We start from the raw sequence: 53,329 nt of genomic DNA, 5'->3' as shown, positions 1-53,329 counted from the left end.
AGATTCTTGAAAACGCTCCTAATTTCCTCAAAGTTTGTATCCCCGGTTAGCATGGCTAATTTTTGAGGGAACGGTGGTTTCGCTTCTATATTTCGTGATATGGCTCTACTTTGTCGCGGTAACCTTGGCTTTCGGGTTTCTTTGTTGTGATTTAACCGGTACCTCTACCGGTAGGCTCCTCGGCCTTCTATTTCGCATCTAGTTCGATATCCGTGTAGGAGTAATCGATGGGGTAACTATAGGCGAAGTTACTTTGTTATCAACCACTCTTCCGTAATCCAGAGTGGTGATGGCATTTAGGTCACCTACGGTTGTAGTTCCGCATTTCTAGAATTACCGCTTTACCTCAAAGGCCGTGTTTACTTGCTTTAGGGTTTGGTATAGCTTGACCGAAACACGCTTTGTTGGTTTTTCACTAACTCTTGGGCTAGATGCCCCGATTTATGGATTGTAAAATCTGTTGGTTTGATTGAGTCATTGTCGAAAAGTTGTTGGGTAACTTGTATAAAGGCCGATACGATCCAGTTGTGTAGGTAGTAGTAGTCACGGGTGCGACCGAACTATATCTCGCTGATTATTTATGGGTGGTTGTGATAGTTATTATTATTAACCTAACGATACCTCTATTGGTATTATAATTATTATAATTATTCGACCTTGTGCTTGACCTTGTCGTGGTTTTAAGCTTTGGTTGTTATAATTATTATAATTCCTTTGACCTTGTCCTTGCTTAGGTGGAGCTTGGTTATAATTGTTTGCTTGCCTAACGCTTTTGATTATCAGACTGGAGGTGTTACTTGTTGATTATTTCTCCAACCGAAGTTGGGATGTTGTTCCAAGGGCGTTAGAATAGGATAGTTATTAATAGAGTAAACATTATCTTGTTCCGTGGTTGTTGTTCATAAGCTAGAGGACAATAATCGCCGGTGCTCTCGACTCAAACAAATTACATGGGTTGGAGTTTACATTCATGACGGGATAGGCTTTTGTTGAACGTAAATAGCCTCTACTTTTTTAGTTAGAGATTCGATTAAATTTTTTAAGTTATGGATCGGTTTTATTCTCAAACATACCGCGGCCTTGATTGTTGAAGAAGAACTATCGAAATGGGATATCATCACTACCCCAATTATTATTTCGCTTAGTTTGGTCTTCTAAAAATTTGTAAGCCTCCGAGGCTCCTTTACTTAGGAAACTACCCCCATTCATTATGTCAAGGACTTCTTTATGGTGATGTTGAAGTCCTTTGAAAAGGCAATTTAACTAACGGTCTTTTGCTAGGTTATGGTGTGGACACTCTATAAGGAGATCGGTGAAACGATTCCATGCCTCTCGAAAAATGATTCATGAGGGTTCTCCGCTTTAAGAAATGAATCTTGAAAAGCATTTCATCCGTCTTTAGGGGGGTAAAATGTTCCATAAACAAATTGAACAAGTTTAGCCCATGAGTCCACGTAATTAGGCGCTTTGGGCGCTTAACCAAGACGCCTTTATCGGGCTAATGTGAAAGGAAATACCCTTAGTTTAATCGTTCCGCATCAACCGTAGGATGGTGGAATGTTGTAAGGACTTGTTCAATCCCACGATGTAGCCGATAAGGTTTTTCATGGTCTAACCCATGAAAACGGGTAACAAATTAAATATGTTTGGGGATTCAAAAATCCCCAATCGGTCTGCTAGAAACGATGCAAGACTTAGGGCTATCGCCAAAGCTTTGTAGAAGTCGGAGAGAGAGTCTCTTTCTTCACCCATTATGTCAAGTATGGTGTGTGTGATAGTAGCTAGAGGTGTCGGGGGGGTGTACTAGATAGACTTGTTTGTTGTCGTAATTACGCTTTGTTGTTTTGTTCGACCGCACCTTAATCTCATGCAAGACTAAGTTAAGCAACTAAACATGCAACACTCCAAACAATTCGATATACTAGTAGAAAACCTCTAACCGAAATGCGAGGTATGGAAGAAAGGAATACCTGATAGCCGCCCCTTTGCTTCGCTTTATGAATAGCGTCTTTGGTAATGTGTTCAAAGTGTATATAAGATATTAGAACAACGAAAAACTTGACAACTCGGGTTCGAATCAAACCGTGGAAATCCAGAAATTTCAAAGGGCGCTGGCGCTGCTTATATCTTAGCGCTGGGCGCTTCGGTGTAAATTCGAATTCCAAGAACTTAGCTGGTCGCGCTCTTTGAAGCGCGGCGCTGGCGTATTGATGAAATTCCAAGAACTTAGCGCTGGTCGCTCTCCTTGCGGCTTCGCTTCTATGGATTTTCTCGCGAATTTTTCCAAAAAAATCTGAAACGGCAAACCACAGTATGAATCAAACAAGGGTGGGTGGGTTTAATGGGACTTAAAAATAACTACTTCTACAAAGAAAACAATGCTAAAGTGCAACTAAGATGGCAGCGGCGCCATTTGATAAACATAAAATGAGTAGTTTACCTACGAAATGAACGATGAATTCACAACGTAAGTAAACTAAACTATACTTTTACGTGTCTTTTTATCAAAGCTTCTACTCTCAATGCGAATTGCACTAAATGGAGTACGAAGTTCGTTCCACTCCTAGTTCCCTAGCATGGATTGTTTTCTAAGTCTAAGAAATCAGTCTTAAGTCAATGAGAGCTTTACGAAATGTTATGCTACGATACTTACTGAATTTGATTACTTGAGTTTAACTACAAATGCTATGGAAATACTATTGTTTGAATCTAGATAAAGAGATTAGAGGGGAATTGAATCCACCTCGAATCCAACTTAATAACCTAGTATAGATTGTCGTATCTCGATTCTTACGTTTTCCCGGCAAGAATTTCGAGTCTAATCCCTAGTGTTCATGGCATTTCTACAAAGTACTAACTAGCATGTGAGGTCGTCCACCCATTCTCATGGCGAAACACGACCTTCTAGAGTGGAATAGAATCTACAACCAATTCTATACTAACAACTAAGTTTTCATCAAGGCTTCATCAACCCCTCTAATGGAGGTTTTAGCCTTGACTCATCACACTAACATTTCCCATTGAATCTAAACTAAACATAATGTAAGGAATTGAAATTTACTTAATTAAACAATAATGAATCTAATTTAATGGCTAGAATGGAATAAGAACAAGAATTGAAATTAGATCTATAATGGAAATGACAAAATTCGAACTTGATAAAAATACTACTTTATTTATCTACTCAATCAAGAACAATCATTCAAGGATTTAATCTAAAACGAGAATTCAAATGGAACTAAAACTTAATTAATTAATAAAACTAGATCTAGAATTCTATATCTTAATTTAGGTCTAACTAGCTACCATTAACAAAGAGCTAAGCTTTTGTTTTTATACATCCAGATCCAAAATTCGTGCATGGGCTTGGAGCCATGTTTTGGGCCGAGAATCGTGCCCAAAACCCAATTCTTTCAAATTCAAAAAGCCTCTTCAGCTGCAGTTGGCTTCCACAGACTTTTCGTCCACTTCTGCTCCTCTGATTGGGTCAAGGCTTGGACCATTGCAAAGCTCTTTTCCGAGCCGGTCGTTTTGACATAAGGTAGGCCCAATTCGGTGTCCGAGTCCAAAGATATGGCATTCGGAGGTTCTCACGACTTTTGCTCCTTTATCTCGCTAATGTGGCACATTTCTCGCACATAATGGACTTTGAAGCCCGAAATGCATAAAACACGTAATCAGTATTAACTCTTACTTATTATTCACATAATTGGTCTAACAGTATGATTATTAAGGGGTTAAAACTACAGTTTTGGGCTCTTATCACTTTCCTCTCTGTGAAACTCTCTTTTATGTAAAACCCTCTCTTCTTGACCAACCTTATTTTGTTTCTTTTCTGTTTTAAAAAAACCCCCGAAATAAGGAAGAAGGTTTATCCCATAAACCCACGTCTCCTATTTCCACTAACACTTATCCTATTTTATTTTATCTATTATCCATTATTATTATTATTAGGAAAAATAGAAGAATAAAACACGGGGTGTTATAAGATCCTTAGAGAGACAATTCTAGTGACATAAAATAAGTGTCTAGTCTTTAGGTGTGAAACGAAATCCTTGCTCGAAGTGTGTTTCAACGTGCACGTGAGTAAGGTGCTTTAAAATTTTGTATTTGAGCATGTGTGAGAATGAAATCCTACGCATACAAAAATCCAGTACTTCAGTAATTTTATATGAAAAGTTGTTTTTGCCTAAGAATTGTACACTATACAAAATTGTTTTTGCGTTATGAATTTTACGTTGTGGCTTCTTAATTCATTCGTTGAGAGAAATGCATCTAACTCTTTTTGGTTAGGGGAAATCATCATCAATTTCTTAATCACAACCTTATTAATCTTTTCTATATAAAAACGTAAAAAAAAATATTTTGAAAGAAAAAAAAATGAAAGGCCTTTTTTGTTTTAAGATTTGGTTTTTGAGAATGTCTGTTGTTTTTTATTTTTAGTTTTAGTTTTAGTTTTTAGTAAGAAATAATTTGCAAGTTGTCTTCCAAAAGCAAGAAGAGAATATGGGTGTAATGTGTTTTACTCAGGAGGTTTTATTTCGAGGGCAATTTTGTTGTTTTAGACGTACAGTTAGAATTGGGGTTTAAAAAAGAGGGGTGTTTCGTGAGTTGATCTACTTAGAGGGGGTTTTAATGTATCATTTTTTGTATGTAGAAGGGAGATTAAACCCAAATCCTTGACCTATATGACTGTGGGTGCTAGTCCCCCTCCTTAAAACCTAAAGGCTAATTCTCTTGAGCACCCCGTTGAACAAAGCATAGAGTAGTAGCATGTCTTGCTCACATCGTATAGAATATTGTCATGTTGATCTCGGATAACTAATTTTGTGATTAAGTGTCACATTACATATGGCGGAATGGGAATGAGTAAATGGACCTAGAGATGAATGTAGTTACACATAGCTCATTCAGATGGCACACATCCTTTGTCTCAACTATATATAGAGAGAGGCAGAAGAGAGGATTAGTAAATGGGGTCTAGGTATAGATCCTCAAGGAGCTCCTTTCTATATGTCCAATCCCTAGAAGCTATGATGTTGGTTTGTTCTTATAATGTCCATCATGTTTTTGTTATTCTTTGTTATGAAAAGGTAAGATGAATATTAGAATATTTGTTATGGTTTTTGTTGTTTGATTAATAAACACAGCCTCGTGCGTGAATGAAGCTTAGATATTTTGTTTTTAGTGTATGGCTTACGGTTATATTTTGATGTGCATTACATGATACCTAAATCAGTACTATCAATCTTCATATGTGTTCTAGTTTTACTACTAATGATTGCAAGAAATTAGTGAAAGCTTGCCCCATTTTTATGTGTTCATGTATGAGGAGTGAATTGGCAAATTGCTACCACATTCTTCAAGAAACATTTTCTTTAGTTCTTCACAAGATATTTGTATCCCGATTTTATACAGTAAACCATCATTTAATCAAGGGTGAACTATAATTGGTATTATACCATGGTAATTAGTATCATATATTTAATCAACTTTGAACTATTAGAGCTAGTAAGATGTTTCAAAAACAATTGGACAATTGGACTTTTTGCATCTACAACTCGATCTCCCAACTATAGCCATGTAACAAGTGCTAATCCCTTACATCTCATACTTTTAAAAAGTTTAATTCTTTCTACAAGTTTTTAAACATTGCAGTAGTCATTAATCAAAGTGATAATATCATTTCCATCACTTTTCCATCCATGCATCAAAAACATGTATTGTCACTTTTACTTTAGGTTGCAAACAATATCCATCCTAAAGTATCACTTTAACCTTAGGTTGCAAACGATATCAATATCCATCCTAAAATGACACTTTTACCTTAAGTTGCAAACAATATACATCCTAAAGTAATTGTATGAGATTGAGTTAGGCATCACATTTCTTTGAATCATTCTCTATACAAACTCGTGAGCACCAATAACAATCTTATCCCCAAATCCATTCAACCCAAGTGGCAATACCAACCTATCTAGATGGTCAAGGTAGCACTTTAAGATTGGATCCAAATGAGATCCAACCTTTCTACAAAGAAAACACGGAGGAGTATTGTTCCATCATGACAATAACTCATATTAGTTTTAAATGATTGAAATGGGAAATGGAAAGTAGTTGCCACATGTGACATTAGTTGACTGGATAAAATCACGGCCTCATGAAACTCTAGGACAGTAGACTTCACTACAAGAAAGCAGACTTTTAGCCACGGCCCAAATCCGTGGGCAAAGAGCTTTAGCCACAGCTATTAACTAACGCAAATCCATGGGGTTTTGACCTGTTGGTAAAAGTTTAGCTACAGCCCAAGACCGTGGGTAGATGCGACGGTCCATGCGACAACTCAAGCTGTAGCAACTTCCCACTGAGAATGACCGTGGGGAAAGCCGTAGCAATTGCCATAGCTTGTGACCGTGGCATAAGCCGTAGCAAGTTCCACTGAGGATGGCCATTGGATAAGCTGTAGCATTCAGATTTTGTGAGGGAGGAAAGCCGTGGCATAGGCTGTGGCAAAAGTAAATTTGCTACGCACAATTTTGTACTTTAGCTATAGATAGTGGCCGTGGCTAAAATGTTTCAGATTTAAAAAAAAAAGAAAAATATATATAATTATTGTTTTATCCTTAACATTCAAACAGTAGACTTCATATTATTCCGAATCCACTCCACAAAGTAAAACAAGTTCTTGTTCTGCACATTAATCATTTGTTCATCGACTTAACTTCCTTAGTACTCATTTTCCCACGGAACATCGTAGATATAGTCAAGTACCTCCCATGTTGTGGATCAGCAGCGCACATCATGTTCTTTGCATCCCACATTTGTTGAGTAAGCTCCGGCACAGTCAAAGCCATATATTGTTGAGAACCAAGTGAAGTGAGTGGAACAAAACCCACCATAAAAGAGTGAAGACGCAAAAACGGGATCAGATTAACAACAATCTTCCTTAAATCAGAGTTCAACTGTCCCAGGAACCTCAAACAACACGTCACACTAGACATAGTAGCAGATATCAAATGATTCAAATCTCCAACTGTAAATAAACAAATCGAACCAAGAATAAATTTCTAACCTTTAAAACTACTAAATAAACAAAACACAACAGGTTTAAAAAAATGCTTACAGCTAGGAGTAGTGAGTTAAAGAGCCTCATTATCAAGAACTACACACTCATCAACATTCTCAACCAACTGATGAACAGACAACGTCGCAATATAATGTTCAGCGACAGTATCAGACACTTTCAGAAAAGGAAATACCGAAAAAGTAAGCATCATTCTATCAAGATACTCTTCTCTAATTTTCGATATCAATAATGTCCCCATCCCAGATCCAGTCCCTCCTCCCAATGAGATAGTATAGAACCCCATGCACCTAAAAATGCGAAGTGAAATGGTAAAGATCAGATACCATCACGCTGTAATTGTAGTAAATATAATCCCCACCATCTAGACATAGTGTGGAACTCGGGAGAAAGTATGGTGGAACATACTAGAAGAAAATTTTATGGATTGGAGGAATGTTATACATATTACCGTAAAAAAAAACCTTTTAAAAACAGCTTCAAATAGAGCTTAAATTCTCCCGTGTGTTCTTTCCTAGATAAAGGAGATCAGTGGTGCCATTTAGGCCGAGATGTTAAGGAGGTTCTACAACATACCATGATGTTAACTGAATAAAAATAAATAAGTGTAGAGCTACCATAATTTTTTCTATTTTCTTATTAGTAGATCCACAATACTACCAGATAAGGAAATTGAAATACAGGTGAAAAAGAAAGTGAGAATGAATTAATAGAGCAGGAATTGGACATACCAATCGATCACGGGCATCATGCAAAGTCTTAGTCTTGGTTGCAACAACCTGATGTGAAGCTGCAGTTGATTGAAGAAATGAAGAGTTTCATCCACCTGCACAAAAATAAAAAACAATAGGGCCAGTGAGCATATAGATAAACATAAATGTTTGGATATATTAATTACTTGATGAAGTTGACGCAAATTTGCCCGACCTGCTAAAAGCAGTAGCAAAATCAGTGTAAATCTATTTAAACTTTACAGAGAAACTAACGTGTATTGCACATGATATCACGATCACCTCCAGACCCATCTGTTTACTCAATCTGCAAACAAGAATCCCTAAATCAATCATTAAGCATAATCTACAACCTACAACCCATACGTAAACACTGATTTCAGATCAAGAAAGAGGCATTGTAATTGCATGGAAATAAGAAGAAAGGTATAGGTTTTTGACCAAAAGTAAGGTGTGGGATTTCAGGAGCGAAATGCAACTAATGCTAATACAAATGGGCTTGCTTTCTTTCAAAAAAAAAAAAAATACATATATCAATATTAATCAACTTAGAGATCAATTGCCTGCAGGATATAACAAAAGCTCGGTAAATTACTCAGGTCAAAGAAGACAAACAAGCAGCACATAAACATCACTGAAACTACACTTATAACAATTCCTAATACTTGAGCAACTCTATAACCAAAAAGCATTAAAATTCTGCAACAACTCTATGACCTACAAACGTAACTACTGAAACAAACATAATTAAGTTCATGAATTTTTATTTTGGTTTGTAATTAAGACATACTCAACAAATTAAAAATATAACCATGCTGGCTTTCTTTCAAACAAGCACATAGTTTTCTTTCAATCAACTCATGTGCATCTTCCAAAATCAGTCCACTTAAATAGTTAGAATAGATTCCTAAAATTAGTTAACGTATCGAGGAAGTTAAGAACAATCAACACAAGTCATCCTTCTCTCTAACATTTTTCTTAAAATATGTACAGATGGTATTCAAGCCTAATGGTTTGCTTCTATGTCCCTGAACCATATAGAGCAGCATTCAAACATTTACTTCTAGTATTAAACTATTGGTACTTCATTCTCATCTGTCTTGACCAACTTCAAATATCCACTCAACAAATATTTCACCCTTCTCACAATATTTTCTGACAATAAATTAACTTTTCCTTGACTTAGTATAAGCAACCCAACCAACTAAAAACTTCACCTTTTACTGATCTCAAGCTTTAATCAAGTCCTTAAGATCAACCCTGCTACCATGTGTGCACAACATCAATTAATAACCATCAACTCGTCAATGAAACCTCCCTTCAAAAACTCCTTTTCAATTGTTATTTTAAGGCTTTAATTTAATGGGGAGCAAGACAAGGAAATTTAATGGGAAGCAACTTAAAGAATTTCAAACAATATGCTAAACTGAAACAAATTGTGACCGTATAAACAATAGTTATGACCTAGCATATTAAATTCAACACATCACGCATCCATACCTCAAAATCTTTCAACTTTATAATGGGGTAATAAATACTGTCTTACTCAAAACCCAAAAAGGAACATATAAGACCAATGGAAAAAAAAAAAAAAAAAAAAAAAAAAAAAAAAAAAAAAAGGTTATGCTAGTACCTTAGCAGCACCAGTACTGGGGAATGATGTTGAATGATGTAGCCCTTCCATCTTTCCAGTCTTTGATTGATGGGCCATCAACAATCTTCTGCGTGGCTGCACAATAGAAGAAATTAATTAAAAAAATGATTTAAAGATTTTTCCCTCAATGTAAGAAAAATCAACTGAAAATGAAAAAAAAAAAAAAAAAAAAAAAAAAAAACCAGTAATAGAGTGAACAGTGGTCATAAGACCCTCAACAATGCCAAACTTGTCATTGATGACAAGTTCAACATGACGAACAATGAGAAAAACAACCTCTACACAAAAGATATAAAGTAGATCAACCAATCCAATTGATGCAAAACATATCAATTTGAAAACTTTGGCAAGGGGAGCAAGACAGCTGGTAGTGCAGCTAGCATTTGAGACAATGTGGATGTCAGATTTGTATTTGCTCTTATTGACACCCATAACAAACATACGAGCATCTTTGCTTGGGGCAGAAATGATAACCTATTTTTCACCACCCAGATCACCAAGACATCCAAAACAAAGACAATATAATTTTAAAATGGGCATATATATATATATATACTCAACCACAAATGAAGGTATGAAAGTTATATTCTCAACTCCTTATCTTAAAATGAACCAGTAAAATGCCAATCATTTCTAACCTTTGAGTTGGCAACTGCCTTGTCCTTGTCAGTGAACACACCAGTCGACTCAACAACGAATTCTCACCCCAAAGGATCTCCTCATGGTTTCTTTATTTAAACCAGAACAAATTTAGAAGGCAAAAAAGTAAATCAGAACGATAGTGATAATAGCAAAGTAGTAAACCTAATAAATTTTGCTGGTCAAATCAAAATGCATTTTGAAAGGTTTTGTTCTGTCTTAGAAAATGATCCCTCACAAAAACTTATAAGTACAATTGACTTGTCGATTCACCGACACTTCTTTAATTCTTCTATTATCTCAGCAAAAGACTTATCTGGGCTGAATGATGAAACTATCTGAGGCAATAGCAACTTCAGTTGGGACTCTGATTCAGGCGTGATGTTGTGGTCTCTGAGTATTGTCTCGACGTCATTGTGCTGGTCATCAGAACTATTTCGACAATGGATATACAAACCAAAATCACATTCAAGAGGCTGACAATAATTTTACTGAAGAGGAAAAGACTCCAAAATGTTTAAATTGTGAAGTAAACTTTCACATGTATCAATTGACAGAACATGTAACTAATATCAGGACCTAGAAGGCAATCCATTAAAACTCCCCCAACAGGACCAAACTAATGCAACTGAGTAAACTCGTCGGAACATAAAAACTTTTATTTAGCAAAGATTTGCATAATCCCATGGGAAGGGAGAGGACAAAAATCCGATATTTTCATGTTCAATTTCACAAACACATTAAGAATCAATCAAACATCATGGCAGAAAATAATTGACATGCACATCAACTATACTTTGCAAAAGTCACAGATAATGAATAATTTAGGTATATACGTGGCTCATTCAGAAGCTACTTAAACTTAGTTTTTTTACCAATTAAAGTATAACTTACAAAAACAAATATCATGTCATGAACTGAAAGTTGATTCAATACATACAAGGTAAGAGATTGAAGGGTTTCCCTCAGCGAAACCAGCTTCCCAGATGGCACATGATGGTCCTGAGACCAATATAAAGGGAATCAACAGGTGAATAAATCCTTTTCCCAGTCATTCCAAGATAGGCACCTGAAGCAAAATTAGTAATTTAAGCCAAATAATAGCATAAACAGATAAAAGCAAGAATTGATGTAGAAACAAATGCAGATTTAGTCAAAGTAAACTATACAAAAGAGTGGCACTCTTTGATGGAGCAGAATATTGAACCACAAAAAAAAATGACATTTAGATAATATGGTAATCTTAATGTGTAGGAATCCAAGTATATCTAATCTTTCTCTTGAACCTAAGGGGATCATTCATGCGCTAGAAGAACAATCAAGGAATGGAAACAACATGAGATGAATTCCTGGAGACAGACCGATGAAGAGAATTAGTTAACTAGCACCAAACTAAAGAATAGGCTCAATGGTAGTACTGACAATTTAAGTTTTTACTAAGATGTTTTCACTAGTCATGCTAAAGATCATAAAAGGACTATAGAAGATCCTAGTCTTTATATCATGTTCAGAAGTGCCGTTCTCAGCGCCTCCATAGAGGGCATGGTTGCTCAAATTTGCAGTTATCTCTTTCAAACTAAATGCACACGACTCCCAATACTGAAGTGTCTAAAAGTAAAAGAATAGGCCAAAACCACAGTAGTCTAGACATACCTTGGAAACCATATCGGAAAGGTGTGCATACTCATCCGATCTCAGTTGATCAATCTTCTCAGAGGGCTAGAACTTTGGGTACATAGTAAGATACTTATTGAACGACTCAAGGAGGTCAGGAATGGAAGCTTCAGAATAAAAAATACAGTCTGCAGCAAGTGCGGTAGCTTGAAGAAACTCCTTTTGGGCGTGAAGTCGTGCAAACAATCTTGACTTCCCCAAACTCCCATCCTCATTGCAAACAGATTCAAAATCAATGTCAGTGGATTTAACCAAACACCCATTTTCAGATGCTTCTTCAAGTGCCTCTCTTAGCTTGTTCACTTGCAATTTACGGAGAATCTGTAACAACGAAAAAAAAACCCTTTACTCAATTTCCATCCAAAACAAAAAAAATGAGAACCTTTTAATAAAATAAACCCTTGTAAACATTACCTTTGATGTTTGGTGAGAGAGATCGTGAGAGAAGCGGTAGTGACGAACTGTTAGAGAGGTGGTGGTGGGGAACGAACTGATAGGGAAGAAGATGAGAGAGATGGTGACAGAGATTAATTTCTAACTATTTCTGAATATTTTGAGTTTTTGTGGGTTGAAATTTTGGAGCAATTTTGGATCTACGTCGGCGCAGTATAACCGTGGGAGAGAATAGATAGTGTCAAGATTTGATCCAACGGTCCAAACCGTGGGAACACCTACGCGTTTCGACCGTGGAGAAAGGTTGCAAAATACTGTCATGCCAAGCTACAACAACTATTACAATACCAACAGAGAGCAACTGTGGCTAATTATTCGACAGCGTTGGTCTGTGGCAAACGTTCCGAGTCATCTGTGGCAAAAGCCCCATTTTCTTGTAGTGGGTTACAACGTTCTGTGGCTATATGAATCGGGTCTGATGGGTGTTCTTGATTTGTAGTAGTTTTGGAATAAAATATTGAAAGACAAAAAGAAAGTGTAGGAGTTACATTTGTAACATCTATTTTTCTTATCGTCATCGCCACTGTTGGCGGATAACAATCTGGAAACCAGAATGATTTTAGGCTTCTGGAATTATTTTTTATTTTTTATTTTTTCCTTTTTTTTTATTGGCCACGTCTAGTATTCGAGTAGGCAAAATGACCTGATTGATAGATGCAGTTCGAGGTCGGGCCTTTTATTGGATGTGGCTCAAAGGACTATGGACTGGACTATGAACACAAAAATATCGGTAAGAAATTTAGATATCATTTGTTTTTGTGGCGGGCCTTGTTGAAAGTACATGTCCAAATGTCCAATGTGTGTGTTAATCATAAATCCACCCCTTCATTGATTGCATTTGACCAGAGTGACCGAGTAAGTGAAAAAAATCCCAAGGTACCACCCCTAGGATTGAATTTGATTTTGTTTTGCATTTTTTATAGTGTGCGATAACAATATATGGATGGGAAAAAAATGACACTTTCACATAGTTTCTGGATGCCTCATTCGACTTAAAATAAAAGTACCAACACCTTAAAACGCAATGACAAAAAGCAAAAGACGAAGGTCGCTGTTGTCCATGATTCACTGTTTGTAGAATAATATGAGAATGTTGCAATGGAAGATGTTTTGGGCATATGTGATTTGTAGAGAGAGAATGGCAAAGAGCTGAATTTGATGAGAGAGAGAATTGGTTGCTTGGTGCGTAAGATAAAAGTCTGGTTACTGTTGCTGCTGAGCTGGGGACAAGGTTTTGTTGAAACTTTGAAATTTAATGAAATATTAACACTCAGAGTCACAATGTTGGAGTCCTGATTTTTTAGAAATGTCTGGAATTTCACCTTTTGTGGTGTTCCTAAAAAATTATTAGAGCGTCTCTAGGTGGTAGTATCACCTCCCAAATTCTTCAAATTTGCTTCTAAAATTCAGAATTTAGCAGAAATCCAACTCTAGATGGAAGCAAATTCGGTCGCATCACCTGTCTAGCCGCATCCTTGTTTGCAAATTTGGGATTTTGGATAAGGATGCGGAGCGACAGTGGTAATACTGCACGCCATTGTAAATGCCGCCCCAAAATTTTTTTTTGACTTTGACCAGCACACAGCGCCAGTAGTACTATCGCACGCCATTGCTAATGTCGCGTCAGTTATTATTATTTTTTTATTTTTTCAATTTGGTGTGACAGTGGGAATGTCGCACGAGTTTTTTTTTTTTCCAACTTGGGGCAACAGTAGTAATGTCGCGCGACAGTATCAATGTCGCGCGATGTAGCCCTATTCCAAATTTGCGAATGATATTTGCGACAACTTAGAGTTGGTCAAATTTTGCATCCAATTTCTCCAAATTTCGCTTTCAAATTTGAAGAAAATACTACCACCACCTTGAAATGCTCTTAGGCTCTTTGTAGAGATTTGGTGTTTTGGGGTGAACGACCTGGTGTTCTATTTGATAGGGAATGGCTGCACTCTTCTTGGGATAAGAGTTTCCTACGTATCAAGTTTCTCAGGGCAAACTTGAATTAAGCCTTACGTAGTTCATCTCTCTCTACCTATAGATATTTGAGCTAACCTTCCATATTTACTCCAGGTCGTTTGTCAAGTGTAGATCTATATTCACTACACCATAATAGGATATTTGCAACACACATTTTTTTTTTAATTGCAACGGTTATTTACCGTTAGTAAGTTTCCAACGTTAAATAAGCGTTGGCAATGTTGTAAAGCGTTGCTTTATTTGGGTGAATTTCCGGAATTAATTGCTAACGCTTAAAAAGCGTTGGAAAAATGTTACAAATTAAAAACTTGAAAATTTCGTGAAATAGGGAAACGAAAAAAATCGAAATATAAAACATAATTTTCTTTCTCTCCTCTCTCTCTCTCACCGCGGCATTTCAAGATCCCTAAAATCTTCCACTCCTCAAAACTAATTTTCGCACTCCTCAAGATTTAGACCACTATTGCCTCAGGAGACGATAACGGCTGCATCAAGGTGCTGTTTTAACGATCTACTGAAACCAATGGCTTGAAGGTGTGATTGTATTGATCGATCTACTGAAACCAACGGCTTCAAGGTAAATATTTTTCTATTTATGTTTAGGGTTTATTTGTAGTGTAAATGGTTTTGTATGTACATATATATTTTGGTCTATTTATGTTTCGGATTGGAAAATTTGGTGTTAATTTGTTTTGGAAAAATATTCACTGTTGGGTATGAAACTTGTGCATACCAAATAATCAACGGATCCCGGGCTACCCCTCCATGGCTCCATGTGATGAATTGCAGTGAGTGTATTATATCTTCTAGATATTTTCTTCTCTATAGGTTTTGTATTTTCCTCTTCAATGTCATATTTTCTGCTAGCTCATTTTATTTCGAACAAGCCTACTGATATATTCTTAAAGATTTGTTTTCATCTGTCATTTACTCATTTTTTGCTTTTTTCTATTATTTCAATTATCAAGTTAGCCTATTGTAGTGAGTATCTCTGAAGAAGCTCAGGTTTACCCTTATTTCATCCCTTCAGTAGTTTGTACTTTATAGTCAAGGCGTCATATATCTGATAGTCTCTGCTTTACTAATGGTTTTGCGAAGGGGATGGATGGGTCTCTCATTTGCCCTACTGATTCTGTTTATTGCAAGTTTTATGCTGCTTAATTGATGGTTTAACAAAGAAAGACCTATATATGAGCTCAAGGTAATGGCGCCTCCAGCAATGAACACGATGGAACAACTTTTGAAACTTCAGAATGCGATTTCACAACTTGAAGAGCTTGTGCAGGATGGGAATGTGGTGCTCCTTAAGTTGCAAGCCTTATCCTTGTCAGTTTTCCTTAAGGTCTTGCCTTCTTTTCTTTTACATATCTAGCATATGTAGTTTCCTACTTTATGTTATCCTTGCCATCAATCATTGGTTGTTGCAACTTGTTTACCACTGCTGTGTTCCACCTTGTTTCAAACTTTGGGAGGGAAGGAACCGGTCCTATTCCGGTTCCTCCCTGTGACAATATGATGTTTGTTTATTAAAAGTTATGTATGAAACTACTCACCATAAGGGGTTGGTAGTTTTTGCACTTGACAATGTTGTTCCGTCCGATTGAGAGGCGTCCACATCTCCCCGGGTGACCTTTTCAATCAAGCCATCAAGATGCATGAATCACTAGAGGCTTAGATTTATTTATTAGATGTAACATCTTATGTGCATGTTAGCATCAATTAAATAGACTGTCGGCTTGAAACATTTAATTAGTTACCTTTGTTACTCGTGTGTTCTTCGATTCACCAGACATTGTATGACTTGCGTGCAAGTGAGAAGTTAGCGTTGGGATCAGGTGGCAATAGCCTTGGTACTGGCTTTCTTACCTTGTAAGTATATTATTCTTCTGACCTTTCTTGATACGTTTACAAGATACTCCCCTCCAAGGATAGCAAGTACTGAGAAATGGAATAGGAGACTGAGAGAGTGGTGGTTTAGTATACCAGCTGCTCCAGTTTTGCTTGAAAGACCCCTAGAACAGAAAAAGAAAAAGTGATGTAATGGCTGTTAATTGTGTTTTTGTATATAAATATGTAAAGTTTAGTTTCTTTTTTCTTTTTGCTATTCTATAAGCATGCAGAGTGATGTGGTTTACAATGCCTCCAACAATGAGCTTGTCAGGACTCAGACATTGGTGAAGAGCGCCATCATTCAAGTAGATGCTGCACCATTTAGGCAGTGGTATCTTCAGCACTATGGGGTTGAAATTGGCAGGAAGAAAAAATCCGCTACCAAGAAGGAAGGTGTTGAGGAGGGTGAGGCTGCTGTTGTAGAAGAAGTTAAGAAGAGTCAGCATGTGCTTAGGAAACTGGAGAAGTGCAAGGAAGAGCAGAAACTGGATTCTCACATCAAGAAAGCGGTTTGGTGGTGGTAATTTCAGCGCTCAGATCTCTTCCCACCCTGGTCAGTGTGGCAGAGCTGATGGATACATCTTGGAGGGAAAGGAGCTTGAGTTCTACATGAAAAAGCTCCAGAGGAAGAAGGGCAAGGGCAGTGCTAGTGCTGCATAGGCAGAGAATTATGTTTTTTGTTATCATCTAATGTCTTATGAGATTTCAGCAACTTAATGTTTAGACAATGGTTTTTTTTTTTTCTTTTGCATAGCGGATATTATGGTTGTTACAGAATTATTCCCAATGGATATTTTCAACATTTTGCTTCTGATTTAATTGCTAATTTTGTGCACTTTGCTTACACATACTCTAAATAACTTGGCCAACTGCTGGAATTACTATTTCAGGGAAGCAGAGGCGGTTGCAGTTTGTGGAGTGTCCAAATGATATTAGTGGCATAATTGATGCAGCAAAGTTCGCTGATATTGCATTGCTACTTATCGATGGAAGTTACGGATTTGAAATGGTTAGGCACAGTTTGTGTATCATTTTGTGCCTTAAGATGTCATCATCTATCTTTAGTGATCCAAGAGAAGACCATTTTTTTCACCTTGACACTGTTTCATGTATAGTAGTTTTCATTCTCCTACACTACATTGGCTTTTATAGCTCTTGAGCCTTAAGCGGTTATATTGAAGTATACATAATCGTCTTGTGTTTTTACATATTTGGTCTAAAATTAATAAAATAGATTATCTTTAGTGGTAGTGGATGTTATGGGGGGATGTGACTTAGTACAAACTAGATTATTAATATGCTTTGTGGTTTTAAAAATTATGTTTCCTTGTAATTGTCGGTCTAGGGTGGGTCTGTATATAAGTTTGATTGTAATGACTAATGAGTTGAATTCTAAGTAACATTGACGACTATCGGGTATCGGTGTTTGACACGGATACGGAAGATCCAGCATGGTGACCTATATGAAGTAGCACACCAGGATAGCTAAATCAATCAATCATAAAAAGAAAAGAAATATATTACTATTCTATAGTTACACAACTATTGCTGAGTTTCTAATCAGAGTTGCATTCATTGAGGTAAACCATTTGCACTTTCTCTTTATAGCAAGCTGGTTTGACATTTGAAATACAACTTTTGAAGCTAGAACAATCCTCGTTTCTTGGTCATGAGTAGCGTTTGAATTAACGTTGTGATATTATTAGCTTAGTTCGTGATGTTGCCCTTTCTTTCCGCTCTTCTGTTTCTAGCATTCTCCTCAAACTTCGTAAGGTATAATAAAAAACCATTCTTTACTTGTATATCTCAATTAATATAAGCTTGTGCCTAGCATACATAGATTTAACACTGCCCAAGTGTAGGCGGAAGGCACGTCAGGTGAATCTATTGATGCCCTTGCAAAAGTCGACATAGTCAAACAAAGAATGGAAGCAGCTTATGAAACACTTCAGGTAATTTATAATGCTGGTTCCTAAGTTCTCTCCGATTTGTGGATTTTGTCTTATTGTGGAATTATAAAATGTGGATGTTGCAGGGTTGACTCAATTAAGTGCTAGTGTGGAGGATGTGTTTGCGCTGGAGATCTTCCACAGTCGCAGTAAACTTTGGCCAACATGAGACATTGCTTGTTTGCTGCTGTAGGCGAGGTAAATTTTTTGGATTTATTATGTGTTGTGTAGAAAGGTATTAGGCTTCCTAAGGTCTGTTGATATGGTTCTTGAGTTTCTATGTGTATTAGGGTGCAGAGTTTGCGAATGTTAGAAAGCAGTTTGAGGTGTTAGAAGATAGACTAGAAGAAATGCTTCAACCTCGTCTATCCGAAGCTTTATCTCTCTCTGCCCACACACACTCTGACTGGAAGAAACCACGGTAGAATTGTAGCACCTTCCACCATAATATACTGGAGGGACTTTCGCTTCCAATTTGGATCTTGGCTTTCAAACGCATCCAAGCAATTGGTACTGGTAGATCTAAAACCTGTGGCACACACCATAGATCTAGTGATCTCAAAATCTGCTTCAGTTTTGGTTGTTGTCCTAAGTAGGCAAACTGTTAAAGTTATAGTTCATTACTGTTAAGTTGTAATGAGTCCCATGACTCTCTTTATCCTTGACCACACTTGTTTAGTAAATCTTAAGACACCCATTATATTTCTGGTGTTAGGTTGGTTTTTGCAGCAACACATTTTCATTGTGATTTAGGTGATGGGTTGATTGTTGCAATATTAAGTTTTCTATCTTGTGATAACAGGTGTACTATTTGTCATTAAGACTTTTACGACATTTCCTTTATTATATATCTTCTCCATGGTTTAACACTTGAATAGGGGTTTTAAGCCTTTAGAACTCCTGTGTGTTGTTTATTTGTATGTCTTGTATTCTTTTACTTGTACCTGGTGTTGGGATTGCATGTGTAGGTGTTGTGTGAACATCTAGAAGTAAGGGTACTTGTAGGGATTTTGAGGAAAAATTGTGGATGTCATTCATTTTTTGTAGGTTAGTTGGTCTCGCTACTAAATATGAGAAATAATTTTTTTTTATCAGCAACGGTTTATAACTGTTACAAGCGATTTTTAAATTAATTTTTTTAATTAACTAACAACTTTGCAACGGTTAATAACTGTTGGTAATATTTTTAACAAATTACAAAATAGTTATAAAAAGCATTGGAATTTTCTGTTTGCAACGGTTAATAACCGTTGGAAAAATCTGTTTGCAACACTTATTAACCGTTGCAAATATTTCCAACACTTTACCCACGCCATATTTGCAACGGTTTTTTGCCGTTGCAAATAGCATGTTATGGTGTAGTGATCGTGTGCTATCTTGATGATGTGTCATTACTTCTGATGTTACAAAGTTAATGTCTCCTTGATTGGTGCGTTAACTGAGCTCCAGGATTGTGCTGGATAATTTGCTTCCATATATGACTGTAGCTGAGATTTGGGTCGACCTGAGTCTGGGTCGTTATGACGTACTGGCAATGTGGTACGAGCTAATGGAAGCACAACCTGGGTTGTGGACACGTGTGATGTAGTGATATGAAATGTAGAACAGAGGGTACTTACACAGCCCCTTTTGTTTTACTTCTTGTTTGGACAGCTGGGGTGTAAAACTAAAAGTTAAAACAAAGCTTTTTAACACGTGTCCGTCTTATGGGTTTTTGTATTTTGGAAAAATATGCGGGAACAGTTGGATCTAACCCATGGGCCCAAAATCGCGGCGGTTTGTGGGCTAGTTATGATTGTGATTTTGGGAATACGAAACGTTTGTCTTTTCTCGAGGTTTGGGCAACTCAGGGGTTTTGGTGTGCGAAAGGCTTTTCACTTTTTCATTCTGTCAACCAAGGAAAAGCAGAGGGAAAGAAAGAAAGAAAAAAGAAAATAAACTTTTCCGTCCTTTGTCATCAGGTGCGTGCTTTCGAACTTAAAAATTTGATCTTTCTGCTTCTTTTATTTTTGCAATGTCTATGACCAGTGATAGTTTGAGTGGTGAAGTGGAGATTGATCAGTGGAGAGAGAGAACTACAAGTGAAGAAGAGGTGGAGTCTAGGTCGGTAGGTTGTTATGTTGCTTTGAGGGAGGAGTTTGGTTTGGTAGAGTCCGACCTGGAGATGTACGACCTGAGTGAGGAGCAGAGATTGTATAACAGTGATTATGTTCCTCCGGATGGGGGAGTGGTGGTTTGTTATGGGCAATTGAAGGCTGGGATGAGGTTGCCGTTTTCCCGTCTTATTATTGAGGTTTTGAATTTTTGTGGAAAAGCCCTTTGTCATTTCGTAAGGAATAGTTGGAGGGTTTTCCATGTGTTAGATTGTTGAATGAGAGGGGTTATAACATCTGCTTAAGGGATGTGTTAGAGCATTTCTCTATGAAAAGATCGTCTGCAATGAACTTTAGTTTGCAGATCGTAAGGGGGAAGTCTGCTGTGATTGTGGGGTGAGTAAGGAGGAATGGGGGCGTAGGCCGTTGTTGGTTGTAGGTAATTACACCCCCTCTGGGTGTGAGCTGAATACCCGCTCTGTAAAGTAGGCTGGTATGTAGTTATTTTGTAGGTCATATGTAAGTATTGTATGCTATGTTGTACGTTCTAATATTTTTGTTTCCTTTTGTGCAGAAGTTTCCATTCGGGGTCATCCCCAGCTTGACGTTATAGAAAAGTTTGCTTGTTTGAGTTGGAAGGAGAAACGAGCTGTCTTGGGGGAGGTTGCCAACTACTTTAAGAAGCGTGGAGGGGAAAATATCAACCGGAAGAAGGTGGAGCAAAAGAAGAGGGCTCGTAAGCTCATTTTTGACATCTTTGATTCTAGCTCGGACGCTGAGATAGAGAGGGAGAGCCAAAGGAGGGCACCTGTTTCTGGAATGAGAACGGTTGGAGGAGCTGCTGATAGCCGTTCTGCTCCTAAACATGCTGATAGGGGTGATGGTGACCGATCTGGTCGTGGTGCAAGTGGAAGTGCTGGGGGAGCTGGTGATGCTCCTGCTCCTTTCCGGAGGCCTCAGCTGAAGAGGCACTCTGAGGTGGCTGAGTCTGAGGGGGCAAAGAGGTCCCGAACTGAGTATGAGGAACAACCTAGTGCTGGGGAAGGTCGTACCTCTTCAGGTCGGGCTCCTTTGAAGAAGATGAACCTGAAGGAGCTGGCAGTTTATGTGGGGGTAGCTGATGCCCAGGGAAAGAATAAGGCTAGTGAGACTGAGCCTGCAGCCCAAAAGTGCAAGGGGTCGGGGAGTGTGGCCCCAAGTGACAAGACTGCTGAGTCTGACGTCCTGGACCGGCTAGTCAGCTACTATGACCCAGTGAGTAGGTTGACCAAGCTAGTGAAGAACTTGGATTGTAGCTTCAAGTCTTCACTAGTTACTGGAGGGCTACTGGAGTATATTGCCCTGGATGGGGACAGGCTACAGTTGGAGATTGGGAAAGACTTGGGGGTGAACCTGAGAGATATGGATCGCTCCTTGTGCTTCGTAAGTGTCCATCCGATCTGTGCTTGTGCTTTGCTAGTATCTTTCCGATCTGACTTATTCTCTTTTAGTTTGTCAGGTTCTGGGCATGTACAGGAAGCTGAGGGAGATGGCTACCATCTCTGACCTGTACAAGAAGGAGCTGGATTCGTCCAAGGAGGCTTATGACAAGTTGGTGGCTGTGCAAAAGGTGGAGAGGGTAGAAGTGACGGGGCTGAGGTTGCAGGTCGGGGACCTGGCTGGGAAGGTGGCTTTGCTGCAACTAACACTTGATGCTTCTAAGGTGAAGGCTCAGCATTAGGTTAATGAGACCAAGCGAACGTAGGACGTTGCTAAAAGAGCTCAAAAAGAATACAACGACTTGGTCAATTTGGTAGAGAGTGGGGATGTTTACATTCTAGTGGATGACTACATGGAACTAGATTGTAAATACAAAACCCTCAAGAGGTCTGTCGAAAGTGGGGCTGCAACAGTAGCTATTGATAGTGCTGTTGTAGATGCTAGTAGACAACCTGATCTACCATCCAACCTTGGTGCTGCTCCTGCTGCTCAGCCCATTGAAAATGTTGCCACCGAAGTGTTGAATGCAATTGGTGATCCGGCCAGCAGCTCTGTTAGTGAAGAGGGCTGCCAACTGGAGCCTTTGAATGTGGAGAATCTTTCTTGTGTTAACTAATCTTGTTCTTCTTGTAAGTTGTTTTGAGTGATAGTGGATGAAGTGTTTAAACAATATTCTCTTTTGTGATTGATATTTATACTTATATTTTTTGATGGGGATGCTGAGATCGTTTTCCTGGGATAACCTGGGGGCCTCTAGTATCTAACCAAATTTGTATGTAATTAGAAATATTTAAATTACTTACTTGTTGAGATTGTGTTTGAAGTTTGCATACCTGTGACTGCTTTTATTGCTATTTGATTTGTTATTCGATGACCTGTGCTGTATGGTAGTGGACTCGATGTCCTGTTGAACTATAGTAGGTTATCTAATGTTCGAAGGTCATAATTGTTTGGTTCGCGACCTGATAGATGAGTGTAGCTGTCACCTAGGTCTCCTCGTGTGTGTTGATTGGGTTGTTCCTTTTGGGGGAACTTCTTATTGACTTATAACTAGCCTTTGAATGGTAGTTATAGTTGAGCCAAACTTAACCCTGTTCAAAGGCCTTAAGTTTGCTTTGGGTCCTTTTGGGGGTCCCTTATGTTTGTATTTGACTGATAATTGCATGACAATTTACAGTTGAATCATGCTTAACCTTGGCGTTGGTGTTAAGTTGATTTAGGGTCCTTTTGGGGGACCTTGGGTTGGATTTCATAACCACTGCGTGGTAATTGTAGTTGAGTCGTTCTTAACTCCGGCTTTGGTATACAACCTGACATTGTGATATCCCAGATCGGGTAGCTTAGTGCAAGATGCGTGGTACACATGTAATGCAAAGATGACATTTGTACGCGAAATGCTGATGAAATTTTATTCATATTGACTGATACATTTGGAGAAAGATTATTGATAAAACCGCTTGAGGAGAGATGTGTTCCAAAGTCGGGGAAGCACATCACCGAGCTGCGTTTTAATCCAGTATGCTCCATTTCCAACGACTTTGTCAACAATGTAAGGGCCCTCCCATGTTGGATCGAGCTTGGCTGGAGCTAGTGTCTTTTTGAGGACTAGGTCGCCAGCTTGGAAAGATCTTGGGACGACCTTCTTGTTGTAAGATCGTTGGATTGTTTGGTGGTACCGAGCTAGGGATATTGTAGATGTTTCCTTTTGCTCTTCTAGGAGATCAATTTCTTTTGCCAAGATGTTATCATTTTCTCCTGATTCGACGATATCAGATCGTGTGGTTGTGATTGTGAGTTCTGATGGTATGACTGCTTCTATTCTGAAGCATAGTGTGAATGGAGACTCATTAGTACTAGCTCTGGCTGTTGTTTTGCATGCCCATAAAATGTTCTCAAGTTGTTCTGGCCATTGGCTTTTCTTGCTCTCCAACTTCATTTAGAGATTTTCTTTGATTGATTTGTTGATAGCCTCTGCCGAACCATTGCTTTGTGCATATCTAGGTGTAGAAAATGCTTGAATGATGCACCATTTTTGTAGAAATGCCTTAACTTGTGAGCCAGCAAATTGGGTTCTGTTGTCCATGACAAGGGTGTGGGGGTAGACCAAATCTTGTGATGATATTGGTCCATATGAAGTTGATGACGTGGATTTCTTTGACTTGAACTAGTAGGATTGCTTCAACCCATTTGGTGAAGTAATCTATTGCTGCTAGGACGTATTTGAGTCCTGTTTTCTTTTGTGGGATGAATGGTCCCATGATGTCTAGCCCCCACATATGAAAGGGCCATGGGCTGACTATGTTGATCAACTCTCGTGCTGGACTTCGATGGTTGTGTCAAAATATTTGACATTGGTGGCATCTAAGAACGTACTTCTTTGCCTCGATGTGCATGCCTGGCCAATAATACCCTTGGGTGATTGCTTTATGAGCCAGAGATCGTGCTCCTGCATGGTTGCCACATTCACCTTTGTGAATTTTGTCAAAGATGAGTTGGCCTTCGCATGGAGTTATGCACCTTAAGTGGGGTCCTCCTGCAGATTTACGGAACAATCGTCCGTTGATCACGGTGTATCTGGGAGCTCGGAATTGTATTGCACGAGCACTTTTTGCCTCAGCTGGGAGCTCGCCATGTATGATAAATTTTAGAAATGGGCATATACAAGATTGAGTGATCTCTTCTTCGGATGAGGGCTAGAAATCTGTGAGGCTGTTAATACTTTCGTGCTGGTAGGCGGGCCTGTCCAGGATGTCAATGTAGACTGTGGTTGGACATGTCTTTTGGGTTTTCGAGACTAAGAAAGCCAAACTGTCTGCATGTCTGTTGTCTTCTCGGAGAATGTGTTCCAAGGAGAATGTTTTGAACGAGCTGATGATGTCATTGACGACCTGAGCATATTTGGCTAGGTTTGCTCCGTTTGTGACATACTCCTTGGTGATTTGCTTGACGATTAGCTGTGAGTCACTGTGAGTTGTTAGCTTCTGGACTTGCAGCTGTTGTGTCATGCGGAGGCCTGTGATCAATGCTTCATATTCCGCTTCATTGTTTGATGTTGCGAAATCGATCTTGATTGACTTCTGTAGCTGTGTTCCTTCTGGTGAAGTTAACACGGCCCCCAGTCCACTATCACTACTGTTGCATGCTCCATCTACGTAGAGGTGACATGTGTCTAGGGTGGGTGGTTGATGAAATGAAGTAATTGGCTCGGGTTCCCAGTTGACATCTTCAACGGGGAAGTTTGCCAAGAAATCAGCAACGACCTGACCTTTGCGAGACGTTCTGGGAATGAAGTCGATGTGATGCTCTCCTAGTTCTTCATCCCATTTGGCCATGCGGGCAGTTTTGTTGCTAGAACTCAAGACTTGTTTGATGGGTACATCTGTGATAACCTTGATGTTGTAAGCCTGGAAGTAAGGTCGGAATTTTCGAGCAGAGTACAGCAAAGACAACATTGTTTTCTCTAATGTTGAGTAATGCTTTTCTGCATCTGCCAATGTCTTGCTGGTGAAGTAGACTGGCTTTTCGATTCCCTCGTTTTCGCAAAAGAGGACCGAGCTAATGGCAAAGTCGGTAGTTGCAAGGTAAAGCCCCAATGTCTCTCCTTCAGTTGGTTTGGACAAGACGGGTGGAGTTGATAGGTAAGCTTTCAGGTCGTTGAAAACTTTGTGGCATTCGTCTGTCCATGTGAATGTTGTGCCTTTCTTCAGTATTTGCAGGAATGGTCTGCACTTGTCAGATGCATGTGAGATGAATCTATTGAGGGCTAAAACCATGCCAGATAACTTGTAGATTTGTTGTTTAGAAGTTGGTTCTGGCATTTCAAGGAGAGCTCGTATCTATTCTGGGTTGGCTTCGATGAACCTTTGTGAAACGAGGTATCCTAGGAATTTCCCTGAAGCTACCCCAAATACACATTTTGCTGGATTGAGCTTCATTTTGTTTTGGCACAATCTTTCAAAGGCTTCTTGTATGTGGGAAATGTGATCTTTAGCCTTTTTGCTTTTGACAACCATGTCATCTATTTAGACTTCCATAGTGTCGCCCAACAAGTCTTTGAACATCTTTTTAACAAGCTAGTCTTTGGTAGGTTGCACCTGCGTTCTTCAAGCCGAATGGTAGGACGATGTAGCAGAACGTTCCTTGTTCGGTTATGAAAGACGTCTTTTCCTGGTCTTCCTCTGCAAGTGGCATTTGATTGTACCCACTATATGCGTCCATGAACGATAGGAGTTCGTGTCCGCAAGTTTGATCTACCAGTATGTCAATTCTTGGTAGAGGGAAGCTGTCCTTGGGGCAATGTTTGTTGACGTTTGTGAAGTCTATGCAGAGTCGTACCTTGTCGTTCTTTTTAGGAACAGCTACGATGTTAGCTAGCCAGGTCGGGTACTCGACTTCTCTGATGAATCCCACATTTTTTAGCTTTTCTATCTCTTCATTGATGGCTTTCTGAAATTTGAGTGCCAATTTGCGAGGTCGTTGTTTGATAGGCTTTACATTTGGATTGACATTTAATTTGTGGCAAGCGACCTGTTGGTCGATTCCAGGCATATCGATATACGACCAAGCAAAAACATTTTTATTGAGAGATAGAAATTTGACAAGTTGCTACTTAAGCTTGGGGTCTAGATCATCCCCTACATAAACAAACTTTGGGTCATCATTTGTGCCCAAATTGACTTTTCTCCTAGTTCTATTTGTGCTTGCTTCCCCTTGAGCTTGTCTGCTTCTGATGTTGGAGGGCTGGAAGCTTGAGGATCTTGCAGCTTTGGGCTTTCTTTTGCTTGGACGACCTGAGGTTTGGCCATGGTTGTTATGCTTACTTGATTGCATCTATGAGCCTCTAGTTGGTTGCTTCTGAGCTCCATAATGCCTCGGGGTTCAGGGAACCGCAACACTTGGTGCATTTGAATCTTGTGGATCCACCTGCGCCCTAGGATGGCAGTGTAGGACGACTTGACATCAATCACGCAGAAACGTGTTGAGGTTTTGACCATATCTTCTTTTTCGCCAATGGAGACTAGTAGGATGACATCTCCAATGACATCTGTGCAGTCTCCGTTGAACCCATAGAGTGGTGCTTTTGATTCTATCATAACCGAGTTTGGCAGGTGCATGTCTTTATACGTTTGATAGAAAAGGATGTCAAATGAGCTGCCTAGATCGATGAGGACTCTTTTGACTGTCCACCCATTAATTTTGACGTGCACTACCAGGGCATCATTGTGGGGTAGGCACACCTTGTCTAGATCGTCCTCCGTGAATGCTATGGAGGTCGTTGACTGAAAGCTGGTAGGAGTGATGACTTCAGCTTTGTGGGAGAGGTGGTAGATTTCTTGCGCCAGCGCACGCGTTCGCGCTTTTTCGACTGAGGTTTAAATGCGTTGGAGGTGGTGTCGTAATCATGTTGATTACCTTCTCCTCGTTGTGGTCGGAGGAGTGTCGTCTCCTGTTATGCCTCGACCGACTTGGAGATTTAGATCGTCGGGTTGTTTTGCTCTTGCTCCTATTGTTAGCAGTTCGTTCATGGCTTCGACTCTTGCTTCTGTGGCGATTGGCATTCAGCTTATGCCTGAGGTCGCTTTTCGACTGAACTCTTTCAGTTTTTCCTCCTTGACTAAGTCTTGGAGGTAGTGCTTGAGGCTCCAACACTCATATGTGCCATAGTGTTGGAGTTTGTGGAAGTGGCAGTATGGACATCCTTGGATTGCTATTACTTTGTTGATGTTGGGCTTGAAGGACGGTGCTGTATAAATCTTTTTCAGGATCTGGCTTGGCGTCCTGGAGAAGTTGGAGAATTCCCATTTTGTGTAGGAAGACTTGTGGGAGCTGGAGCCCTTGTTATTGTTGTTGTTGCCTGAGTAGTGATTGCTTTCTTTAGGTCCTCGTTTGTCACTTACTGCGAGAACTTCTTTGCCCTTGTGCTGGGCCAACCATTCTTCGTACTTGATGTACTTGTCTATTCTGTGGTACAGGTCGTCTAAACGTTTTGGCTTGTTACGCATTAGAGACCCTGCTAGGTCGGAGCCGTCCAGGAGGGCGTTGGTGAATGCAGAAGTGCCAAAACTATCATTTAGGCCTGGCTCCATTAATAGGAGTTCCTTCTTGAAACGTCCTAGGAAAGCGCTGATCGTTTCGCCATGTGCTTGCTTGAGTTGAAACAATGAGTCTAGGTCGGCTTATTTCTTCCCCGTTGTGGGATCGAACTCTGCTGCTGAGCGCCTCGGCTAGCTTGTCGGGTTGCCGATTGAATCGAGAGGGCGTGTAGAACCATTCTAAGGCTCCGTCCTTCAGGATGGTTGAAAAAAGTTTGCACTCCAGGTAGTCGTACTCTAGAGCGCTGTATAGTGTGAAGATCTAGGTGAAATGAACTACGTGTTGGCCTGGACACGAGCTACCGTCGTACAGTGGGAACTTTGGTTGGATGAATTCTGAGGGAAGCTGCGTGTCCCTGATTTCAGTGGTGAATGGTAACGCCTTGTACGTCTGGAGTATCTTCTAAGAGATCTGGATCGCACTGGCCTTGTCGTTTGACTTCCCCAACCTTTAGGCAAAGTCTTCTAATCTTTGATTGGTGGTGGTGGTGGTGAGGGTTGTGACAGCGTTGTTCTCCACTGCGTCTGGAGTGTCGTTGTTGGCGTTGGAGGTGGCTTGCTCGCGTATCGTTTGATTTTCTTATTGCAGGGTGATTAAGGCCTCCTGGAGCGTCTTCATCTGGTCTGCTAATATTTGAAGTAATGGGTCCATGGTGGTTTTTCTGACTAGTTTCATGGGCTTGAGAAAAGAGTGTGTTCTTTTCTTAAGGAAATGAACCAGCAGACGGTGCCAATGTAGAGGTTTGGTATTTTAGGGTGAACGACCTGGTGTTTTGTTTGATAGAGAATGGCTACGCTCTTCTTGGGACAAGAATTGCCTACGTATCAAGTTTCTCGGGATAAACTTGAATCAAGTCTTACGTAGTTAATCTCTCTCTACTTATAGATATTTGAACTAACCTTCCATATTTGCTCCAGGCCATTTGTCAAGTGTAGATTCACATTGTGTGCTATCTTGATGATGCGCCATTACTCCTAATGTTACAAAGTTAATGTCTTCTTGATTGGTGTGTTGACTGAGCTCCAGGATTGTACTGGATGATTTGCTTCCATATATCACTGTAGCTGAGATTTGGACGGCCTGAGTCTGGGTCGTTACGACGTACTGGCAATACAGTACGAGCTGATAGAAATACGATTTGGGTTGTGGACATGTGTGCTGTAGTGATATGAAATGTAGAAGAGAGGTTATTTACACTCTTCTTCAACCAAAAGTTTTTTTTTCGCGTGTAGTAAAAATGAGTGAAACCATCGAACACATTGTCCTTGTGAAAATCAAAGATAACACTAATCCATCCAAGATCAACTCTATGATCAACGCTTTGCACGCTCTCAGCTATCTAGATGGAGTGCTCCACTTAACAGCAGGACCCATTCACACAATAATCCGTTCTCCTTCCTTCAATTTCACTCACATGTTACACGGCAGGTACAAAAGCAAAAATGACTTACGCAACTATTCTCTGCACCCGGAGCATTTAAGTGTAGCGAATGATATAGTTAACCCAATTTGTGACGATATTATGGTTCTAAATTGGGTTGCTCATCTCCATGGTCCAATTGTACCTCCAGTTGGGGCTGTCATGCGTGTCAGTTTCTTCAAGTTGCAGGAGGATGTTTTGAAAATAGTTGGTGGTATCAAGGATCGTTTTGGATCAAATGTTCAAATTACATTTGGCGAAAATTTCTCACCAGCGAAAGCAAAGGGATTTTCTATCGGGTTGCTTGTGATATTTCCTGGATTCAGTGAACTGGAAGCATTTGATTTAAATGAGAAAGTTAGGGGTTTGTTGGAAGGCGTCATCATTGTTGATTATGTTATTCATCCACCACAATCCGCTTGTCTCTCTAAATATTTTTTTAATGTTGACTTATGGAGTTTAATTGTTAATTTTCATATCAAAAATTTTGGCACAGAGATTGCATACACTATTATGTAGTACCATATATATATATATATATGGGAATGGTTATATGAACTCCATTTAAAATGACTCTAAAAAAACTCCACCACTAAATATATTGAATTAGAAGCTAATTTTTTGTGTAGATGTTCTCCACACAATATAGATCATCCTCACAAAAAATCAATTCATTTGAAGATGTACAATCTCGTAAAAAATCGTTTATAATGTTATGAAGTTATCCAACGGCCCATATTATTTTAATTTTGGTACAATTTTTGACAATGTTAAACGTATTCGATTGAGCTGATTTTTTGTGGGAGTGTTCTCCATCATGTGATGTATATCCTCACAAAAAATTAGATCTCAATTCATCTTGTAAGTCCATTATTATGAGTGGAGTAACTTTGGAGTCATTTTAAATGGAATTCATATAACCATCCATATATATATATATATATATATATATATATATATATTGCATACACTATTATGTAGTACCAGTACTTTGTTCAGTACAATTTTTATTATAAAAAATATATATATATGTAGTACCGGTGTACCACGCTTACGATGCGTGAGCGTGGAATTTGTTTGTTACGGGGTTATTCTTTGTTGTGAAAAAGTAAGATGAATATCAGAATATTTGTTATGGTTTCTGTTGTCTTATTAGATTAATAAACATAGCTTCGTGAATGAAGATTAGATCTTTTGTTCTTAAGTGTATGGCTTACGGTTATATTTTGATGTGGTATTAGGTGGTACCTAAATCAGTACTATCAATCTTCAGATTTATTCTAGTTTTACTAATAATAATTGCGAGAAATTAGTTAAAGTTCGCCCCCATTTTCTTGTGTTAACGTCTGAGTGCATTGGCAAATTGCTACCACATTCCTCAAGAAACCTTTTCTTTAGTTCTTCTCAAGATATTTGTATCCCGATTTTATACAGTAAACCATCAAGGGTGAACTATAATTGGTAATATACCATGATAATTAGTATATCATTTTATCAACTCTGAACTGGTAAGATGTTTCAAAAACTAGATAGAATTCTCTTCGGCAAAATGTAACAGATAAAATAGCACGTGGATTTATATTACACTATATAAGAAGAATTACAAATAGTTTAGTTACAAAAATTAATAAAAGAATTTGTATGTCTTAGAGCTAACAAATCATAGATTTGTGGTAGCACATTCTTGGGGTAAACCTTGAGGGAACCGCTTGCTGTCAGCGCAGTAGTTGTAGATCATGTAATTTTTCTGAACCCATTTCATTCTCCCCTGGCTTGTTGAATCCAACTGCTGTGAGAACCATCCACTGTTCTTAGACGCTGAGGCAAAGTTTCTATAAGAAGCTGTGAAAGGAGCATGAGTCCAATCGGTCTTAACTAGACCACCCCTTGTTGCCCAATCATCAGCATTCCAAAGACTAGAGTAAATTCTCATTGGTTGGTTCTTTGGAAATGGAACACCAAGTGATTCTGAGTTCTTGAATTCTCTTATAGGAGTACCATCAACAGAGAAACTGCACAGAAAGAGATAATGAAAATGCGTTTAATCTTAACTGAAGTCCTTCGTGACAAGTATCAACAAAAAAAAAATGGCTTAGGCCTTACATTATGCGTTGGGGATTCCATAAAATGGAGTAAGTGTGGAAATCTGCAGTTGGGTCGAACCAAAGGTAGAATTGCTGCTCTCTGTTACCCTTTCCTTGGCTGAACACATTGGTGTGAAGAATGTAAGGATCACCACTTAGATTCCCCAAGAATTCAAAGTCAATTTCATCATGTGTTGGTCCTTGTGATGATAACTGCATACCCAATCAATATTCCAAGAAAAACAACTATTAGAATTTGCAATCTTTTCATATACTTAAACATAGTTGGATGCAAATTAGAATGGAGTAGAACTTACATAATAGGCGGTGACAGTACCAGCGGAGTTGCCAGGAACAAGTTTGAGTTGCATATCAATCTTGCCAAAGAGATATTCCTTCTTGGACTGAAATCCAGAGCCAGATGCTTTGTCTAGGGAGAGAGTGAGAAGTTGTCCATTGTTGAGTATCTTACCACGACCATCACCCCATGTTATGTCAAAGTCTTGGAAGAAGTTACCAGCTAAAGCAGCCACTAGAAGAGTGCTCATTATGAACATTCTTGACACCAATGATGAGGAAGTAGAACAAGCCATTTCAAAGTTTGTGAGATTGTAAGAAGTTTGAGTTAAGTTGATGAGATGAATGTGCACTGAGTAGCTATTTATAGTTGTTGTGAAGTGGAAAAAGGCAGGAGATGGGAAAGTGTGGAAGGTTAATTTGCATGAGTTATAATAGCTGGGAAAAGTTGGCTAAAACGCGGTTCTATCATCTATGATCAGTGAACATGGATTGGGGTGGGTGTTACTGAGGTAGGATAGTGAGGAAACTGGACAGCAGCTTCACTTGCTTTCTATGTCCTTATATGACCCTATCACTTGCCAAACCCAACATAGATGTGGGTGCCCATTGTTCCATTTGAAAGGCTATTATTATTCCGTGTGCATGAAGAAATTCACGCAACTAGTATCCTATGTTTGAGTTGTATGACAGACATATGAGTGCTGGCCCATTATTTGCCAGTATGGTGCTACTCTCATCACACATTTTGCGCAACCTGAATCAATGCAGAGTGCTACCTCAGGATGGAAGACCATTCACACTACCAATGAGATATATTTTGAATTTTTATGAAGAAGAAATTAAGCACATGATGCTTGCTTAGAAGATACTGGATTACTGGTCACAGTGAAAATCCATATATTGATAATTTTCAGAAACAACAAAGATTGGAGATTACATTTTATTAACTGGAAAATTTCATTTAATAATAATTACCTTGATGTGAAAAGAATGAAGAAGCTATTCATATGTTTTTGCTATGCTCAAGGGAAATAGCAGACTGATGTAAAATCTTGTAACATTATGAGAGTTGATGTAAGAATCATAGGCTTAACCAGATTGTTCAGAAAGTTGACCAATATTCACTAGGTGGTAAGTGAGTGGAGAATTTAGTAAGCTGATTGGGAATATGGAGATCTTGAATATTAGAGCTGAATGAAAAAGTTGTCAACCATAGAAATATATTCAGGAATCTGATGATGAACTAACCACCCATGTCCACCTTTGTTGAGAATTTGGGACTTCTAAATAAGTGCCCATTTCTATGCAAAGTGATGAAAAACCTTCTACAAAACTATATATCCCTTCTGAATCCTTCGCTTCCCATGACAATGTTGCCCAGTTGTTACTTTTTCTTTTGCACCTTTTGGTCCGCCTTTTCATCTGATGAAGAATTAAAATGACTGAAATTCTTCAGTGGTAGTTGTGAGGAGATTTTAAGCAGTGAGTATTAGGGAAGAGTTTGAGATGATGTGTGTTCCTGTCTTGCAAGTAAGTGGAATCATACTTACTAATTTTATGCTGCTGAAGAATCGGAAATTGTAGAAGAGGTATGAGCATTTTATTCCAAAGGAGTGTTTGGCCTTTGGCGCCACAGATGAGAAAGGAGTCTATGACAAAGTTCTCTAACAGAAACAAAGCACCCTATATGTTGCTCTGTCAGAAATTATTTGAGAACAAACTAAGTAGTTTGGAAAATAAAACACGAATATAGACCTGCAAACAGATAGCATAATAGTATATCATCGCAAACATACAAAACCCAGAATCCAGTCCAGGGAACCAGAGAACTCAGGAGATAAACAGTTTTCCATTCTGAAGCTAATTAAGTGAAAGCCTATCAAACTGATCATCTATATATGAACAATACAGTCTCAAAAACCCAACTTTAAAGTAGTGAATACACTAATGATATGAAACAAACTGATTCCATATAACAACCACGCCATACGCAGATGAAGTTTCACTTATATTCCAGTTATGTCTGCTGACTGACCAAGTGATGAAGTTAGACCAACTGCTGAACAAACTCCATAGTTTAGAAACCTAAACGTGCATGTTGACCTGCAACAAGATACCATAGTATCATCACAAGCAAACGAACGAAAAAACCACTTCCAGCCAAACAGACAGCTCAGGAGACAAACTGTTTTCAGTTTTGAAGTCAAATGATTAACCATAAACCAAACATCTACGAACAATATAGTCAAGAAAAATATATGTCTAATGTAGGGATCAACCCATACAAACTGATTATATATAACACAAGCCAACCCAAATGAAGTTAGCCCCATATGAAACCAAGAAAGTTCAAGCTAGTCCCAACCACCTCTTCCTCATACTGGCAAACACATCTTCATCACCAGCAGTCCCTTCCTGGTATTGTTGGTATTTCAGTTAGATCTGTATATGTTCTGAAAAGTACCCACATTTGAGAAAATAAAATTCATAGATCATTTAGATGGCGCCAACCCTATATTACGCAAAGTGAACCGATAAAGAGTGCGGCAACAAAGGCATATAAATAGTACAAGCACTCCATTCCAATATACAATTATACATTATGATTCTTTTGAGAAGTAGACAGAACATGCTGGACCATAACGGCTACCTTAAAAAGGAAGATTTAAAACCTGAAGTGTCACATGGATTACAGGACCATAGTTGCTAAGTAAATATTGTATTGAAACGGTAAAAGTATAAGTAGATAAGAAGCTGTTGTAGACTACATTATCAGGCTTTCAGAAAGACCTGGACAATCCTATTTACAGAGGATGGGATGTCTTCTCATAAAAAAACGATAGGTAAAACCATACAGTATAAGGCGTCTACCATTTCCGAGTGGATCCCTATGAAGTCTAACTTCATGTGAGAGACATAAGGTAGATTGCAATCTTGCACCTGCTTTAGCTGGCAGATGACGAGTTCTAATTGACCAATTCTTCATGTCTGAATGTAGCTCCAATTGCAGAAGGTCCCGGGTAGTCTAAAGCTGCAGATAACTAAGTGGTGCCTAGTGTATGAAGATCCAAAAGCATTTCCTTCCATTAGAAGCTGGCGTAGGCCTTCAAGATACGTTCCAAGCCTCTTTTATAACTATCTGTCTAGTGGTGTTGAAAATAGTTACTTTAGAGAGGTGAGCCGCACACCAGACTTGCATTGTAATGAATTCCGTTCATTCCCTGATACTACTATGTTAGTTAATTGATCTTGTTTATGTGTTTGCACAAGATGACCATCCTTGCTTTCCAAAAATATTTTAGTATTGGATTCTCCATGTCTTGGAAAATTTGTTTGTAGGCAGTAGCTAGCTTGAACTTGTCAGCCACCAATTTCCACAAGTTGATAGAGAGGTGGCACTCCCAAAGGATATGTCGTCGTAGACTATGTCAGCTTGGCAAACTATACAGAAGGGAGTAAAGTTATAATATTCATAACTTTCTCTTTAGTTCCTGAAATTGAACAGAAAAAAAAAATTAAAATTAGAATCTTATGTTCAGTATACTATCCCCATTCCCCTTCCCCACAAGAGAATCCACCATTGCCAATATCAAAGAATTCCAGATAAAAATTAGACCGTGGCAGTATACATTGGACTGCTAAGTCAATGATAAAGTCCAGTAAAACCTCTGGAAGCACTTCCAACCGAGCCTTTGAGTAGTGATACAATGACAAACAACGCTATTATGCAATTGTACAGTTTAGTGTTACAATACTATAGTTTTGTTATAGATATTAATTAAACAAATATAACACCACAGATAGACACAATGAAGAAATACCATTAAAACTTCTATAGGTTGTTAAACTTAATTAAAGAAGATTAAGCTACCCTAAGATGGAAAATTATGCTAGTCAGTCAAACAAAGATTTGAAAGAGAAAAATCAGAAACATCTATAAAGAAAAAAAACAATATAATGTTCTCACTTCTAAGCTATAAGCTACTAACAAGGTTCGAGCCATTGATCGTGTTAGGGGTTAATGCTACGACTGCTTACATTTCTCCCCTGAAAACGAGTTGGATTGTAAAAACAGGACCAATTGTAAACCAAACAAAAGTGATTCTTTTGTTGCATTTGACACATTAAAACGGACTCAAAGGAGATCTTCCTACAATTCATTATTCTAATTCGCTTCCTTAATAACCAAGGAGAAAGAATTAAGAAAATGGGGTGCAAAAAGTATCACCCAAGAAATGAACTACAACTATAGAATATCCTTGTCTTTATTCACTTGAAGACAATTTCAAAGTAGCCCCCTTCATGACATAACGAACTCTACCTCCATACAAAATAAAGAATGGCATATTGTGGTCAAATATAGATATAACGTCTAAAGAACTTTCAATTTTACTCGAGTCTCGTTAATATAAAATCTTTAACATACAAGTGGATAAAATATAAATACTAAACACATTGAAGTACTTACATACTCCCTTAAACTAATTTGATAATATCATATACTAAAATATGACGTTACTATGGAACTATAATACCTTTGTCTTAGTCTTATGGCGGGAACTCGTGAAGCATCTTTGCGAGTACATGATTGACCACTAACATAGTCATAGTTTTTGCAGTAACCAAACCCTCACAAATTGTATTGCGATTGGGAATATCATTTTCCTTTAGAAATCTTTGAATTTTGATCGCAAAATTTTGCATTAACCAAACCCTCGCAATCAATATTTTTAGAAATTGTATTGCCATTGGGAATATTATTTTCCTTGAGAAATCTTTGAATCATGACATTGAATGTGAGATTATTTAGACACAATTAGACTTTTGCATCCACAACTCATCTAGATTAGTCAAGGTAGCAATCCAAAACCGGATCCAAACGAGATCCAACCTTTCTACAAAGAAAACACGGGGGAATACTTTTAAATGATTGAAATGGGAAATGGAATGTGATATTAGTTGACTGGATAAAGTCACGGCCTCATGTAACTCTAGGATACCAGATGCGACTATATTAATCGGGTCTGATGGGCTTTGTTGATCTGTAGTAGTTTTGGAATGAAATACTGAATGACAAACAGAAAGTGGAGGAGTTACCTTAGACACAGCAGCTATTTTTATTATCGTCATCGCCACTGTTGGCGGAACGAGAATGACTGCAGACTTGTTCTGGAATTAATCGTTTTTTCTTTTTCTTTTTATAGGCACGTCTAAATCTTCGAGTAGGGCAGAATGACTGATTGATTGGTGCCGGTTCGGGGCTGGGCCTTTTGTTGGACTAGGCTCGTTCAGCACCAACAATTTCCATATACGACAACGTCACCTTGTGACTAGTTAAGGATTGATCCTATGAGACGAGTTTGAATCCTTAAATATTTAAAAAATATGAGGAGTAGACTGTGGTGGCCCAAACAATTTTCTTCTTCTTCTTCGTCGTCTGATTTCGTCATTTTGTTTGGTTGGTTTCTTCCTTCATCAACTTGCTCACTTGACATCGTCATTGTTCCAATTGTTGCTTCCCCAAACAAGCTTTCTAATCAACCAGATCTTCAGGTTTTCACTTCACTTTAACAACTGGGGTCGGCAAGAATACATCTTTTAACTTGTTCTCTCTTCTTATCAGGGATATTTGCGTTGTACAAATGGAAAAATGGCTCAATTACTTCAAGACAAAGCAACATTTTCTATCTTGGGATATTGTACATCGGAAAGTAGTGGATTGTGTGAAGAATGGAGCTGTGGATGCCACAAACTTGATGGATTCTTAGAGGAACATAGGCGATTGGCTGTTAAGAGCGGTAACTGGATTCAATTGTCATGTCAAATTCTTAGCTGTACTTGTAAAGGAATTCGTTGGACACCCAGGTTGCATCACATACACTGGGGTGGGCAGCTAGTGCCTAGTAGTGATGTCTATGTATGTAAAATCAGGATGACCTATACTGCTTTATTCTGGCTTCACTCATATTCATATTTGTTGTTTTTTTTCCTAAAATCTTCTTTGTGTATGTATCAATATCAGGTAATAATCTATGAGCCACCCACTTTTGGTTCACGCCATTTCTCACTGAAATCTTTGGGTTCTACTGAACAAGTGAGACAACATTTCAAGAGCCCTATGTGGATCGATGCTCTTTACAAAAAGCAACCACCGCCTGACTTGGTAACATTTTGTTATTTCAGTTTACAGTTTATGATTCTTTTCATTTTCTGGGAAATTTGACTGTTTTCATCTATGTATAATAATGTATACACATAAAAATTTACTGCAGGATACTGTCATCTTCGCAGTCAACAGTGCAACTTCTGCTAAGATAGAGTTTGAGGCTTGTCTGAGCCCAAAAAACTACTCTCATCAGTTCTCATCCATTTTTGTGTAATCTCTCTCTCTCTCTCGGAATTCCTCTGTATTAAAGTTGCTATTTATCACTCTTCCCTTGCCTATTTATCTGCATGCTGATGGTCTTTTCCATGACTACTCAGGTTGGTTTCTATCACATGTCATTTCACAGCCTTGTTTTTGGCTTCATTCTTTACTATCATATACAGCATCCTTCAGTTCTTCCATAGACTTCTTTGCTATGGATCACAAGCTTCTCTTTGTGCTGTTATAGAGAAAGTATTCAGCCATACGTGGGAGAACATTTATATCCGCAGTTGCCAGCTTCTTTATGGGCCCATACGTCTACAGGATAGTGGATTCAGGTAAGCTCAACAAACTATTACTCCAGAGTTCTTTGATCAAGTTATTAGCTATATGATGATATCATATATCCATATGGCCTGCTTGTGGCATGGCAAATGAGTACATGACATTTCATGACCAATCACAATAAAAAGTTGCACTTGTGGACTGGACTGTGCATGGAAAATGTCCGACTTTGATCCTCGATGTAGTCATTTGACTATATAATTCTCTCACATGTGCGAAGTTGGGGAATTGAATGCTTACAACGTAGAAAGCAGGTTGAGTTGTGAATCCTCTTCTTGTGCTGCATAAGTAGGGTAGGCTTATAGTGACAGTATTTACTGTCAGACGTATTGGTATAGCCTCTGCTTGTGGCATACCAATGTCTTCATGAAGACATTTCTTGACTCTTCACAGTTGTAAGTTGTAAGTTGTAACCATGGATTGTGTATGCGGAATGCCTTAGTGTAATCCCTGGTGAGTCCCACTATGACATGACTTGTGAGTTGTGACTTCTCTTCATGTGCTCAACTAGCAGGCTTTTTAAAAATTCAAGTACTTTAACTTATGGTAATCTTCTTGCTTAGCTTTATTTCTTATTACCTTCTAGGTCTCAGTCAAATGTTGAATATGCACATAGAGCTTCGTTACTTAGGCATTCCATGTGGTCAAGTGTAGCAGTTGATATCCTTCTGGGAAATGCCGTTGGTTTCACATTATTACTCCACGCAGATACTGCATGCTCATGGGTTTTGGCCCTCCTACATGACATTACAAACAGTTGGTTGCGGTCAGGTTGTGTGTGGCTGATGGGTGTCCCAGCAGGTTTCAAGCTAAACACGGAGCTAGCAGGAATTCTGGGGGTCATCTCACTTAATGCAATTCAGATTTGGTCGACTCTGTGGATCTACGTTGCTTTTCTATTTAGATATTTCATTACGGGACTTGCCTTATCTGGTATTATATTCGGGCTAACAGTACCTGCTGCTCTAATCGTGGATATGATTATGCTCGCAACTTCTCATGTATCAACGCTTCATCGTTTGATCTCTCTTATATATTCACATCAGATGAAGTCATTGGCAGCTCTATGGCGCCTTTTCAGGTAAGCATCCATTTTTTTTAAGTGGTTTAAACACTTAAGATTTTTTCGGCCAGTTATGCTCATTGGTAGGTTCTCGTTTGTTACCATATAATCTACTTTGGTTAGTGAAACGAGTGATGCCGATTTTCTCATAAATACTGAAGAAGTTACAAGGCATTTCCATTATTATACCTTGCTGACATCACATGGTTTCTTTAAGCATCCTGCCAAGATACATTGACAATTTGACATTCATTAAATATGGCAGTGCATTTCCATTCTTGATTCTTAACAGATGTTTTCAAAAAATTTGAAAACAATAGTTACGATTTGTCCTCAAAAGAAAAATTGATTGGATAGTGTTACTCGAACAAGATCCAGTGAAGGAATCTAGTCATCTTAAAGCCTCCCCTGATGTATATACATCCTCCTATGCTTATTGGCTTTCAAGACTTCATGGAGAATAGGTGAAAATGTCTTGCTCTGATCTCAATACCTTCAGAAAGCTTCCCTTGGTCATCTCTTTATGCCTTTAAAAGACTCTTTTAAGGGAAAATTGTCTCAGTTCGGCACATCGTCCAGTTTTTTGAGGTCTAGATCTCTTCTTTTGCAAAGTATTTTCGGCCAATGAGTTTCCTGTGAGGAAACACCATCTAACTTCAGGTTATTCATGTAAGGGGAGGGATATTATGGCACACTAATACAACACTTGAAAATGACACACGGTATTAGGTCCCACATGGAGAAGAATGAACTAAATTTTTGTGGGTGACCTCCACGCCATGGAGATCATCCTCACCAAAAATCGTCTCATTTGCCAAAAGGTGTGTTCAAGTTTACAATTTATCTAACCTTCACATTTAGACACTTTTGCAACATTATTTTGACAAGGTTAAACGTTTTCAAATGGGCTGATTTTGTGAGAGGATGACCTTCAGAATGAGAACATCCTCACCAAAATCCGACCTCTAACTCTTCTCTACATGTGCCCAACAACAGTGTCATTGAATGTCTCACTTTTGCCGTAACACAATATCTCATATAATTTCCCCTTTATGTAAAGTAGCTGGTATATGTTGATGCACACATCTTCTGAATAGTGCATAGGAACCAAAGGTCGTAGCACTTGCTTTCTCGCATTAATTGTCACATAATGAGTATTTAAGACATGAGTCTGTTCCTTCACATATTCTATCTTGGTGCTTTATTAGTATGAGATAAGTTTCAAGTAAATCCTCCTTTTAGGATGATTCTTTATTGGCTTGTCTGAGTAAACATAGCTTTCAACTAATGACAGGGGTCGGAAGTGGAATCCTCTTCGCCAGAGATTTGATAGTTATGACTACACTGTGAAGCAACATGTCGTTGGGTCTCTTTTGTTTACACCACTGCTACTTCTGCTGCCAACAACATCTGTTTTCTACATTTTCTTCACCATTCTGAAGACAGCCATCAGTTTCATCTGTATTCTGATTGAAGTCACCATATCAATCCTTCATGCAACTCCTTACCATGAACTTTTTCTCTGGGTGGTCAGACCTGGAAGATTCCCATCTGGAATATGGTTTGATATTAAGTCCTGTCGGAGTAGCAAGGCGGTGCTTGGTTCTGCAGTGGTTGGATGTTGTAATGAAAATATATTACCTAGGATTTTGCAGCACAGGAAGATGGAAGAGGAAAACAATGAAGGGGCCCATGTTTTGCTTATGTCTTTCCAGACTAATACTGCAAGTATAGGTAAGACCCATGTGTTGTTGTACTGGTACTGGGGTTCTCCCCCCCCCCCCCCTCTATTCTTCATAATTACTGCTTTGTTCTTCTCTAGACTGCAACTTGATTTTGGATGCTTCCTATAATGAAACTTTATAATTGAAACTCAAACTCTTTCTAGCTCAGAGATATGGCTACCAACATGATTGGCTAGCTTCTGCAAAAATTGAAATAATCATCGCTAGCGAGTATATGCTTTATAAATTATAATAGATGAATGAAGACTTTTCTGACCTTCTTTCTTTGAGAAAGTCCTGGTTATTTCAAATGACATCCCTGTGCACAACCCCAACCAACTGACATGTATGGCCTGTTCATCTATCAGGCGTTTTTAGATATTTTCAATCATGAGTATGTTGTTGAAGCTTTATTGTAGAGTACAGTAACTTTTTCAAGCTATTATATTACAAATATTGAATATGACTCCAACTTAGCAGTAGTGGAACCTGCTAGAAAAGTTGATGCCTTGGAGATGCTCCCTTGGTATGGTGAGTTACACCTCCACAAAGATTCAGCAACATCAACTACTAGCATATATTCAGCAAGACAAACCATGTTGCAGACCACCTTTTTATTTTCTTTTAATTTGTTAATTGAATATTTCAGAGTTCATGTGGAACTTAATCAGCTATGATGCGACAGGACATTTAATCTATTACTTATTAAAAAGTGAATAACGAGTCTTGGTTCTAAATGGTTTAAGTAAACTATTTATTGTTTTGCCACCTGATTTCATGATTACTATTGTCGTATGCTTCACTCATATGAAGATGTGTTTCAGGACAAATCATCTTACCACATTACAAAGCAGTGTTTTCTGGCGTTTCTGTGTTGTCTGGTACTTCATTAGCTTATGGGATTCTCATGGGCAGTCGGTGAGCTTCCTGTTACTTGGTTTCCATAATTGACACAAATTTTATAGTCAATGTTATTTATTGGTTATTTCAGTTGGTCAATTCCTATTTCAGAGTTGAAGCTGGGTTGCGAACTGGTCTTCCTTCAACAGTGCCATGGATGTTTATCACCTATAAAGATTATTGGTGCTTATGCTTTGATTCAGTGCTTTCATGCTTAGGAAGATCAAAGCACTGATTGTTCTTTTCCAAATTATGCTCTTATTCAACACTTTTATTCTTCTCTAGCTGCTCCCTGGCTCTTGTTTTCAAATCTGCAGTAAAAAAGGAAGAATTTCCAACCATGTAAGGTACATTTTAACATTTCAGTTGGAGGATTTAGGGTCCATGTACTAACTGTTCAGATTTGTAGGCTTCTAGCCATGAGGAGAATATTGCTATTCCAGCTCACGTACACAATTCTACTACAATTTTGAATTTTCAAAAGAATGCACATTAGTGATTGGTGTATTGGTCATGGTTTTATGTATTCTATCATCCCACCCTTTCTGCAGTTTTTGCTTGTTAGTTTGTTTGTATGAAAGCATTAGTCCATCATGTTATTACCTCTGATTAAGGGCATCTCCAATGGGGGGTGTAAAATTACACCTCCACATAGGCTCCACCTAAGTGCCATTAGGATTTTACAACTCCAATATTAAATTATTGAATAGCCCATAAATATTCACTCTCTATTGTTCCCAATAGAAAAGTGTAAAAAAGTTAAATTTTAAATTTGGAGGACACTTGAAGTGACATCCCTCTTTAAATTAAAGAGGGACGTCACTTCAAGTGTCATCCGAGTTTAAAATTTTCAAATTATGACTTTAGAAATAGATAGGGACGACACTCCAAGTGACGTCCGAACATTTCTTTTGTTCAGACGTGTGTTCAAGTGTCACCCGAGCTATTTATCAACTGATAGCGAGATGGAAAATTCCCCACCCTTTCTATCAACTAATAGTCTATTACCTACGGTTTAGCACCCCCATTGGATAGAGTTTTTTGACACTTGGGGGTGTAAACTTTCCACTCTATACGGTTTACACCCCCATTGGAGATGCTCTAATGGCAAAGACTTCAGTTGGCAGGTAATCCGGCACCTTTGGTCAGCCATTTTCATGGTTGTTTAATCACGTTCTCATCACTTTGTCTTTCTTGGCAGGGAAACTTAGATTTAAATCATTGAAAATTCATTTTCTAATTTGGTTAAGCATTTAGTGGAGATTCCTATCATCTTCATAATCTACTTAGTAAATGAAGTCTTGCAAAGGCATTAGCCAGTTAGAGCGAGTCCAACGGAGAGCTGCCAAAATGAGCTGCTAAAGGGCGCCACGTCAGCTAAATAGCAGGAGAGTCAAATTTGACAGGCGCTAAACAGAAAAACCGTTCCAATGGAGGGATGAAGATGAGGTGCTAAAGGTATACGGACAGCATAGTTTCTGCCGTCCATCCATTAGTTGCAAATTTAAGTTGAATTTTTTTTGGACAGACAGCACAGTTTTTGCCGTCCGTCGAAATTTAACACACGGACGGTAGAAACTGTGCCGTCCGTCTCCCGAAACTTATTATGGCAACTGTTAGCGAAGGTTTTAACTTTGGCTAGATTTTTGACTCCTTCCAAATTTAGGAGTCTTTTAGCAGCCCCATTGGAAACACATTTTGGTGGTTGGGGTGCTATATTTGTCTTTAGCAGCCCATATAGCGCCCCCATTGGACTTGCTCTCAAGGGTATAGCTCTTCTGGACAATCATATTGGGTAAAACATATAAATAACAACAAAGCTGTTGTTGTGGGCTTTGTAGTGAGGCATTGTGGCACTGTTGCACTTTACAAATTTAAATATCATTATTGAAACTGATTCACAGGTGCTTTCCTCCTTTGGCCATTCTCCCCTGGTTTAGTGCCATAGCATCTTTATCGTTTATTGCAGCGGTGCAGACAAATTCTGCAAGATCATTTTATGCAAGTGGAAGTAACGCAAATTCCTTGTGAACGCAACCAAGTGGCTGACTGGATGGCAAACCATGCGCGTCAACAATACGACATTTTGTACCACTCCCGTGTAGGGTTATCTTATATTTTGTATGCAGAAGATGTAATAGGATGTTACTATCTAAGAGCCACTAGATCTCTCTCTCTCTCTGTATGTAAATCAAGTATGTTTAAATAAATAAAGTGCTGATTTTCTTTTCTAAAAAAAATAAAAATGCAGGATGCATGTGGGGGGTGACTTCGTGGTCTTGACCCGCATGGCTTCCGAAGATAGATTGGGTTGGTCGATCCTGTTACCTAAAATGTAACAATTTTGTGGCTTTTACAACGTCTCAACGCCAAGTGAAGATATTCATATTGGCATTATGCTTGCAAACATGTTTTTTGGTCTGTGCCCTTCAAGCTAATTGGAACGTTAAACTCTTTTGGCAAGGTCAGGAGTGCCTCTAGCGCTTTGGTAACGTCAGTTCTGTTTCCAAATGAATGTCCAAAACTGGGATTTTTTCCTTTTTCATTTGAGATAGTGCAAACGAAAACTGTTGTTTCAGTATTTAAAATTATGGCTGGAAGGCCTGGAACCACGAACCACCTTCGTCCAAAGAGAGCGCACATGTATATAAATTTGGATAACTCCTTCTTTGACCATAATCTTAGTCCTTCTGAGTGATGCAGTTGGATTCAGAGCACAGCTATAGTGCTTACTAGCTCCTCAGATCACATTAACTTTGTTTAACGTTTATCACGAGGTGCTGCAGTTAACAGTGCTTCCCTTTCTTCTATATATCTCTTTTCGGGGCCCCATGCATAGATTGTTTGTGTACGTGGACATTATTATGCTCAGCCCACTAAAAGCCTAACAATTTACATGTTAAAACTTGCACATTAATCTTCTACTTCTGACGAAGCACGATGCTTCATACCAAGCACGACCTGATATAAAAACCTATACCAGCATATCCAGGATTCATGGCATTAACTGATTCTCCCTTGAAATTTCAACAAGCATATCATTCACACAATAAGCAAACAAAAGGAGTTCCTCTATTTGATATTCCAAATGGTTAGAAACAGGTTTTAATCACATATCTAAACATACTTCTGAAACCCGGCTCTCATATGCAGAGGCACTACAAGAAAAACAATAATAACATCCTAGTTTATATGACCCATGCAGATGTGTTGCGAGCAAAACTAAAGGCTAGTAAAAGAAAATTTTAGAATCTATGTTTGAGGTCAACTATATTCTGTTGAGATCAGGTTTCAACCAATGGCTTAGGGCCAGACTGCTTCTCCAAAGTTGTAGGAGTCCCATTCGAATGACGCACAGAGTTGAAAAGTATGTCCTTGATAACCTGCGCAAGATACAATTAGCAAGGGAAAATAAGTATAGACATGAATTAACAAAAACAGAGGAAAACAACAACAGCACAGGAATCAGTATAACTCGTTACCTGAGACATGAGACCATGCACCTGCTCAACTGTGATCTTTGAGCTATCGCGAGTTATCTTTGCAAGCTGATTATCTTCCTGCATTAGAGGAAATGGAAACAAATCTGTGAAGCAAAAAGAGCATTGTGGTATGGTGATTGAGATTTGACCAGTTTTGATTATAAACAATTGAAACTCGACCGCCATACGTTGAGGCCTACTTCTGTAAATACAGCTTTCTGTCTATTTGGTTAAAATTGATATCCGTATATATGTTGCTAAACCTGGGACTTGAGCCAAATTTTCTCGAGAGAAAAGCTCTAAGAAAACTTGCTCTGTGCAGCCACATGTACAATGAGTCAAAGGACATTTCAACCAACTTGAACAGCCACCACATTCTAAAACGGGTTCTATATATCGAAAAGATAAATCATGGTGAATGTTATAAATTTGCAATTTTTTTGAAATATTATGTCATAAATGTCATATACTTAAGAATGATATTGTAATTGTCAAAGTGACACTGTCCTAGTTGAAGAACAACGAATGCTATCCAGAGAGGACATGGAGTTCCAACCCCCTTGCACTTGTGATTTTCTTATAGTTTGGCCAGCTGCTGCGAAGTTGGAGACCTAGCTCGAGATTGGACCTACACATACTTATCAGATTGAGCTAGGACCTAAACATGACCACCCCAAAGCAGCATCCCATTTTTAACTTCTGTCAATGAAATTAAAATGACCATTAACTTCTGTCCCATTTTTGTCAGTAGTTTTTCACCATCAATGAAATTTAACTTCATCGACAGATAGGAACCAAAAATGGTGAAAACTCAAGATCCCACACATTTACATAACTACTAAATATGTGCATACTTTATTTGGGATGTTGGAAAAAATTATTTGGGAAGTTCGAGAGAGTCAGTGGCTGTGGGATTTGTACGCTTAAGAGAAATTTCGTACAAGAGTGACCAATGTGGCAATGAAACTAACAACAGGCTAAGGCATATATGATTATTTGGGAGAGAGTCGGTGGCTGTGGGATTTGTACGTTTAAGAGAAAATTTTCAAACAAGAGTGACCAATGCGGCAATGCAACTAACAACAGGCTAATTAAGGAATAAGAATACAATTGATTCTTTCAGTGTTAAACTAAACATCTAGGTATTACCAAGGTTCAAAGAACTCAACAACAAATGTGGGGACCATGGCTGGAAAGGAACATTAGACACTTTGAGGACAGATCTTTATTGGTAGATGAGGTGATTATTTTGATCAAAGCTTGTTATTCAGTTGGGATATATGGAGAGAGAAATCCTCTGGGAGCTTTATCTTCAGATGGGACTCCATGTTGTGAAATCTATAGGGAAGTGCGAAGCTGTACTCTCATAGTCTGAGTACTATTCTGTTTATTTTTCTGTCTTCTGTTGTTTTTTTAAGGATACCTCTTCCAACAACTCCCCTTTCTTCAATTATATAATATATATCTCTACTTCACCAATAAAAAGATAAAGTACAAGCACCTATAGTTCCGTAGTAAATGTACAAGCACCTATAGTTGACTAACTGCTTAAATACATTTGAACATTAAAGATAAAGTAGATTAGCTTTAATATCGCCCTCTAAATGAATCCCAAGTGTCCACACCTTAAGCTGTGCAAAACCCAACAATCCAAATAAGGCAGGAAGAACTCACCTCTTTCTTCGTATTTGGTTGGAGAAAAGATCCACACTGATTATGAATGTAATTTTCCGCTTGCTCCAACTTTTCGGCTACACAATGCAAAGGTGAGAGTTAAGATGTAGAGCAGAGCGACAATGGTTCTACTGTGATGTTAATATATAATATATATATATATCTCGTAACAAGCTAAACAACAGAAACAACAAACAAACAACTATATAAAATATCAGAGCCACTATAAAAACAAAATGGGAGAAACACTTAGGGTGTGTTTGTTAAATTTTAACTCATGGAAAGGAAAGGAAATAAAATGGGTGGTACACTATGGAATGGAATGGAAAGGAAATAATTTTAAATGTAATCTCTTGTTCTCTACTAGAATGGGAGACTCACCGAGATCTGAAATTTGCCCAGCAACATAGTCTCTACTACCCAACAATGGCGACGAAGAAAGTGTATTGGCCCAATATGTGTTCCATAGCAGATCCAATAGGTAGCAATCAAGAGAAGACTTAAAGTACGTGATATCCAGTGAATAATACTGAAACAAATACAAACATAGATCAGTATAAACTGTCATTTAATGCTAAAATCATCCATTCGCTTTGTTTAAAGTGCACACTATTAATCTCAACTACAACCACTTTCTAAAATAGCTGCGAATTCAAAAAAAGACAGAAAAAGGGTTACCTGTTTGCAGTGAACACCAAAATCTTCAATCTTATTAAGAGGGATAGTCTGATACTCAGAAACAGTGTCATAAGCAGGCTTATACCCTTCGGGATAAGTCCGAAACGCTCCAATCTCAACTTTCCCAGCAGAAACCGTCCTCGTAGGATCAACAACAACAGCCAAAAACGGTTCCTGAAACTGTTGATTCAGCATTTGCGTCGAACAATCAATACCCGATAACCAACATCCATATCCAGGATGTGAATGATACCATCCAACCACATTCTCCAATCGCCCCGCCTACACATCCCCACCAAAACAAATCAATTTTTAACCACAAAATCAATCTTTCTCTAGTAAAATCACACAATTCAAACAATGGGGCTCCCCTAAAATCACCAAAACTAAATTCTATAAAATCATATCAAACTTTTCCTACTCAAATTACACAATTTTTACAACACGGCTCGCGTAAAAATACGTACAAAAAATTAAATAAAAAAAAAATCAAAGTAAAAAACATAGACAAACCTGTTTATTAATCTGGGAGTACTCAACCATATATTCATAAGCATCAGCTTGAGCATTAACTCTAGTTTCAGTCCCTTCAACAGGTAGAGCAAAAGCATCCATAACAATAATAGTATCACCTTCAGTTTTCCCTTGCATTAAACCCATAACTTCAATAGTACCACCTGATCTAGAATGAACAACCATCTTTAACAAAGCAAGTGCTGATATTTTCACACGTTTGAAATAATGTGGGTCTTTTGTCCATGGTTTATCTCTTTGTATCTTTGCCTGTGAAGATTCATCGTAAGAGTATATTTCATCTGAAAAAGATGATGGGGTCTCTGTAATGTTGTTTTCTAGTTCCCATGTTTTTTGTGCTAGTGATGATAGGAGTTTCTCCATTGGTTTAGGGGTTTTTGAGGTTTAAGCTCTTTTTTTGGTTTTGTGAAGTTTTTCGAGTTTTTTTTTTTTTCAGTGTTCTAAAAAACGGGATCTCCAATGCCGGGGGGTTGTAATTTACCTTCGCAGTGTCAAAAAAACTCTATCCAATGGGATCCTAAACCGTAGGTAATAGGTACCGTAATAGCCTATCACAGGAGTGGGGAATTTCTCATCCCGTTATAGGGGTGGGCAATGGGCCGGGTCGGGCTAGCCCGGCCCTAAACATTTAAAGTCCTTCAAATATTAGGGCCGGGTCGGCCCGACCCTAAAGTCAGCATAGAGCCAGGTCGGGCCGGGTCACAAGTCTAAACCTCAAGCCCTTACCCTACCCTAAGCCCTCTTTAAAGGCTTTAGGGCCGAGCTTTAGGGCCGGGCCTATATATTTTCTTTTTTTACTACATCGGGTTTAAAAACTCATTTATATTACAAAATGTCTAATAATCTACAAACTCAAAGTCCAACCAATCTAAGTAATAATCTTTGTATAAGTCCAAAATTTTAAAATGCACATCCACAATCTAATGAATCAAGACATCGAGAGTTGAATTTGTTCTTCCTCAGACTCAAACCTCACTAAAATTACATTTTAAATTGAAATACATAGACAAATAATTATATTATCATTTTAAAGGAAGAAGTAATAGATATAAAGAAGAAACATAATAGTTTTGGTTAAAGGGTCATGGAAGTTGTTAAACTATTTGTAATATCATAAATTATTTCTATAATAGATTCAAACAAATATAATATTACCTTTTCTTCTAATTTAAAAGTGATTCAAGCTTTGTATATGGAAATGAAAATATTGGCTTTTGAACAAGTGATGGAGAAAGGTTTGAGATTACAAATGTCATTTTTCCGACAAATGTTGTTTTGGTTTCTATGTTACAAATGTCCGCCTCAGTATTTTGCTTTAATGGTGTGGAAGGAAATCTTTAGTTTTAGACTTGGCTGGATGTGAATAAAAATATAATTTATAAGAAATAAGTGAAAAAGAAATTGAGAATAATAAGTTATGGACTTTGACTTGATGATCAAAGGAATAAAGTCTTATTTTTATTAGGCTAATGCTCATTGTTCGTTCTTCATGGTCATTAAGTTGACAAGTTTTTGTTATATAAGACAAGTTATTGAAAGTACCTTGGGTGTAAGTGATAAATTACAAAAGACAATGTTATTTTAATTGAAAATATTTAACAAAGAGTTGGACAATTATGGTATGTGTATTTATAGTGAAAGTGTGAAACAAAAGGGCGGTTAGGGCTTGGTTAGGGTCGCTAATGAGGGTTTGAATTAGGGTCGGCCTATGTTTTAGAATCTTAGCCCTAGCCCCGCCTCTAGAAGGCATTAGGTAGGTAGAGCCTACCTAAACTCAATGAGGGGCTTTAGTTGTGAGGGCTTTATAGGGCTTAGGGTCGGGTCGGTCAGGGCCGGGTTAGGGTCGTTAGGGCCAAATTCCCACCCCTATCCCGTTATTAGTTGATAAAATAGCCTAGGCGACACTCCAACACACGTCCCAAAGAAAAAAAAATCATAACTTGAAATCACGTCTCAAGATTATTTAATGGCTTTGCCACGGATCCGGTCCGTCGCTATGGGTTTAAGTGAAAATAGAAGTCACGGACGTCATTTCAATAGATGTTTCAACATTTATTTAATATCATTGCGATGGGCCAAGTCTGTTACTCTTCTTTATTTTTAAATAAACGACAATTTAAGTCCATTGCTATCTGTTTTTACACATTTTCTTCCACCCACCATTGGAAGAGCCACAAGGTGTAAATATAGACCTTATTTACTTGGGAGGTAGATAAAGTGTATAATCCTAATGGCACCTATGTAGAGCTTATGTGGAGGTGGGTTTTTACACTCTCCATTAGAGATACCCTTAGTCGGGTGGTGGGAGAGCGAGCGCCTAGGCATTTTAGGCCATACCTAGACTCTGGCTATGCACATGTGCTAGGGCAGTTTTTTTCCTCAATATATATAGTAATACATATCTATACTACAAAAAATGAAGAAAATCATTTACCATAACTCAAAAAATAAACACAAACAAATATACTTATTACAAAAAAGTATAATATTTGAAGAATATCAACTTCATATAAAAACATATTCTTTGTTATAGTGGTATATAATTTATATTAGACTCTAGGCTGTATTTGTTTAGTGGCAAATAGGGGTGGCAAATTTTATTTTCCCACTAGATGCACCATCATTTGCCAGTGTTTGGGTGCATTTAAGGACACTGGCAAATACTATTCTCGGTTAGCCGACAAATGATATTTTCCCACTAGAAGTAGAAAAATAGAATCCACCTCTCCCCCTAAACTCTTTTGCCAATCGAAATTCTCACTCTCATCTCCCTCTCTTATTCACAGCTCACTCTCAATCAAGAGATAGTTGCTCTCCTCTGTCTCTCGCTCGCTCGCATCTCTTTCTTCATCTGCTCGATCTCCTCTCTCACTTCTCTCTATCTCTCCCTCACAGTTTTTTTCCTTTATTTTCAATTTACATATAATTGATTTTGGAGGATTTGCTAGAAATCGACACTTGAGGTACAAAATAATTGTTTCCTCCATCTTATAATTGTTTTTATTTTCATTTTTCCAATTCCTCAAGCGCTGTATTTTTATTGCTACTCTAATTTTGCTGATGGAAATATTGTTTATTCTCTGTTTCAGTTGCTTTTCCACATGTGGGTTCAAGCTCTATTCCTGTTAATTTAGTTTTGCTTCTTTTCTGTTATCCAGTTTAAACTTTATTCCTTTATAAAAGTTACTAGTTCAACTGTCGTGACTTTGAAAGTATGTTAGTTTAGCTGTTGGTACTACGAATTGAGTCTATGTAGCAAGTTCGGCCATTGGCCGGGCCAAATGGCTATTTATAATGAACGGAATGACTTTTTTATCATTGTATTTAAAATGTAATAGATTTTGATCTATCCAAAATATATAAACAACCCGTAATGTTGTGCTTCGTGAGTTTACACACATCCACTGCTCAACACACTGTTTTTTTAACTCATCAAGGTTACCTGATTGAATCATGCATATTAGTTGGTTGAGTACCACAATCTTGCGACAAAAAAGTGTATCAATAATCCAAATTTGCAATATCTCGTTTTTCAAGGATCATCTTGAATGCTCAGATCGAATACCCCAAAGATGAAGCAAAATCTGTACGAGTACAATATTTGATCAAAAGCATCGTAGCTTAATTTATGGGCCAAACATTCCAATAGTAACTGAGCCCACAAAACAAGCCCAACCCCAAATCCACAATTACTGGGCTTTTCTACTTATAAAAAAAACACTGTTCTAAAAATCGGTCTAGACAGCCGCTTAGGCGGTGTCCAACCGACTCGCCTAGACTCAAATCATTTAAAAAATCGGTGGACCGACTAGGCGGGTTTAGGCGGACCAATTAGGCAGGCTAGGCAGCCTCTAGGCGGTCTAGTCATTTTTTTTTTTTGAATGATTAAATGTCGAAAATTAAAAGCACGTGTAGGCTAAGATATTAGATTTGCCAGTATTCTCCCACTAGAGCTTTGCCAGGCTAATTTATAGTGGGAAAATTTCAATTTGTCAGTGTTTGTTTACAAAAATTCATAGAGGAAAAATATAAGATTTGCCAGTTTTGCTAGTGTTTGTTTGAATGATTTTTTTTCTAGTGGTAAATAATATTTCAACTTTTTAGAAATATTCTTATTTGGTTTTCAAACTCAATGAAAAAAAAACAACTCCAACTACGTGAACTTCCCAAATATGGCAAGTGAACAAGCACCTCCATTGGAGAAAGAAACTCAAATTCAATATTCCAATTGCTTGAGAGCATCTTCACAGCACTAACACGATACCATCTGTTCAATGCTAACCAAAACCAACTTGATGTGTCAAGTAAATTGGTCGATTCAAAATCTAGTCCAACATAAGAATTTTAAAAACCAAATATCCCATTAAATTTAAGGCACGAACATCAACTCACATATGCCACAACAAACATGACACAAAACAATCTAATCAACTAACCAGGAATCATCAAACTATAAAATCGAAATAAACTTTTGATACCACATTATAATCCCAACTTGTCATATCTTGTCTAGAGTATAACCAAGACCCGAGAAAAAACTAATTAATTCTAAAAACAGAGTATAACCACCTTGCAGCAACAACACACAACACCTTGCAGTAGCAACAACAACAGCAGCATGCAGCACCCAACACCTTGCAGCAGCAGCAACACGCAACACGCAACACGCAACAACAACAACAACAGCAGCAGCAGCCACCGAACCACCATAGACCAGACCACCAGTTCACACAGACACAACAGTCACCACCAGTTCACACATACACACACACACGCACCACACACATGACACACCACCACACACAGCAGTCACCACCGGTCACTACACACACACACACCAGTCCACACACATGACACACCAGTCACTACACACACTACCACACAACAGTCACCACCAGTCACTACACACACCACCACGTTACACAACAGTCACCACCAGTCACTACACACACCACCACGACACACAACAGTCACCACCAGTCACTACACACACCACCACGACACACAATAGTCACCACCAGTCCACACACACACACACACACACA

The 53,329-nt window shown here is 38.4% G+C and overlaps 3 protein-coding genes, 3 long non-coding RNA genes and 3 pseudogenes across 11 annotated transcripts; 4 read left to right on the top strand and 5 right to left on the bottom strand.

The window, feature by feature from the left end:
* Positions 1 to 6,581: 6,581 nt before the first annotated feature.
* On the bottom strand, positions 6,582 to 9,134 carry LOC147508874 (tubulin beta-1 chain-like; annotated as a pseudogene). Its single transcript, XR_015218272.1, has 3 exons — positions 7,816 to 9,134; positions 7,124 to 7,374; positions 6,582 to 7,033 (listed from the first exon to the last, which is right to left on the bottom strand). The product of XR_015218272.1 is annotated as a tubulin beta-1 chain-like (transcript).
* A 1,261-nt stretch (positions 9,135 to 10,395) lies between these two features.
* Positions 10,396 to 12,308, bottom strand: LOC147508873 (uncharacterized). The gene is made up of 4 exons (XR_015216454.1): positions 12,197 to 12,308; positions 11,762 to 12,103; positions 11,049 to 11,177; positions 10,396 to 10,540 (listed from the first exon to the last, which is right to left on the bottom strand). It is a non-coding gene; the product is annotated as an uncharacterized LOC147508873 (long non-coding RNA).
* Positions 12,309 to 14,335: 2,027 nt separating this feature from the next.
* On the top strand, positions 14,336 to 18,174 carry LOC147508871 (uncharacterized). Its single transcript, XR_015216453.1, has 4 exons — positions 14,336 to 15,551; positions 16,990 to 17,108; positions 17,962 to 18,051; positions 18,135 to 18,174. It is a non-coding gene; the product is annotated as an uncharacterized LOC147508871 (long non-coding RNA).
* Positions 16,026 to 16,790, top strand: LOC147508872 (small ribosomal subunit protein eS8 pseudogene; annotated as a pseudogene). The gene is made up of 2 exons (XR_015216452.1): positions 16,026 to 16,078; positions 16,323 to 16,790. The product of XR_015216452.1 is annotated as a small ribosomal subunit protein eS8 pseudogene (transcript).
* A 10,776-nt stretch (positions 18,175 to 28,950) lies between the features above and the next one.
* Positions 28,951 to 29,652, top strand: LOC147508870 (stress-response A/B barrel domain-containing protein UP3 pseudogene; annotated as a pseudogene).
* Positions 29,653 to 30,685: 1,033 nt separating this feature from the next.
* Positions 30,686 to 32,049, bottom strand: LOC147508869 (xyloglucan endotransglucosylase protein 1-like). The gene is made up of 3 exons (XM_086601231.1): positions 31,535 to 32,049; positions 31,237 to 31,430; positions 30,686 to 31,145 (listed from the first exon to the last, which is right to left on the bottom strand). Exons 1-3 carry the CDS (start codon positions 31,808 to 31,810, stop codon positions 30,794 to 30,796), a joined length of 822 nt encoding a protein of 273 aa, XP_086457357.1. The 5' UTR covers positions 31,811 to 32,049; the 3' UTR covers positions 30,686 to 30,793.
* A 2,028-nt stretch (positions 32,050 to 34,077) lies between these two features.
* On the bottom strand, positions 34,078 to 36,849 carry LOC147508868 (uncharacterized). Its single transcript, XR_015218271.1, has 2 exons — positions 36,615 to 36,849; positions 34,078 to 35,008 (listed from the first exon to the last, which is right to left on the bottom strand). It is a non-coding gene; the product is annotated as an uncharacterized LOC147508868 (long non-coding RNA).
* LOC147508867 (N-acetylglucosaminyl transferase component family protein / Gpi1 family protein) lies at positions 36,796 to 44,162 on the top strand. Of its 4 annotated transcripts, none has more exons than XR_015218270.1 (10): positions 36,798 to 37,070; positions 37,141 to 37,434; positions 37,540 to 37,680; positions 37,790 to 37,893; positions 38,001 to 38,222; positions 38,816 to 39,310; positions 40,587 to 41,026; positions 41,841 to 41,934; positions 42,028 to 42,263; positions 43,886 to 44,162. XR_015218270.1 is itself a non-coding variant. In XM_086601229.1 (9 exons), the coding sequence occupies exons 1-9, from the start codon at positions 36,903 to 36,905 to the stop codon at positions 42,132 to 42,134; spliced, it is 2,085 nt and encodes a 694-aa protein (XP_086457355.1). In that variant the 5' UTR covers positions 36,796 to 36,902; the 3' UTR covers positions 42,135 to 42,417. The 4 variants fall into 4 exon arrangements, 2 of the variants coding, with proteins under 2 accessions (XP_086457355.1, XP_086457356.1); XR_015218269.1 differs by having other exon boundaries at positions 43,821 to 44,162; XM_086601229.1 differs by lacking the exon at positions 43,886 to 44,162 and having other exon boundaries at positions 36,796 to 37,070; positions 42,008 to 42,417.
* Positions 44,163 to 44,968: 806 nt separating this feature from the next.
* On the bottom strand, positions 44,969 to 48,839 carry LOC147508866 (COP9 signalosome complex subunit 5a-like). Its single transcript, XM_086601228.1, has 6 exons — positions 48,264 to 48,839; positions 47,751 to 48,032; positions 47,454 to 47,601; positions 47,073 to 47,149; positions 45,399 to 45,476; positions 44,969 to 45,299 (listed from the first exon to the last, which is right to left on the bottom strand). Exons 1-6 carry the CDS (start codon positions 48,645 to 48,647, stop codon positions 45,201 to 45,203), a joined length of 1,068 nt encoding a protein of 355 aa, XP_086457354.1. The 5' UTR covers positions 48,648 to 48,839; the 3' UTR covers positions 44,969 to 45,200.
* Between the last annotated feature and the right edge of the window lie 4,490 nt (positions 48,840 to 53,329).

The sequence above is a fragment of the Coptis chinensis genome, chromosome 3 (assembly GCF_015680905.1).
Source record: "Coptis chinensis isolate HL-2020 chromosome 3, ASM1568090v1, whole genome shotgun sequence".
Lineage (NCBI taxonomy): Eukaryota > Viridiplantae > Streptophyta > Magnoliopsida > Ranunculales > Ranunculaceae > Coptis > Coptis chinensis.
This window is presented reverse-complemented; position numbering and strand designations above follow the sequence as displayed.

Bases quoted from the DNA above. Each gene is read 5' to 3' on its own strand.
- LOC147508869 (XM_086601231.1), bottom strand. From the start codon at position 31,810: ATGGCTTGTTCTACTTCCTCATCATTGGTGTCAAGAATGTTCATAATG. The intron at 31,431-31,534 runs GTAAGTTCTACT...TTGGGTATGCAG, and splicing joins GTACTGTCACCGCCTATTAT to TTATCATCACAAGGACCAAC. The intron at 31,146-31,236 runs GTAAGGCCTAAG...CTTTCTGTGCAG, and splicing joins TGGAATCCCCAACGCATAAT to TTTCTCTGTTGATGGTACTC.
- LOC147508867 (XM_086601229.1), top strand. From the start codon at position 36,903: ATGAGGAGTAGACTGTGGTGGCCCAAACAATTTTCTTCTTCTTCTTCG. The intron at 37,894-38,000 runs GTAATCTCTCTC...ATGACTACTCAG, and splicing joins CAGTTCTCATCCATTTTTGT to GTTGGTTTCTATCACATGTC. The intron at 41,027-41,840 runs GTAAGACCCATG...GATGTGTTTCAG, and splicing joins GACTAATACTGCAAGTATAG to GACAAATCATCTTACCACAT.
- LOC147508866 (XM_086601228.1), bottom strand. From the start codon at position 48,647: ATGGAGAAACTCCTATCATCACTAGCACAAAAAACATGGGAACTAGAA. The intron at 48,033-48,263 runs GTTTGTCTATGT...GGGGATGTGTAG, and splicing joins ACTCCCAGATTAATAAACAG to GCGGGGCGATTGGAGAATGT. The intron at 45,477-47,072 runs GTGAGTTCTTCC...CCTCTAATGCAG, and splicing joins AACCAAATACGAAGAAAGAG to GAAGATAATCAGCTTGCAAA.